The sequence below is a fragment of the Excalfactoria chinensis genome, chromosome 7 (genome assembly GCF_039878825.1).
Source record: "Excalfactoria chinensis isolate bCotChi1 chromosome 7, bCotChi1.hap2, whole genome shotgun sequence".
Lineage (NCBI taxonomy): Eukaryota > Metazoa > Chordata > Aves > Galliformes > Phasianidae > Excalfactoria > Excalfactoria chinensis.
The window spans coordinates 725509-797597 of NC_092831.1; the positions used below are offsets into that span (position 1 = coordinate 725509).

General features: G+C 45.7%; 1 long non-coding RNA gene across 1 annotated transcript; it reads left to right on the top strand.

Moving 5' to 3' along the window:
• Positions 1-21986: 21986 nt before the first annotated feature.
• On the top strand, positions 21987-40551 carry LOC140254608 (uncharacterized). Its single transcript, XR_011904263.1, has 3 exons — positions 21987-22048; positions 40222-40280; positions 40470-40551. It is a non-coding gene; the product is annotated as an uncharacterized lncRNA (long non-coding RNA).
• Positions 40552-72089: the final 31538 nt, after the last annotated feature.

Here is a 72089-nt window from a genome sequence, read left to right on the forward strand (position 1 = left end):
TGTATGTTAAAGAGATTTGGACTCTGCTCATCAAAAATAGCCATGTTTTTTGGACAAAATGTTGAAGGTCAATGGCACAATCAGAATTCTTGTGTTAAGGGAGGCCGTGGATGCCCCATCCCTGCAGGCATTCAAGGCCAGGCTTGATGTGGCTCTGGGCAGCCTGGGCTGCTGGTTGGTGACCCTGCACACAGCAGGGGGTTGGAGCTGGATGAGCACTGTGGGCCTTTGCAAGCCAGGCCATTCTATGATTCTGTGATCATTTCATCACCAGTCCCCCTGTGCTGCTGGGCAGTGCTGGTTTGTTCAGGCGCAGAGCTGCTGTATTGCCAGGTCAGTTGTTAAAAATGTTACTGGATAACACCCCAAAATTTACTGACTATTAACAGAAAAATCTTTGCACAGCTTTGTTTTGATGGTGCATCTTATTGCTTAATTTTACCTTTTCAAGCTACTATAGGTTTTCTTGCAAAGCTGTGCTCCAGAACATAGTTGCAGTTTTCCATACTTGCATACTATCCATGTAACACTCCAAGGCTCTCATTTAAAAGCCAGGAAGGCTGGAACTGTTGAGCACCAGCAAACGCCCAGCTCACCTCTGAGCTGTCTGCATGGAGAGCACCAGCATTGCACCTGGCTGCTGTGGCTGCAGTGAGTCAGTACTGACTGCTTTCAGAGAGACCAGGGCATCGAGCACTGCGCTGTAATTAAACAGCCCCATCCATCTGATTGGAAAATATACCATTTTCCGTGAGAAACCATCCTAGCAGTGCAACAGTTTTGATTCCAAAGTCTGTGATTTTCTTTAAATTCTTTCCATCACCTGTTGTGAGCTTTAGTCAGCCTGTGTGCCATAAGCTCTTACAGCAGATACGCTGCCAATGCTGGCTGCTGCTCGGAGCCCGTGGGCAGTGCCGGCTGCTGGGGGTCTGTGGGGCTCTGCAGGAGGGTTAATAACGCCCAGGGAGATGGGAGAAAAGAAAGAATTGTGTCTCTTGCAACTTGTAAGGCTGGGAAATGCTTCCTCGTGTAATTTTCTTGAAGTTAAAGTCGAGGTTATTAGGGTTCACTTAGCAGATAAAGTTTGCCACAATTTTCCTGGTCTCCACGATAAGATGACAAGATATCTAATTTATAAAAGCAGAGCGGTACGCTGGGGGCTCTGAACCATGCTCGAGGGATGCACCGTGCTACTGCCAGCTCTTCTCTTTCCCGTGTATTTTTATTTACGAGGAAATTTGAAAGCAACGTGCTTGAACTTCACTCGGTAACCCTCAGAGCTGCTTTCAATTTGCTTCTTTGTAAAACAATCCGTGGTGGCTGCACGGAGCCGAGGCAGTGGGAGGGATGGGAGGCAGCGCTCACTGCAGGATCCTGCGCCCCACTGCACTCCTGGCCCCATACCTACACGAAACGTCTGTTTATCCCCAGCCATAGGGATAAACGCTGTGACGCCTTCTACCATCTTATTTAACTTAGCTGTTTAATTTTATGTATTTTATATCATCTGGTTTCATAATACCATAAAAATATCTATAGGTATGTTATATATAGACATGTATATGTTCACTGTTTTTGAATAATTTGAGGTTGACGGATGGAAATTCAGCTGGAGTTTTAGCAAGAGGTGTGAATTGTGCTGCTTTCCCCTCTACGCACACACATACACGCTTGTGTGCTCGGGAGTGCTGTGTCACCAGGAAAGCCCTCCTGTTGCCCTACTGGGAAAGGTACAGGCACATCTAGTCAAAACATGCCCTAAGGCATCTGTCTGCTGTTGGATCTTCTGGGTCTTTATGTAGGAAATGAGGGAAGGCCTTGGCATCAGAAATTTGTTGCCCACACAAGTAATTTAGGTCATGCTCAAGTCACAGAATCATAGAATGGCTTGGGTTGGAGGGGACCTGAGAGGTGATGGAATGGCATCTGTTGAGTTCACTATATAGGTAGACCTTCTTGAGCCTCTCTGCATGCTGTGGGTTCTGCAGACTCCAGTCAGTCCTGTAGCACTTCTCAGGAAGCTTTAAAATCTTTAAACATTGTTTGTGAAAGCTGAACTTTAGAACAGTTGTCCCATAATAGATTGTCCCATTAATGGTCTTGCCAGTGGTGTATGCATCGATAAAACCACCCTCCTTTTTCTACTTTGTTGCTTTCATGTTATTACAAGAAGTAGAGAGAGGATGAAGTTATTTCTGTCTTCTTTTGGTTTTATGAGTGGGAGAGAAGAGTTACAAGCTACCTTCCTCACCAGTGATGTTTGTTGTCTTAATGAGGGAAAAGTAGCCATTAACTGGCCTTAAGCATGTACTTGAATTTCAGTAAGTGTTTTCTGTGCGTAACTGAGGATGGGTTACAGATCAGACTTAGTAGCTACTGGATGTGACCAACTTATAAATGCTTCATTTGTAAGATTTTCAGATGCCACAATGTGTATCTTAAATTAAATACCTGATCATGGGGACTCATCAAGTGCTTGATTTTTAGGTCTTGTTGTTTCACCCAAGGTAAAGCCAAGAAGACGTGTCTTAGAGATGCAGAAATACTCTCAGTCACCCAGCTGTTCCAAATTGGTAATACCTCTCCACACACAGCCTGAAGTGGAGCGTGTCTTCAGACAGCTCTTGCATATTGCACAGATAAAATTCATTGGTATCTTACACAGATCGCATAGTAAAAGAAAACACAAGGACAGTAGTATGTCTAAAGCTCTTTACGTTCTCTGGAACATGTTTGTTTCAGATACATTGCTGTTTTTTCAAGCACTGTAGTATTTAGTGAGAAATATGCACTCCCTTTCTCACTCATTGGAAAGCAGCTCCAAGAGCTTTAGGTGGGGAAGGAGCTGGCGTGGGGCAGGCAGTGCCTACCTTGGTCTGAACCACGTGCATTAGGAGCTTTACTCACTGCTGTAAATTGATTCTGAGTGCCCCTCTGCATCAAATCTCGCCTCCCATCTTGGCTGCTGTTGGGCTGTGCTGGCATGTGGGCATCTATGCTCTTCATCCTTAGTGAGCAACGCACCAAAGGAGCTACTGCAGGTCTGTGGCACATGAATTCAGCACTGCTTTTCAGGAGATAATAATTAGCGATGTTCAGTTGGCTTCTCTTATCTTAAATTAGGGTAAGCTTAAGGTCTAAGGACTCTTTGTGCCGGGTGTCTGGAAATAATGGCTGTAGAGTTCAGGTTTCTTCAGCATTGTGGAGTATTTATTTTTCTGTTGAATTTCTACTTCTTGCTGCGCACTCAACCTCTTGTCTTTCACAGCTGAAAGAAAAAGTAAGGATACAAATCTGTGTTTCACCTAAAATTTTGTTAGATGGGCATTTTGTAACAGTGTATTATATATATAACGTCCTTCTTCTAGGCATATTTTGCTTTCAAGGGCAGTTTTTAGCAAGGAAATGCATGTAGGTAGTAAGTCTTCTGTCTGAAGTTGCTGTTTATTCGTTCTGCAGTTATGCAGGAATACAGAGGCTCCCGTTCAGGACACCTCTGTTGCATGGAGACCATTCACACCATTGAACTTCAGTGCTGTACTAAATTTTATGTTAAACAAAAAATGCTTATAAGCTTTGAGAACGTTGCAAGAAGGAAAGCGCGGGGCTCTGCCTGCTTACCAAAGTGCGAAAATCATTTTTATTCTCTCCTTTTCAAACTCCCATACATATGCTTTGTGACTGTAATTACGCTCCTTGGGGTGTGCAAGGCAAAAGGTGGTAGTCAGGTGAAAAACAACACTGGGAGATTGATGATGCTGTGTTTTGTTAATACAGTGCAAAAGATGCTAGAAGATTATGACGCTCACATTTGCCTGTTCTATTACTGTGGTCTAAATGTTGTTTCCTCAGTGGCTTCTGAGCTGATATTTCAGTTATCTCAACTGTCTTTATTAAAAAAAATGATTAAAGCCCCCCAAGAAAAATGAAAACAGGAGAACAAAATAATCTCGCCCTCATTTTCTATGAAACCATTTTAAAGGCTCTCGGGACATTGTTTTTCATCTTCAGATTAGAGATGTGTGCTCCTTTAGATAATCTCTTCTGCATACAATATGGGCTAATGCTGCCTACCTGGGTGCAGAGGGGAGCCTGAAGATACAAAGACAACTGATGAAATGAAGGTTCCTATGTACTTTTAATTGGACAGACTGCAAGTTTCCCTAGGACAAAGTCAGATAAAGACATGTGAGAATAGATCTGAAATGTAAGCAAGTGGTTCTGCTTCTAATCAAAGCCTTTTGATTAGCAGTCATGGATTATACGAGGTTTAACATCTTTTTGTTTTTTCCTGAAGACTGTACTCTTAGTTCTGCAAAATGCACAAATGCTGGACCACAAAAGGGCCCAGCTTAACATGCAAGGAAAGCTCGTTTTTTATTCCTGCTTCTTATTTGCAGTGACGTGCAGTTGGTGTATGACCTGCCATAGATATTGCATGAGAAATGTGATTCCAACAGCATGGTTACTGCTCGTCCTAGTCACCAACCCTGGGGGTGTTCAAGGAACATTTGGACGTTGTGCTGAGGAACATGGTTTAGTGAGAACTATTGGTGATGGGTGGTTGGACTGGGTGATCCTGTGGGTCTTTTCCATCCTTGGTGACTCTGTGTTTTATGGCATGCCTGCCCATGGAAATACAGCAGGAGCAGCTTATGAGTGTAAGTTACAAAATGGCAAAACCAGGACTCTCTCGTGTCAGAAAGCACAGAGTTTGTAATGCGTAATTGTACAACGTGACTTTCAGCTTACATGGCAATAATTTGGAGCTTCTTGTCATTACTGGGATGAGTTTGGCAGGTGGGGGTTTCTGTGCACCTGGCCACAAATGTTACATGTGTTTTGCTGGGTCCCTTTGCGTTTGGGTTTTTAAGAAGACATTTTAAAATAAAAATTGTATAAATCAGATGATTTAAAGATACTCGGTGTCCTGCTGGTTCTCGTTCCGAAGTGGCTGTCACCTTCTGGCCATTTTTTAGCAACAGGGCAATTCCTAGAACTTGGGGTCGGCCATCTTTGCCGTGTCCTCCAAATCTCCATGCTGAGGCGCTTTAGAAGTCCCAGCTTGGTGTTTGTTTGATTCCTGCTGTTGGCAGGCATCGTTCTGCATCTCTGATGTTGGGCTGGCAGACACCCTTTTGCAATTTCTCAGTAGCTTTGCACCCAAAACATCAATGCCCTCATTTCTACCTCGGTTTGACGAGGACCGCTGTCGCTTATTACAGATTAAAATCACATTCAAAGTCTTTGAGTTTTGAGCTTTACGGTAATCCAGGCAAAATCGCCATCGCTCATCTGATTCTGCACCCCCCTTTTTTCTAAAGCTTTTTGCCACCTGCGTGGAAGTCCCGCTATCTGATTTTTTATATGCTGCTGCCATTAGGCTGAAATGATTTTTCCTCAGTTTGCTCAAAGACAGATTTAAAGTCAGGTCCCAGAGGTAGCAGGAAAGTCGATCCCCTAAGCTACTCAGTCGTTGTTTGCTTTTTTACATGTAATATCCCATTTCTAAGCCAGAGTGTAATTTAAAATACAATGCACGCCACAAAAATACGTCCTTCAGAAATGTTGTAATTTGACATTTAATGGAAATTAACGGCTTCTATTGTCAAGTTTTGTTGCACTCCGGACCTGAAGAAAGGATAAAGGTATCTGGGATTGTTTAGAAATATTTCCCAGCCTTTTCTTTTGGCCGGAGTTCCCTGACTTTAAGTCAGTGCAGCTCTAAAATAATGCTGTTGAGCTCATTTAAAATACATCCAAAAATATATAATGTAGGGTGCATTAATTCACCTAAAAATTAAATCCCTCTCTGACCCCATAGTTGTGTTTTCATCCCCACTGAATACATGCAGGTCTGCAGGGAAATACCCATTAAACCCTCGCATTTATTGCAGAGCTGAGAGCAGCAAAGGGTTACTTCAGCCCCAGCATTGTAAGTACAAGCAACAGGACTCCATTGGCTTTAATTTGTCCATGTCTTTCATTTGATACTACCAGTATTAATAGCTTCGCAAGGAAATTCTGCAGTCATTAATCATAATAATTAATCAGATCCAATTATATTGCATATAAATGCGAACAAATTGCTGAAAAAATAATGATCTATCACCAACATGTCAGAAGGAAAAAGAGACTAAAATAGTAATTAGAAGCAGGGCTGTAGTTGTGTACAGGTACCCCGCGACTGATTTTAACGGTAGGATCATCTGATGATGTAATTAGTGGGAAGAAGGTCCGGCTGGTTCTGCGGCAGCCCCCCACGTACTGGGGGTGGGGGAACAAGAAGTCGTCTTCCCTTCAGTGACCGTTCTTACATTCAGCACCGATTCCCCGCTTTTGACAAAGAAGATGCAGGAAATGTGGCTGCGGTCATTTTACACCAAAGTTTGGCTCGGTGTATTTCCAAAATCCCCCAAAGCCCCCCTCAGGCTGGGGAGGAGCGGCAGCATTTCCCCCCCGCTCCCTCCCCCCCCACCATGAGGGTGCCATTTAGTGAAGATTTGTGCAGCTCAGAGGAAACACTCAAGTGGGATTATCCTGTAACAGGGACCCTGCTCCCCCAGGTCCCCGCGGCCGCTCCTTTCCTTGCAAGGCAGACTTTCGGTGTGGGCTTTTTGTGTGCCGTGGTTTGCTGTGCACGCTGCCGATGGGTGCACATTCAGCGAGTATTAAAGCATCCCCTTTTAGAGAAAGCACCCCCAGATCTTCAAATCCTTCTGCAGCGGTGCAGTGGATTACACTTGAAACAGTTAAGGACTGATGAGCAGTTTTGTGATAGATTTTCTACTCAAAATAAATGTGAAGTTCATCATAGTTTTCAATAGTAAGCACTGCACTTTGCTGCCTTTGATCTCAGCGTTGTGACTACTACAAAGACATAAAACCTTATCTTACCTTTTCCAGCATCTACTGCGGAAGACCTCAATAATGCATAAGAACATCTGGAAGTGCGGTAATTTCAGCTATCAGAGATAAGAACTGACACAAAACAGGTAAACCCTACAAAGTCATCGTGTTGAAATGAGCTGATTAAGGTCTGCTAACATAAAACATCATGTAGAGTATTTCCATGCTTGCTACATCTTCCCATTTTATATATGAAAAAAGGAATGCCAATTATTTAATCCCTCTCGGTGTGTTTAATAGGTTGATTAGCTGGGAGCTATATTATATTTTTCCATAAAGAGACGGAATAGGCTGCAAATCTATTGCCGTACCCATCTATTTCCAGCTAACCGTGAGTTCATAGAAAATACATGGGCATAGTAAACAGGGTTTTGAAATGACAATTTTTTACTGGTTGCAAGTGCTAATTGCTAGTTTCTCAAGGGTATAGAATTAATCACCTGCTAGATTTACAGTCTCTAGGTTGAGACCTGAGGATGGAGGCAATAAGAAAAGCTCTTGAGGGACATATCATATGGTGAGTCTAAATATCAGTCTCTATGCATATGTAAATTGGCAACAAAGTTTTTTCAAAGCTCAAGTATGCTAATTTCAAACAGGCAAGACTAAAGCTAGCTTTTAGCAGCTGTTTAACGTCTGCCTGTGGGTGGTAGAGAGAGCTTAAAATACAAGCAAACAGTGGTGCATAAGTAATTAAGCAACATTTTGCCGGGCATAAATAATTCTGTTTATATTGCTCTTTGAAGAGTATAGAATACAAAATAACAGATCAAGTGCACCTTTGGTCGCCAGAGGTTAACTGCTCTTCCTCTTCACCTTTGCCTCGCTTTCCGATTCTTTTAGGGAAGAATGAAGTGGGGGTCGGTGCTGTTCCCTGTCGTTTGTATATTGAAGGCAGGTCTGGGATGTGCCATTTTGGCGGCTCAGTAGAATCCCCAGATGATTCCTCATCCTAGGATAAACTTCTCTGGTGCTATGGAGTGGGTCTGATGTGGACCTGTATCTGTATTTTGAGGACCGCGCTTTCCCCAGGTCAGGCAAGGCTGGTAAAATTACACTAGATTCGCTCTTTTGTTAAACTTATAGAAATTGGTGAGTGGACTCGGCTGCATTCAAGGCCACAGGGCTGCTGATGGGCCATAGGGCAACATAATCAGGCTTCAGCAATCCTTGTAATTTAATTATCCACTGTGTTGAGACCATACAGGAGTTGTTGTGATCACATTCTCCTAAAACTCTGAGCTCCCGATGCGGCCGAAAACAAAGTGCTCCCAGAATTTGGCTGGATGCTCTGGGGTAGCAGGATTGGCTAAAAGCCTGAAAGACTGCAACAGGGGGGTTTAAAACATATCCTATTGGATTCAGTAAGGAGCTTGAAATTAATCGGAAGGAAGATGAAAGATTTAACGTGATTTGGAAACACCTCCTCTGGAAAAAGGATTATGAGTACTAACTGTGATAAGAGCTGGGATTTTAAAACTTGATTTGGATGAGATGTTGATGCTTTAAGGAATGAATAGGTGAAGCGCTAATGGTTATGAGAGGAAGCTGTGCGTGCAGATGTGCTGTGTTGCTATAGCAAAGGCTCGTGTAGGTATTGCCACCCTTCAGACAGTGACCAGTTTGCTGTCCTGAGAGGGCAGGAGGCTTGAAGAAAGGGAAGGGATGTGGTGATTTGCTGGTTGAAAATGTGTTTTGTGTTTGCAAAGCAACACAGGTGCCCACGCGTGGGGTGACTTCCCTTGTGCACAGCAGCTAGGGCTGACACCGAGCACAGCCTGGCCAGGCTAACTCGGGACATGGCTGCCAGCCTCTCATCATTCCAGCTTCCCCCAGCGTCTCCTATTTCTCTGAGTTTAATTATTCATTTCCTAATTCCCTTGCATCTCCCTGCAGCACCCAGCGGCAATTTGTCATTGCGTCTGGGGGACGTGGTGTGGATCAGGCAGTGCACCCACGGGGATGGGTGGGAGGGCACTCCATGAGCTCTGCCTCCAGCACTGCACAGCCCACTGCTGTTTCCACATTCAGAGAACCATACGGTGGTTGTGTTGAAAGGGACCTTAGAGATTGTAGAACCACAGAATGATTGGCTTGGAAGGGACCTTAATGACTGTCCAGTTCCAACCCCTGCTGTTGTCAGCCTCTAGATCAGGCACCAAATCAGGCTGCCTGAGGCTGCATTCTGGCCTTGAACGCCTCCAGGGATCAGCACTGACCATCCGTGTATTCACTGCCACAGCGATGTCAGTGCTCAGGCTGCGAGCCATGAGCAAGAGGTGGCCCACGAGGTCTAGGGGTGGAAATCGCTCCTGTCTGAGTGGAAATGGAGGCTCCCTTTTGTCCCCATGAGGGCATCCCGTGGCATGAGAATTTCTACACACACACACAAGGGGGGAGGATTTGTCCCCTGGCTTACCCCGATCGCCCTCTGATGAGCACAGTGGTGTGGCTCTGGAATGCTGCCTTGTAATGGCATATCTGGAGAACAACATCTTGTATTGATTTTTCATTTTATTTTGTTTTTCCTCAGGGCTTTTTTATTGGTATGATTATGTGAGTTGGCTCCCACCTGCTACCAAGCGCTTGCTTTCATCTTATGGGCACTCATTTACATAAAACCTAAAAGCAAGAGATAATAACAAATATTTGGCTATTCCATGAATTTTAAAGCTGTTTTCATCAGCGGGGAGAAATATGACTTCCTACTGAATATTTGACTGCTGTCTGTAAAGTCAAAACTCCAAACAGAAGATGATGGGAGTTTCCCATTTCCCTTCTTTTAACAAGAGCTTTGCATTTGCTTGAACGTAAATACTTTACAATGGAAGCCCTCTGATTAAAAGGGAGCAACGCGCTGCCAGTGCTGCTGCTTCCCTGTGCTGTTACGGTGTTGGAAGACCACATCCATTATGGGTCCATCCAGCGCTGGGAGGGTTTCTGTTAGCTCTGGAAAGTTGCATGTTATATTAAAAAAAAACAGCCCCCTTCAGCTGTCACGCTGCAGTGGCAGAATTTCGTTCTGTTCTCAAGAGCTTCCTTGTCCCATGAGTGCAAAGACAATAGTACACTATATAGAGAGCCAATAAATCAATTAGCTTTAACAGCCGGCGTTCAGGAAATGCATTTATTCTCCTCAATGAAAACACAGTTTTTACTTGTAGCCATACTTCATACTGTTAAGGTCAATTTTTCATGTGGAAATTAAATCCGGTGGATGAAAAACTGCTTGTATATTCCATAAAGGGGGAAAGGACTGTTCTTACTGATGTGGGATCACAAGTTTGCTTTATTTGTAATTATCCTTCTTAAGAGTAATTGAGATTCTAAACAGTGGCTAATAGCTCGGCTGTCTCAAATTACCACCGTCTGCAACTTTACCTTTCCAAAAATAAGTGAGCTTTTCAATTGCAACACAACTACTAAAGCCTGGGTCATTTTAGAACAATTAATTGAAAGAGGTGATTAATAGCTTAATAATGGGTTGCTCTATAAGTGCCGGGAAGGTGTAGAAAAGGAATATTGCAATTTTGTATCCCTAAAACGCTGCTTAATTGAAAACCCAGCAGTCAGCTTTCCTGTGGATGCCTGGGGCTTTGGAGCCCAGTGCTGTGGACACCCAGATCAGCCCCCAGCCCTGGGCTCATGCTCAGCGCAGTGAGAAGGCTGCAGGGTAACCCATGCTTGGGGGGCACTGGGGTCTTTGTGCATGGCACGGCCCAGCTTTGGAGCTGTGCTCAGCTGTGGGTAGGCACCACCAGTCCTGTTTTATAGATGGAGGTTTGGGGAGAGAGCTGGAGGAATGTGTGAGGAGCGGCTGAGGGAGCTGTGATGGCTCAGTCTGGAGAAGAGGAGGCTCAGAGGAGACCTCACTGCTCCCTGCAGCTCCTGACAGGAGGTTGTGATGAGGTGGGGGTCGGCTCTGCTCCCAGGTAACAGCAATAGCCTCAGGTTGTGATGGAGGAGGGTCAGGGTGGGCATTAGGAACCATTCCTTCCCCACAGAGCAGTTGGGCAGTGGCACAGCTGCCCAGGGAGTGGGAGGTCACCATCTGTGGGGGTGTCCCAGGTGTGGCATAGAGGGATGTGGGCAGTGGGCATAGGGGAGTGGGTTGGGCTCGAGCGTCTTTTCCAACCTGAATGATTCTATGAATCACCCAAAGCAACAAGCCTGGGGAGGGGAATCGGGATTTGCAGTGGTGCATTCCTTCATCTGCTGCAACATCCCTACCTGTGGGTCTGAGGGCAGTCTGTGAGCCACTGGGAGAGAAGAGGATGGAGAAGCATCAGTGCAAAGGACACGAAACAAAAGAAAGGCATTTTAGAGGAAAAACACTATTGATGGTCATGCGCCTTGGGGAGACAGCAGCAGGCACAGCGAGCTGCCCTGCTGGGTGCACAGATGCTGGCAGTGTGAGCAGGGCTCCCTGCAGCTCCGAAGGTCCTGAGCTCCTGCGAGGGAGAGTCCTTTGCCTGCCACCATGAAAAGCAGCCTTGGTGCCTGGAAGGTGACTTCTGGTTTGCTTCCTCGTTTCTTGCTGCCCCTCTCCTGACTTGCACAATCTGCTCTGCTCACAAGAAGTGGCGGCATTTTATTTTTTCCCTTTCCTTTTTGTAGTTTTAATTCTCTCCCTTGCTGGGCCACCCCCAGTGCCTCTCCCTTACTACTCCTCGCTGTTCCTTTGCACCACTGCTGGTGACCTTGGTACAAATGACACCTTCACACCGCTGGCATGGACAGGCTGCCTGGTGGCTCTGCTCCTCCAGGTCAGCGTTCGTAGCCAATTTCAGGGGAAGCACTGGGGCACTTTTGAAATTACAAATCCTGAGTGTTATTTAAAGAGTTCTGCCCAGGTTGTCCTCTGCTGCTGTGTTTAATCATTCTGAACAGAGGGCTCGGAGCAGTTACAAGTTAGACCTATTTAATCATTGTTTTTAAAGGAGCGTAGCCACCGGATGCTTACAGGCCAAAAGTTCTTTATGGCTGTTGACTCCTAACATCTGCTGACCCTTTGTGTCCCTTAAAATGCTTACAGAGCAGTTCCTTATGCAAAGCCATCCCTGCTTGCTGCCACCCATGATGTTTACAGACAGAATGGCACAAATCCTTCCTGGACCCTTTTCCTGCACTTGTTCCACGGGTTAACACAAGGGAGAAGAGCAGGTTGTGAGATGAGATGATCTCTGGTCTGCATTCAAAGGGAGAAGTAGGGACGGTTCTGGCCCTGCATCCCCTACAGGGAAGGAACCCAAGCACTGCTGCATGCTTCAGAGCAGCGTGCTGGGGTAAAATATGATTTACAGCAAGTTTAAACAAACTTCATTTTAAAACCAACTAATGCATTCATTTACGTTAATTAATGCATCCCAAGCTATAGTAATTAGTTGTAATTAGCATTTGGCTGAAGTACAGGTAAGACTCGGAGTGTGGCTGCTCAGTCTGGGATTTTTGCATTTTCCATAGACAAAGCAACGTCTGCAACGTATCCGCTGCGTGGGGAGGCATTCTTGGAGAGCAGATATCTCTGTATAGATTTGCATATTGGATATCAATGAAAAGATTCTTAACATTTCATGAGAAACAATTTCTGCTGTCTTGGAGCCTTGCAGGAGTAATGTTCTCTAAATGCTCTTGGGCAGTATCATAGCACAGCAGAATCATGAAGGTTGGAAAAGACTTTTAAGATCACCCATCCAGCCCCAACCCATGCCCACTGTGCCCACTAACCACATCCCTAACCAGCTCCAGTATGCAGAACGCCTCTGTTTTGCATTGGTGTTACCTGTTCAAGGTTCAGCTCCTGGGATGGGAAGCAGTAAGAAAGCATGCTCTGGAGGTCTAGAAATGGTAGAAGCCCAGTATGGGCTATATGTGCTGGGTCCTACAGCGTTGGAGGTCATACTGGAGCTGCAAAGGGGGAAACTGGTTGGGAAAGGTTCTGTACATCTCTGTTGGAGCAGTTGACCTCATGCTGAGTTTCCACAGACTCGGGTCAATAATGAGCTCATCTGTTTGCACCTTTTTGTCTGATGAATGTGTCGGAGAGGGTGAATGGAGGTAAACAGAATGTGGCTCTGAAAAGGAAGTGGGAAATGATATTTTTGTGGTAGCATTTGCATGATTGGCATCTCACTGAATTTCTTGCAGATAATAAGAGGAAGAATCACAGGATCATAGGATCCTTAGCATTAGAAGGGACCTGTAAAGGTCACCTAGTCCAGCTCCCCTGCGATGGACAGGGACATCACAGCTAGGTCAGGTTGCCCAGGGCATGGTCCAGGCTGACCTTGAAAGTCCCCAGGAGATGGGGGACACATAGGTTGAGGATGGACAGTCAGTTTTTAGTCATGTTAGAATGTGTGTGCTGGGGGACAGGTGGCCGTGTGCAGGGCTGGTGGCAGTGGGGTGGGAGGAGGCTCTATGGGGCAAAGAATGGGGCGTGAGGAATGGATTCTGATGGAGACTCATGTAACCCACCTGCAGGAACCCAATTTGTGCACAGAAAATGAAGGGTTGGGTAAAAACTGCTTACTGTATTTAATAGAGGAGACCTCCAGCCTCCTTGGTACAGGCACCGTTCTGCACTTGTACAGGCTGAAGCCATTGGTGCAATCATTGGCTCTTTGTTTTCGTTTTCCCATGTTCTTGTAGTGCATTAGCAGAGGATGTCATTTAGAGAAGATGAACGCATTTTTTAACTGTTTAGTTGCCAACACATTCATGGAGCACCCGAAGGCTCCTTTTTTTTCCCTCACCTTTATGCCAGCAGGGAGTATGTAATTAATTTAAGGAGTTTAAGATTAAATACGATGATAGTAACTGACCACAGCTAAACAGATGGAAAGGCGCCTGATTGTTTTATGCTAATTGTTGAGGACGTTGTCAGATTTGGAAAGGATTTCAATTCATGCTTGAAATGTATTGATTAGTGAGACTTAATTTTTCTTGAGCTCCGATAGTGTTGTAAATATTTTCATTTGTTACGCATAACAAAATATACATGAATCTGTCAGAATAGAAATGGTTTTCTTCTGGCCACGATGGCTTGAGGGATTTATTCCAAGTCAGTTGTGTTACTGTTTGCCCTCAGGATGTATAATATATATTTTAAGGGAATGCGGATTACTGTAAGACACTTGTATTATTTGTGTGATTAATATTAGTGTTACGACGAATGAGGTCTTGTGGTCTTACTTTGCTCTTAGAGTGACTTAATCATTTCTCATAAGAGCGAAGTCATCTTAATAAAACATTCCATGGAGTAGTTTGCGTGTTCTCGGATATGACAAATGCAGCTGTGGTAAGGTGTGAATTTTCTGTTATTAAATATATAGTATCATGAATTTAATTTGCTCTAAGACACATACATGATATCGTTATGTAGCTGAGTGAGATCTGAATTCAGGCCCATTGCTCCTAGCCTGGGTGGGCACGAAAGGAAGACCAGTGTGAAACTCTGCATTTTCAAAGCTCATTTCCAGCCAACAAACTCATTGCTGAAGTTCTGGGTGTGGGATTTCACGCTCTGGAAAGGTCAGCCCTGCCGAGGTGTGCTTGCGGTTGTATGTGTGTAATTTCCCATGGTGGGCACTGGGCACTGGCTACTACCCCAGGAATACAGGGCTGTGTTCCTTTGCTTCTCTTATGGACATGGCAGCTCCACGTATGGGCCTTCCTCCTACTGATGCAGTAATGGGGTCCCTCACGGGGAAGCCTTCCCAGTAGACTGGGGTTTCTCAGGCCTCTCGGGGTGCCCCAGTGCCCTCTGTGCCCACTGCCACACTATCCTTGTGGCTGGGCCATCTTCCTACTTGGTCATTAATTGCACTGCTTCTTACCCTCACCATGGGCTGGGTGCCCAAGCCTCAAGCACACTCGCTCTGGGAGATGTCTGCATGTGGATCAGGGAGATGCCCCAAACTGGTGCCAAGGTGGGGAAGACCTTCTGCCGAGTGTTTCTGTACGTGCCCATTGACCTCCAAGTGTGTTTAATACAGTTTGGAGAGACAGCAAAGGGTTTTCCTGGCATTCCTACGCTTTCTTAAGATCATCACTTTGGTGGGTATGGTGATGATCAGTTGGCAGATGGACTTGATGGTCTTAGAGGTCTTTTCCAACCTTGAGGACTCTATGGTTCTATGGCTGCGCTAGTAGGAACCCTGTCCTCTTCCAAAGCACAGTGTCAGCACAGGACATGATGCGGGGCCTGAGGGTGGGTTTCAAATTGGAACTGAACAAGTGTAGGGCAGAAAAGGTTGGGTCTGGTGCCCAAGGGCTGTAGGCATTGCTTCTGCAACATCAGGTGCTGCTGTCTGTGGTGGCACTCCGTGTCATCTGCATCAGCAATAGATGTGTGGAAGGCAGGGTCCCTTCTCCGGTGCTTTGAAAACAGTTGACGGTGTGTGGACAGGATGCTTTATGAAAGAACCATGGTAAAATACCAGCCTTCTTTCGTAGCAAATCTGCATCGTGCATTTTATGCGTGAAAAGTACTTAAAATTGTCAAGGTTCTAGTGAAAGTTGTCTACACTGCAAAAGAATGATGCTGGTAATTACAATAAATTCAGCTAGGATACGGTGGACAAGAGCTTTAGAAACTTCAGAAACATCAATTAAAGCCCAAGTTCTGTGCAATAAGCATCAAAAATTGATAAAAACTGAAATTTAGGTTTTTAGATTTAGTGTTTAAATCAATCAACTGCAAACAAGATTTAATTAAAGAATATTATTTCAAAGTGTAATTACCTACTGGGATTAGAATGAACCTCTATTGCCCATAATGTTCTCCCACTGTGATCCCACACTGAAAAATGTTGAGTTTTAGATTAATATGCATCTTGTAAGTACAAGTCCTAATCTCAATCTTAAAGGACATTTAAAACACACTTGGAACCTTCTATGCAATCAAGCACAGTGTGACTACAATGTCCACCATGCGAAATTTGTGATTACATTTTTTATGTGCATGATTTAAATCGCTTTAGCAGCCGTCCAGGGAGCATTTTACCCTGCATATTAATTACACAAAGGCTTTGTCATGTGAGGGTCTCAGTGGTCATGGTCTGTAATCCAGCTCATTTGAACTGTGAGTACAGTTTTTGAGCATGCTGTGCACATCAAGCTCAGCTTTAAAGCTAGAATACGCTGAGATGGTTAACAGGTATGGTTCCTGCTTAAGGAATGAATGCCATTTATTTAGTGACATCTGCAAACTAATTGCTTAAGAATCTGAAACTGGAAAAGCATGGTCACGGAGCTTTTACGAATCCACTGTATCCATGGGCTGGTATTCCTGCCTTCTGGTATCTCCAAAAGGCAAAATACCAGAAAGCACCACGATTGTTGCTCAAATTAGATACTTAATGTTAATTTAAGTACCCTTACCCTTATGAAAAAGGGTTATCTCGTCTGGCCTGGCTTGGTTTCTCTTTGTCCATCTTATTTGGACATTGCACGCTCTTAGTTTGCAGGGAACTTACTATGTCATGAAACACTGCAAATCGAGCAAGCGAAGCCAGAATGGTGCTGAAGAAGCATCCCAGTGCTCGTATTTTTCTCTGCCCATGTGTGTATTTTTTAACATTTGCTTCGGTCATTTTGAAACGCGTCATTGTGGTGCATAGCAGAATGCATCCCTTGTGTCTGGAGGTGGGAGCAGAGGAGGCGCAGGGGCTGTGAGGGCTGCCTGGTGCTTGCACTGGGGCTGTGGGCTCCTCCCACAGGAGTTGGGCTTCCAGTTGACTCACAGACAGGATTCTGCAGTTCTTAATTATTTCACACTTAGGAAGCATTTAATGGAAGCCGTAAGTAGGCCGTATTTTTATTATTCTAATGAGATTCATGGGACTAATCATGTAGCAAAGATGGACCAGGAGGCTCCGTTCCCTTTCCTTTTTGAGCAGGAGCAAGATGAGGATAAGGATGCACAAAAGTTTTGCTCAAACCTTTAGGGAAAAAGTACTTTTAGTGTGACGGGCTTGTGGAACTCACTGCTGTGCAGAGCCAAAGTCTGAAAGCCTTACGTGTGTCAAAGGCAGGCATGCTTTGCCTAGGTGTTATGATCCATGCCAAAGAGGGAAGGGGTACCTGGCCTGGGGGGCCTGACAGGCATCGTGGGGGCAGTTGGAAAAATGATCTTAAGGTGAGTTGTATGAAATGCCAGGTCGAATCTGCACAGGTTGTTTTCATGGGTTTTGTTTTGTTTTTAAGGGGGGTCTTTGTAATTTTGTATATTCTGAAACATCAATTCAGAAGAACAAACCCCATGTGAAATGAGAGGACTTTTCCATGATTAAAAGGTGACTCTTCTCTCAGTTTCCCCTCCCTTTCTTTTTTCTTGCAAAGAAAACCCTCAAATCTCTCTGATTGGCCGTAGTGCTTGTAGTCCTTTTGTAGGGAAGCAGGGTGCTGCCGTGCCCTGTTGACATAGCAGTAATGCTGGCCTGGCTCCTGGTGATGGCGGTGCCAGTGCCTCGTCCATCTCTCAACCTTTCAGCTTGACTGCATCATTTGAATGGAAACTCTTCTTGTTCGCTTTAGTCAGATTTTAAAGTCTGAATTAGTAAGCAAATTGGAAAGGAAAGCAGTGGTTCAAGATAAGCTGGAATGTTTAGCTCTGAAATACCCATGTAATATATACACATTTCAGTATTAGTTCTTGTGTCACCAACTTTGTGTATTTGGTTTTTCCCTGTTTTTGTTCTTGCTGTTCCCATCCCAAAATGCGGTTAATCCAATCAAAACTGTCACAAATTGAGTTCAAAGTTTCAATTCCTTGTATTCCTTCTTCTCCAACACATTCCCATTGGGAGCACATGGTGATGTGTGACGAACCGGGTATTTCCTCACCCTGTGCAGGGGATGCTGCGCTCCATTCAGTTGGGTCACAGCGTTCAGCGCTGGGTTCCTCTGGCCAGCTTTGCTGCCACGTTGCTGAATATCTTTCCCTTGTGCCCTATTTGCAACACAGGAGCTTTGGTGCTTGCTTTTTATCACACATACATCTTGGCTGTGGTCGGTGAAGGTTTGCACCAGCATGCCTTCTGTCCATGGCTGTGCATGGCAGATCAGAGGTGTGTGGTGGCTGGGACTGGGGTGGTTTTGTGTGAGGCATGGCTTGGCTTTGTGCAAGCTGCCTCAGTTTCCCTTATGCAGTTTTCTCTCAGCTTTCTAACACGACTTTCCTTTCTTGAAACTTATGCAGAAAGGCCTGCATGGATTTTGAAGTGAAAATGCCACTGACGTGGTTTCTAGTGCCTTCTAATAGAGAAAGACGTTAATGAAATCTGTACTTTCAAGTTGGGAAGCTATTTTTCTTGAAAACCCACCCCAAATCTGTGGCCTTTTCTATTAGATTTTAATCAGTCCTGAATTTTGAAATCTCAGCATAAAGCTGTTGATATCGGTCCCCTTTGATAAATTATAAAGGTAAACCTTAATGAACAGTGAATAGAATCACCTTTGCTACTTGGGGGTAATAGAATAAAAAAGCAAACAAACACATTTTTCTTACTGCCACATGCCTCTCCTTAATAATAAGTTTTGTGTCTTCCGCAGAAATAGACGCCGTATAAAGTCTCATTAAATTAGCTGACTGATGGAATAAATACACAGCCCGTGGCTCTTCAGTCCGCAGTAAACTAAGCAAGGGTCTCGATATCTCAGAGTTCTGCTTATTTACACACGCCTCGGACTCTTCTCACAGATATGTAAATTATTCTGGTTAAAACTAAATGCTAAAGTCTACACCATTAGTCTTCCACTTCATGATCTCCACATGGGGCTGTTAGAGGGATAATGTACCATACAATACACGGTTTACTTTTAATTAATAGAAAAAAAATGTGGAATGAATATTAAATGTAGCTTAATGTGAAAGAAACCTCAAAGCAGTATGCTTGTTGTTATTATTTTTTAAATATTCAGCTCTGCTTCAGCATTAGGAAATAAGAAAAGTAGCAGTAGTGAAGCAGCACTGGTAAGGCAGCAAGGAGGAGAGGGTGCAGGACGTGGGGCCCTTCCATCAGCACTGGGGCTGCCCAGAGCCCAAGGGGCAGCGGGACCCCCATGGGGCTGCAGCCCATTGCTCAGCACGCGGCCCGGAGAGCCCGGCGTTAAATCTTAATATGAAAAACCTCATCAAATGGGAGCATTTAATTAAAACACAAGATCTGTTTGTCTGCGTTATAATTCAACGTGTCAAAATTAATGCCCCTGTTTTTAATAAATAGAATTACCAATTCGCAAACAGTTTATCACACTGTTCTCAACAACGGAATGGAATTTTAATGATATACCATTATTTATTGCAACGAAACGAGGCTGTTCCATAATATTTGCCGAGAGTACAAGTTAGGATTTAAGAAGAAAAGCTCCATTAAGTCAAGATGCTCTCTGGCGGCATCCCCTTTGTCTCACTTGGCTCACCTAGGATAAGGTAAGACTCTCAGACTGAGACAAAGGCTGCCAACAGCTCTGCCGGGGCTCTAGGAGATAACAAAGTACTCACTGAAGGCACTTATTTGTCAGATTAAAGGGTTTGAGCTAAAGCCTGAAATTAGTAACTTCTCATCCCTTCTACCGAGGCAAGCCTGTGTTTTGCAATAAAATAAAGACCCTGCATTTGAAAACCTCTTCAGCGGGCAGGGTGTGAGGCTAAAAGCTACTTGCTCATTTTTAAATTATTCATACATTCTTAATTGTGATGTTATCCTTATAAATGGTAGTAATGGTGCCGTTTAAAGCCTAAAAACCAGCAAGCACCTGCCAGGGAAACGGGTTCATTTAATGCACAGCGGCTGAATCTGTAATACGGGGATAAATGAGGAGGCTCTGCTGGCAAAAATACAGGAAGACACTTGGTTTTTTCAATGAGGTGATAAGTAACCTGATCCAACTGCTGGGTGGGAAGGGAAATTCAGAGCCTGATTCCTGGCCAAGCCTCACATTGGTATGGTTGGATCCTACTGGGCTCTGGCAGGAAAGGGGCTGCAGAACACCAGCAAGCTTTGCCTGCAAGCAGTTCAGCTTCCATGGAACTTTTCTAGTTTTCTTTGAGAAATTACACCGTTTGTCCTCTTTGAGTGTCGACACTTTTCACTCTGGCCACGTTGTGGTCACTTTTCACTCTTGCTACTGTTGTGAATGTGGCTTGAGGAGATTCTCGTGCCGTTTCCTCTGGTAGGTGAAACCACAGAGCACACCATCGTGTGATCAATAGCCTCGTGTGTGTTCTTGGAAGCAAGAAATACTGCAGAAGGAAACACGTTGGCAGTTGGACTAGGTGATCTTTGAAGGTCCCTTACAACTGTTGTGTTGCATTGTGTTCTGCCCTACTCTGTTCTACTCTACTCTGTTCTGTTCTATTCTGGTTCACCCTGCCCTACCATACTCCATTCTCACTCTAGTCCTCAAAGAAGAAAATGGACTCAGAGCGGGTGGTTCCAAGTCCTCTTTTAGGCACCTGGTCTTAGTTGTGAGGCCGCCTCAGGTAATGAAGCACTGAATGTTCCTATTTCAGAGAAGACATAAGGTATATCTAGGCAGGTAGCATCCCTTCTTTTTGGTAGGCACAATGAAATTGTTCCAAAACTTCCACCTTTCAGGGATTTCCTCACTGAAAAGAAAAATACCCATGACTGTCCCTACATCTTGTAAGAGTTCTTACTGTTGGTTATTAGTGCAGTAAATAGGGGGTGGGAAAATGGAAGAGCCCAGCAATCTCTGAGACTCGTTTAGAGGTAAAATGGTCTTTACAAAATCTGTTATGCCCAAGCTGAACTGATGATGCTTTTAAATGCCATAATATTCTGAGTACTTCTTCTGAACATTTTTATTGGTTGCCCATGTGGGACCCAGTGGAGGCTCCCGGGAGGTTCCTGTTGTCTCCTAGGGTAAAGCCCTCAGGTGCAGCAGTGGCCAGGGCTTTCAGAGGCTGTCGGATGCCATTGAAGTTAAAGGAAAGGTCAGACTGTCCAAGGAAATGCTTTTTGTCTTCCTAGATTTGGCTGCTATCCAGTAGAAAACTCGAAGAAAGAAGGCTTGTTTAATAGGGTAGAATAAAATATCTGCTCCCAGAGTAGGTCAGGGAACCACTCCATTTTCACCTCTTTCTGTGTGAGTCAGACCGCAGGGGGAAATGCCCCCATAATTAGATCTTGTATTTTCAGCTAGAAATCTGGAAAGATCTGGTCTACAAACTTGATATTTGGAACTTCATTTGCACCACAAACTTGATAGCGAGGGAAGCCATGATGTCTCATTTCTGCCTTCAAGGCGTACTGTGAGCTACACAACTTGAGGGGGGAGAGGGATTTACACTTTGCTGGTTGGAACTTATCAGAGCACGTGAGTCTCCACCATTGAGCACTGCTGGGTGCTGGGCACTGCCGTGCCTGGTGCTCCAGGAGGGGCTGCAGCCATGGGCTGGGTGCTGGGGGTGGCACGGGTGGAAAGTGGCTCTGCTGGGGGAGGTCTCCACTGATCCTACCACTGGCAATTAGCAGCTTTCTTCAGGCTGTTAAAGAAAAAACAAATTCCTAATGGGCTCCCAAATAGGTCCTAGGATTATACATTGAAGATGAGAGTGATTTCTCATGTTTTACAACAAACTTACACAAAAGTATTAATAGCATTTCAATTCTCTGTGTAATAGAAATACTCTTAGCTCGTTCGTATTACAAACATCACATTTAAGATCATTTGAGATCCCCAAAGCCAAACTATATTTATTTACAGATGAGTATATCCCAGTGCTGTAACAAATGCAGCAAATTCCCAATGGGATTCCTTTTCCATGCTCGCTTCAAAGTGTGATTCACAGACAATTTTCTGTGTGGGTTATGCCTCAGGGCACTGTTATTAAGGGAAAGAAAAAGTGGATTAATTTAGTTAACCAACCTTTTGTACCGTTTCTTCATAGTGTTCTCCAGGTAGGTTTTCATTTCCTAAATAACAGGACCCAAAGCTCTGCCTTGGGAGCCTCCTCCATGCCATAGAGTTTAACTTTGGCACAGAACACAGGATAAAAGGATGCATTCTCTTGCCTGAGCTGTGCTTTTGTCTGTTTTTCAACAGGAGTAAAGGTTATGGCCATGGCAAAGCACAGACCTGTGGATATGGCAGGGAGCCGGTGCAGAAGGTGGGTTTTGAGAATGGATGGTGGCATCTTGCTTGCAGCCTGGACAGGGTGAGAGGCCAAAGGGGACCCGTGGGATTCCCCATCCCGGATATGGTGAGACACGAGCTGCTCTTGTATGGGGCAGGGGGGTTCCCATCCTTCTGGTGGGGAAAATGAATGTATTCATCCAATGTATGCTCATGAAAGCTGAGTGCATTGGCTTTACAGACGGCAGGGGCAGTCTTAATTCTCAAGATGTGAGCGTTATTTGCGAATAAATGCCCTTCGTAGTCTCACAGAATTATTATTCAGGATGTCTTCCCATCTCACAGATGAACTATGAACTAATGGTTCTTTTTTGCATAGTTCACTTGACAAAGAATTGGTAGATTTTCTGTGTAATTTGCTATTATCCTAAAACTCTCAGCAAACCAAAATGCCAACCTGGGTTTTAAAATGTGATGTGTTTGAAAATGGAAATTTGACCACTCCAAATAGCAAAATCTTCATTTCCATTAGGATTTTTATGAACTGTCTGATTATAGATCAGAAAAACTCACACTGTTCTACAGCCTCCCGCAACGCACTAGGCAAAACGATGAAAACAAAGGCAATTATTTGTACTGGGAACGGCGTGTTTCATTTAACGCTTTATCGCAGGGTATAGTCACATTGGAGGCTGTTAGGTTTTCAAGGATTTATTTACCTGAAGTGGCTGTGAGTCCCTGTTGGGCCCCATGCTCTCCCTGCCATGAGAGCAGCGGAGCTCCCCAAGGGCAGAGCACCATGAGGAAACTGGGGTGGAGTTTCTGAGGTGGATTCCTTCAGGGAGAGGTTTCTGCCTATTCTGCAGCTGTTAAATACAAGTGGAATACATGGCCATTAAAGCAAGCAAGAGACCTCACTCCTTTCTAAACTGTGATGCTCGTGCTTTGGTGAAGCAGGCATAATGGTGCTGCTCTTGGGGTGCTGCTGCTGCCTTGTTTTAGCAAGGACAGCTGTCTGGAGGCTGAGCTTGGTGGCCACACACCCCCTGCTCCCACCCTGCCCATAGCCAGGGCTTGGCATTGTGTTGCTGCACCCCCTGCCCTCCCAGCAAGGGGCTGTGGGGCTCCCCAGCCTGCAAACTCGCTATTGCCTGGAGCAACCCGGGCACAAAGGCAGCCACAATGCACAGCAACGCGCTCCTCTGCCCTTGCAAATGTGCGGTACAGCTGGAGGAGGTCTCCAAGGGCTCATTTGTATCTCTCCTCTCCCCAGGGCTCAGCTTGCTTTTGGTGCATGAGCAGCGTCTTGGCAGCGATGCCAACCTTGAGGTTCACGCATGCTCACTCACTGCAGCACAAATCATGGGGACTGATTTAGGATCCTGGTACGCTCCCTGACCGGATTCCAACATCACGAGCAGACTGTGAAATTATGATGCATGTCAAAACTGCCAATGGGCAGAGACAAGAGCAGCAGGAGGAAAAAATACAGTTCCGTGCAACTCCAAGAGCTCACTTTGCATAAAATGCTCGTGCCAGATTGCGCTCCAACATGTGTGTCCGTTTCTAAGTAGGTCCCTTCACTGTGCTGCTAATCTACACAGTCTGACTGGTGTGAACTTGTATGCATACCAGGGAGGAGGTTTTAATTTGTTGGGAGGCAGATTTTGTCTACTGCTTCTTCTTAGCATTGCTCTTAGCATTGGAATGGTTCCACAGAGAAAGCCACATTCAGATTATATATGAGTTGTGTCGCGGATCGCATCGTGTGAGCACCCTGGTCTTGGCAGAGCACTCTGAGTTCAGAACGAAGTGCTGCACAAGGAGCAGCCCAGGCAAAACAGGGTGTGTGCAATGCATGAGCAGCAGTACAAAGTGCCCAGTGTGCTGGGGGTGCCATATCTGTGCTGATGGGCACATGCTGTCTGGCCAGGGGGCTCCACTTGTGCTCTTGGAAGCTCAGGAGGAAAGGTCTAGGATTCCATTTCTATTTTTCTTCCATTCTGGTCATGTATTACACAATTAATTATTTCACTGTCTCAGTAGGCAGCATTATTGGTTCTAGACCATATTTAGGGTCGGTCTGTGGTATCTGAAAGATTCAGGTGGCGAAGATGGGGGAGAAATTGTGAAAGTTGTGGTTTCCAACCCTTCATTTTCTCTCAGGATCGCCCCACCTGGAATGGGTGTCGGTGAACCCCAGATCCAACTTTGAGATCTGAGCACCTTCCTACAGCGCAGTGCTTAAAACAACAAAGTTATTCATAGACGTGTTAATAAGTCAGTTTGTTATGCACCCCAGAACTCCCCAGCATATTGCTGGCTCTGCTTATGCTGGAAGAGTTTCACGGATGAGTTGCGTTGGTTGCAGTCTCACAAGAAGTAGATGTCAGTGTCTCCCTCATCTTTTCATTCAGCAGCTTGGGTATCCTCAGAGTTTGTCAGAATCACTCGTGACCCGTCTATAAGACACCAAGGGGGCCTAATCTGATCCCCTGGTCACTTCTTATGAGTACCCAATATTATCTCAGAGCACAGAGTAGCTCATCTTCCCAGCTGCTCCAGGGGTTTCTGCTTCTCCTTCTCCCTTTGGAGGCTCTGGCTCAACCTGCACTGTAGGGACCCAGGTGTGTGTGTGGATGCAAACCATCCGTGGAGCAGCAGCTGACGTTCTGGCAGGTGGGCTCAGCACTGCTTGGAGAGGGAGAGATCGTAGAATTTGAATAGGGATTTACGGGCTGTGGAATCGGACACGTGTTCGTGCTGTTGTGTGGCTGCAGAGCTGGTCTGGGGCACAGATACATCTTGCAGATATCTTTTTATAGGTGCGACAGTTTGCATGGATAAATACGAGATCTTAAGCAGAAACTGTGTTCTAATAAAGAATTTTTAATCGTGTGATGAAACCCAAATACCTTCAAATATTTTGTTTTGGATCCCGTTCTTTTCTTGGCTGTTTAAGTTTTAATGACTTATACAGCAGATGTCTGTTTAGGCATGCAGTAGGGAAGCTGAGTGCCACAGTTCAATCTTAGAGAATAAAAGCAGTTTGCTTTTAAGTCAGATCCTAGAAATAGGAAGCCTGTTTGTCTCTTTGTAATTATTCCTATGCATTTTGGTGCTGTTGCTAGAAGAGTTTTTTGATTTGAACGTTAATTCTAATAATGCAGTACACAAACATAGTGGTGCTCTTCCCGAGCACAGAGATGTGTTACGAGGTGTTAGCAATTAGAGAGTACGATAACGATCAGTATTGCAGCACTTTAATCATGTCGAGAATAATTTTCCAAAGTGTATGCAAAGCTTTGTGTCTTCCTTCCATTGACTTTCAGTAGTGTTGGCCAGGGACTGGGCTGCCTCTTCTGTCCCCATCCCTGCAGGCATTCAAGGCCAGGCTGGATGTGGCTCTGGGCAGCCTGGGCTGCTGGTTGGTGACCCTGCATACAGCAGGGGGTTGGGACTGGATGAGCACTGTGGGCCTTTGCAACCCAGGCCGTTCTAGGATTCTCCTTACAGTGCTGGGATGCAAAAGCTGAAATTTGGAAAGCTCGTGCTGTATCAGAATTCAGCAATGTGATAGGCATGGGTTTGGAACTGTTCCAACAGAGTCAAAGCCATCCAGAAAGATAATTACCATAAGAGAACAAATTCAATTCTTTGTTTCTATCTAATGTGCGTTTAGCATGTTTTCACCAGTCTTGAGCAATAGCTGTGCCAGGCTGAAGGTGCTGGAGCTGTGTGTGCAGGTGACTCTCTCTACATGAGGGTCTCTCTCACTGCTCCAAGCAGCAGATTCGGAGCAGGATTTTCAGGGCACTTGGCACTGGGCACTCCGGGTTCCCAGCTTTGGTTGGTGTTTTGCAGGGCATGGCATGGAGAACAGTGGCCTTTTGTGGTGGGTGTGCGGGGCGTTGGCGGGGATGTCCCAGGCTGACGGCAGCCGTCGGTCCCCACACGCAGTGCTGACCACAATGTGCTCCTTGTGCCCTGGTGGGCGGCCGTGGGCTGCTGTGACTCACGGGGACGCGTCTGCTCCTGCAGCGCCTGTACCCACATGTGAACGGACTCATTCAGGGAAGCCCCTCAGCCAACCCGGGCCTCCAGCTGAAGCTCTTTGTTGTTGGAGATCGGCTAACCAAGCTGCTTCCTCCCGCCTTGCAGATTGTGTCGGAACGGCTGGGCAGCGCAAGCCTGAGATTCATGACTCACTGTGGTTTCTCTTTCCCCAGTTCAATGGGATGTGGAAATAAGGCTGAGAAAGCTGTCCTGGGGTAGGGAGCACAGAGAATGGGTAAGATGGGATGTGGGTTGGAGTGGGTTGAGCTGGAGCAGGAGCCGAGGTTGAGGCTAGCCTAGGGGTGTCCCCGGGTTGGAGCCATGGGCACTGCTTGCCCCCCAGGTGCTGTGTTGGCCACCACTCCCCAGGCTGAGCCATGCCCTTGCCCACTCACACGTGGGCAGCAGTGCTGGCAGCCGCACTGGGTGATCCTTCCCAGCCGAGGGGACTGCCGGAGAGCAATCCCAAAGGTTAATCTATCCATTATTATAAATATTTATAAATGGGTTGGATAAATCATACTGTGTAATTATCTACCTAACTAGTCAAGCCATTAGGACATTAAATAGCACAAATCAGAACTCATTTGGTTCATCATGAGCCTGATATTGTTATGAAACAGCTGAGCAGTGCTGTGAACCTTCCAGGGGTTTCAGGGCAGGGGGTTGGGTGGGAACTTTGTCTGTGAGGTGTGGAAGGCCCTGAGAGCTGGAGAACTGGAGGGAACTGGTTAAAAGGAAGGTCTGTAGTGGGGATGCCCTCGAGGGCCAGAGCATTTTATCAGCATTAATAAGGCAAATGCTAACAGACCGACAAAGCCACGACAAAGCTGGCATCCGAACACCAACAGCACTGAAACATCCAAACCCCCATCTCTGTCCTGGGGTGTTTTGTTGAGGATGCTCATTGAAAGCATCTTCCACCTTTGTTTAACTTACATCATTTGTGGTCATCTTCAGTTGTGGAAGAGGCAGCTCAGCTTTGAGTCCAACTTTCAAGAGTATGAATGTGACAAACAAAAACAATTGCAAAGAAGCTGATGTGCAGTGTCTCCATGTGCCTTCTGTATGCAGATAGTTGCTAACCTTCAACTAAACCACTGGGGCATTTTGTAGTAGTGGATCAAACCCAGGTGCATGGCTCAGGCTAATGGGTTCAGGTTGCAGTCTATATTTATGGTGTTCCTGTAATGAGCAAACCCTTCTGTTCTGTGCCTCTTCCATTCAGAGGAATCTCAACAGTGCAACTTCTTGCAGCCCCGCTGAGCAGTGTTTTGGAGGCCGCTGAGGACCCCCAAAAAGCAGCTTTTTGCACTTCTCTCTAGTCCAGAGTGCAAAGCCCTGTGTCAGGAACTGCGTGCAAGGTGCTGGAATGTGGTGGAGGGGAGGATGTGCTGTGCAGCGCTCACAGAGCATCCCTCATCCCGCGGAGATTGACAGCACAGGCACCCAGCTCCTGCAGCCTGCGGGTACGGGCAGCTGCCGGCCCCAGGCAATGCGCAGCGCTGCTGTGATCTGCGGCAGCGGCCCTGGGTGTGCACGACCGAGCAGATTTGCTGCTGGTTTGTTTGTATACAAATTGGAGGAATTATTTTGCTGTGACATTTAAATAACAATGATAAAAAGTGGGAACTGACTCCTTAGGAGTATGCTCTGCGCCCGATGCCTGCGCGTAGCTCCCACCGGTATTGATGGGAATTTTGCAGATGCATCCGAGGAAGAAAAAAACCCTTTAGCATTGCATAACCAGCCCGGATTTCTCCGGAGACTGCTGGATGCTGAAGCGGTCGGTCCAGGTTGCTGCATTTGAGAAGTTATTTGTTTTACCTGCAGATCAAACTCCAACCTATATTTTCCTTTCAACAGCGTATCGCCCATCCGCTTGGGGGAAAACAGCGCGCGAGCGTCCGAGTTAAATTATATTTCACACTGTGCCTAAATACATTTCCTGAAATGAGATTCAAACAATTAAGTACGTCTTCTATGATTTTGTCTCCGTTAGTCCAGCAGCCTAATAATTACCTCAGCTGTTTTAATGTGACTTGCACCGCGCCGTCGATTTATTTAGTTGGAATTAGTTTCCTATTTCTTTTTGTAAGTGTTGCCTGTTTACTTAACAATATTTGGCTTTGCCTAATGATATGTACAGAAGACAGGGCTAAGTGGAACATCAGCTGTTTACATCAGCTCCAACAATTAATGCATGTTAATTTTTAATTACACTGATTGTACTAGAGGCAGAATGTATGTTTTTTCGCAGAACAGATGTAGCAGTCAGCTTTGCTGGCGAACACGCATATCGATTAGATGTTGATGCTGCCAGCGTTTCGGGGGGTGTCAGCTCCTGATGTATGGATTGTGTACACACTGTGCAGCCATCTCTGAGGGGGGAGATGGTTTTGCAGTGATGGGCCCCCAATGGGTCTGTTCTGGTGGTGGCTTGTTGGATGTCCTCATGGAGCAGAGGGTATGGCAGGGAGTCAGGGGTGCACCTGGCTGTGGGGAATTTGCCCCAGACAACAGCAAAGTGAGGCGTGCGTGACTTCAGATACTGTTCCCACTTAGGCTGTGCTGGTGGGTGATTTTTTTTTTTGCTTTGCCTTCTCACAGCTTCCTTCTGAATGGAGGAGGAAGCACGAGAAGTCAGTCAGGATGATGAGAGAGTGTTTGGCCGTATGAGGCCGGAGTTCTCATCAGGCAAACACAGAATCAAACACAAAATTCTCTGAAGTCAGCTTTTGAATAGAAAACTGCTGTAATTCCAGGGGACAGTAGAGGAGAAAAGCAGCCGTATGAAAGCTCCTAATTGGTAGCAAACTCATTTACATAGGGCGATAGAATCCTAGAATGGCTTGGGTTGGAAGGGTCCTTAAAGGTCATCCAGTTCTCACGATAAGTGTGGGACCAAAGCTGCTAGACTGAGTGCAAGAGTGGCACTGTTTCAACATGTTTGCCCTGATGCGCACTCTTGCGTCTGGTAGATGTCTCAGTAGTTACTAAAGAAGTTAAGAATCACAAATATTGCAGGTAGCATAGATTTCGTGCATAAACTGCAGTGTTCATAGCGTACCAACGAAGCCACCTAATGAGTAGTAAAAATGAATCATAGTCCTCTCTCAAGACATATAACACACAAGTATTATAATGGCTATGAAGAGAACCTTGCCAGTTCTGCATCTCGTGGGCCTCGCATACAAACTGTGCTGATAACTGCCTCTGAAAAAAAGGAGAAAAACAAATACACTGAAATATTTCCTCATTCCTGTCACAGGGAATTACTTTACTGACCCAGTGGAAACAAATGGGAGTTGCACCGTTTTCAGTGGGGCTGCGTGTTGTAGTCATCATAAATGTTTGTACATTAAATGAAATCAAGCTCCTGCTGTGGTTTGGTGGCCTCAGCACATGAGTGAGCTGGGAAGTGCCAGGCTGGACAAAAGGGAGAAGAGCATCGCCAGCGGTGTGCAGGTGCTGCTCAACAAGTCCTAACTGTTGGGTTACCAATAAGCCCAGGTTTAGTAGCATGCAGATGAACACTGAGCAGGAAGGATGGTCTGGAATGCTTTTTCTCAGTATTCTGGACCCTTCTGTAGTGCAAAGCTGCAAACAAAGTTAGCAAAAGTGCCTTTTTTTTGTGGACTTTCTTCAGCATGTTTAAAAGTGATCTTTTCTAGGAGGCTGCTCTCTCCTTTGACTGACACGAGCACAGGCATATGTATGAAAGGTTGGAATTGTGAAGGCTTCCTCTCCAGTATTAGGGCAGATTGCACGTATGCCTTTCTCCATACACAGTTTCTCAATGATGGTGGTGGACCCAATGCCCATAAAATCACTTTGTTTTTTGACGCGTGCAAGCAACAGTATCAAAAACTCATGTATGGCAATCTATACTTCAGAGAGACAGCAAATATATTAGTCCAGAGGGAATGCATCATTTTAAGTGAAAAATCCATAAATAACAGCATTTGGTGGTTTTTTGTTCTTTTTTTTTAATGTTAAAATATGTTCCTTTTTAATTAGTCATTATACGTATTGATTGATGCTTACTGTACTTCTGATGCCTTTCCTTCAGGGCTTTGTGCCTTTCGTAGATTGTGAGATGTAAAAATACTTTAAATCAAAGCAGTAAAATAAGCATAGTTAGAGGGAGAACGCGAGGGTTTTTTCTTCATTTACATTCATTACATATTATGAGTTTAATTACCTCCCTCAAATAATACCGGTTTGAAGGAATGATGCTGAAGAAGGCGTACTTCTATGATGATTTTATTGATTGTGACTGATGGATGGCATCAACATTTCATAGTGAAGAATCATGGTTTTGTTACATCAGGAAAATTAAATTGGGAGAGTTATTTTCTTTCCCAGTGATAGTGGCAGTTAGAATATTTCACCTGTAATGAGATGTGTGCGTTATGTGCCATAGTGAACCACTGCTGAGCCATTAAATATATGTAAATGAAGAGAAACACAAGAGAGCCTGGGTATAATAACGTGCAGAACAGAGAAATGGATCCTGGAAAGTGATTAATTTATTTGATGATGCCTCAAGTGAGGAATTTTAGGTCACAAATGAAGTGACAGAATGACAAATTACCATTTTAAAGAATTTACTGGGCATCATTACTGAACAATTGTCAGGTAGTTTATGGTGGCTGAGAAGATGGTATAAATATAGATCTTTTCCTTATCCGAGATGAATTATTAATCACCTTTTTAAAAATCTTTGTGAGTGATGGTTGGCTGTCTGATTGGAAATAATGTGTTCTACAATTTTAACTAAATTCTAATATGATATGTAACAGGAATCTTTACAATTAAAGTCTCAGCGGAGAGTGGTGGGAGGTTTACAGTCAATTGCGGTTTTAATGTGATAAAAGAGGCTGAATTCGCCAGCGTATTTCAATAGGTTTCCTTAGGTATATTATCCCTGCTGTGATGTTAGTCAAATGTTTACCGTTTATTTTCATTTGAAAAATGACATTCAGATACTTAAATTGTTTTCCTTGGTTTGTTAGTTAATGAAAACGAAATTCGTGTAATTACTGCATTTTTGCTGCCTGCCACGTTGTTTAAAGGGAAGTGACTGCTTTTGTCAGCCGGGTTGTAAATGCCGTCGCCTCGTGTTTTGTTCGGCTTCTGTTTGCTTTATGTATGTCATGTCCCTTCCCTGTCTGTGTCACTGTCTGCAGCACCAGCAACAGCTGGGCTGGATGGGGAAAGAAGTAGCTATGGGAAAGGAAAAGAGAAACAGTGACGCTCTCCTATGTTTATTTCGTCTGTTTGATGATGAAAACCACTTCAGCTTATCTTTGAGCACAAGTTCTCTATTCCCCAGCGGTGAATGTGCCAAAGATTCCGGCTGGCGATACTGCCGAGGCTTTCTGGCTGTGTGTGTGCCTGCTGGGTTTGGTGTTGCTTTCCTTTCTAGCCGTGTACGCGTGTAAACATGTGTGCTGTGCTCACAGCCCTACAGAAGGAGACACTTGAGCATACAGTAGGCTCGCACAAGTGCATTAGAATCGGTAATTACTCTCTCCTTCTCCGTAGAGATTTAAGGGTCGATCCGCATCTCCTAGTGTAAAAATTTTCTCATTCAAAAGTATTGAAGGACTTGGGATAAATACAGCTGCTCCATAATTAAGAATAGTTCAGATTATTCTGCTTGTTGTTGTGTTTCTCTCCTACTTGCTGGCTCACAAAAGCCCACCCCTCCATTTTGGTGGCTGTGGGGCTCCACCACTGCATCGCTATGGGGCTGCTTGCCCTCAGCTGACACCACATGTTGTGACACCACACATTGTGACACTTGCGAACTCCCATTACTCATTTACTTTGTATTTTATGATTCAGTATTCAATTTACCTTTGAAATATTAGACATAGAATCCCAGAATGGCCTGGGTTGCAAAGACCCACAGTGCTCATCCAGTTCCAGCTCCCTGCTGTGTGCAGGGTCATCAACCAGCAGCCCAGGCTGCCCAGAGCCACATCCAGCCTGGCCTTGAATGCCTGCAGGGATGGGGCATCCACAGCCTCCTTGGGAAACTTGTAGCTAACTTAAATTTTGCAGCCTATTGGAAAGTATCTCTCAAATTATGGATGTGTTGACTTGTAGTATCACTATTTCACATCACTAAAGGGGTGAAGCAAACCAAAGTGAATTTCTTTTTAACCACTTCTGACAACGTGTAGCATTTTCCCCCAGACGGAGTATTGAAAGTCATTGCTTTACTTACCACTCTCCCCATTGTAGGTGGTTACTCACTTGGCATCTCCTGCTGCCACAGTGCTGCAAAGCCTGGTCCTCTGCATTGACTCACTGGTCTCAAGTTTCTACAACATACCCGATGGATAGCCAGCACATGTACCCTAAGTGCAGCGTTGTGCAGAGCTGCTATCTGTTGCTTGTCATTGACAAAGCGCAGATCCCTGCTCTGCTGCAGCAGGGTCCATTCCGGTGACAAATGGGAGCGTTTCTGATGCGGCTGTGTGCTGCATCACTCAGAGAAATCACGCAATGTCTGAGTGCTGGAATTGCTAATTGCCTGCTTTGCTTTGCGATTGGGTACCTGAGATCCTCCAAGGAGGCGCAGACAGAGTGACTTTGAGGAATTCTTTCCCTCTCGTGGATTTTGGATTACTCCCTCTGGTTGTTCAGGTTCATGAGGAAGAGAGAGACCTTTTCGTGTTCACACCTCATAATGGCAGTAAATAAAGAAGCAACTCAGTGACTTTGGGTTCTGGGCTGTGGTTGGGGCATTAAATAGATGCAAATGATCTTGATTTTCTCTTTTGCAACCATCGCCCCTGGCAGAATTGACATTTTGTAGGTAACCTAGCAAGGCGTTCGGTAAGAGGTTCATTTCTAAGGACGTGAAAATTGTGTTGTTGGGTTGTTTTTTTTTTTACCTTCACATTTTCCAAGTGCTGTTTATGGATAAGGACATCTTAGATTGCAGAGCTGGAACTGCAGGATCTGGGGCATGGCTGAAAGTCTCCTAAAGGACCTAAATGTCTTTGGTGTTGAGTTGCAGCTGAGATGAGTGGAGCTGGCTCTGGGGCTCCCACGCATGCTTGCCCCGACCCATCATCTCCTGAACCTCAACTCCTGTTTATTAATTTCCTCACCTAAAAATTCCCATTTGTTCTTCTCTTAGTGGTTGATCCCTACTGGGTTTAAATCGCTGTGTAACTCGGAAAAAGAACTGTGCCACTTCCAGAGGTGTTTGGAAAGAGCTCCACGTGCTCCGCTGCACAGTTGGTGCCGGTGGGTTGCTGGTGTAATACTGTAAGTGTTCGTAAACTTTTGTGTGTATCCATTACAAGGACTGTTGTCATAAATTCCCCTTAATTGTTACTTACTGGCAGAGGTAAAAGGAAGTGCATGATGGATGCTGCCCAGTGGAGACCCAATAAAATATATAATCTATTCGAGTCTACAAATTTTGAGCTCGTAACTTACTGAGACTCGGATCTGACAAACTCCAAATTACATATACTGTAGAAAATTTAATATTTAATAAAATCCATTCTCTGCCCTATAATCCTTAATGGCTGCACTGTATTTTAAGAGGAGGGTGGAAAATAAGTCTGTAGTGGAAGTACTGACCGCGTTCCCTATGATAGATTCAGTAATCGGGAGTTTGCTTACAAGTGATTTATCTCAGTGCATACAGACACCTGAGGTGCTCCAACATTTCCCAGTAAAATGGGTCCTGGAGTTTGGAAAGGTGAAGTATTAGGACAGTAATACTGCAGATGAAAGAATTAAGTGTTTTATGCAGCAGATAGAGTATGGCCCGAAAGTAAACTGTGCAGCAGCACTCAGCCTGTAGTTGCTGCTGTTGCTTTTGCTGTGTTGGCGTTGCTGTTAATGGACAGTCCTGGTGCTTCCAGAAGACTGGGGGCAGTGCAGAGTGATTGGCGTGCCAATGGCTTACAACCAAGACTGTGCAGTGAGACAGGCCTTTGAGGAGGGGAAACATCATTATGTTGTAACCACGTACAAAGTTCTTCCTCAGTACAATTCAGATTCGTCACGGAGGTGCAGCACAAACCAAAAGGTGTGACTGTGGATCCAGGACTCCTGCAGGCGTTTAACTAAACTGAGGTCTGTGCAGCTTGCTCACGGAGCCACCCTTTCCTGTCAGGGTCATAGGACAGGGGTGGGTTGCATTGCAGTAAACAGGACTTAGTTTTGTGAAGATAGAAGCAGAGAATCTCCTGCTCTGATAAAGGTAGCCCAGAGCCACTGGGGGGTCTCCTCCTTGGGAATCTCCAGCAGCCATCTGTTTGTGGTCTGGGGCAGCCAGTGCAAGTGGCCCTAATGGAGCAGGAGGGTCCACATGGACCCGAGGTCCCCTCTGACCTCAGCCAGTCTGTGACTTAGTAATTAAAACTCTGCCTTTCTTCCAGGGTTTGGGAATAGAGGCAGGGCTTCGATTTCTGCTTTGGCATTGCAGAAGGCGGAGGGGTCTCCCTCAAGGTGAGGAGCAGAGCAGGTCAGCAGCAGGCTGCCCAGGGGCATCGCTTCTCAGCTCTCACTCTCAAGAAGGCTGCAGTTTGGGATGCGGAGATGCGTCTCCATTTTGCTCCGGCCCATTGCTGCTTTTCTGCTTTTGTTTTCTGCAGTCTTTCTCACTCCTTAAAACGCTCTGTACCAAGTCTCCAGCCTTTGATACGAGGCACTGTGTTAATTTGTTGGTTTTGTTTTTTTTTTTTCTCTGTGGGGAAGCCTTGATGAGAAATTATTGTAATTCATGAAAGCTTTATTTGTGCTGCTGATGACTCAAAAGTTAGCAATGCTGCTTCGCTGTGATTACTCGGTTTTCAAAAATGGCACAAATGAAAGTGGGACTTTCTGATTTCAGCAGAAGTACTTTGTGTGAGGCAAAGAACAAAAGGATTTTTATCGTTATCGCTCGCTTCCTTCAGAAGAGCTGTGCTCGCTCCTCGCTTTACAAGGCATGATGAATCTAAAACGATATTCATCTGCTTGGCGCACTTCTAAGGAAGTGAATAAGTAAGTGAGGATCAGCAAACCTTGCGAGCTTTGGGGAGTGTTGAGTTAAAAGCCAAGTTAAGGATGGGGAAGGTGTGCGAAGTAAAGACAGTGCTGTATCCTATGGAACTGGCTGAGAAGCAGAGGGGAGGGGAGAAAAGGAGAGGGGGCTGCAGAACATCGGGGAGTCCATGGGAAGGTGCCCCCAGCTTCTGTTTGCAGGTTGTTTTTTTGTCGTTGTTGTTTTGAGTTTTTTTGTTGTAAAAAGAGAATTTTAAAACGAATGTGGGCAAATTAGAAGGAGAATTTACATGGTATTTGAGGGATTTCCTTTGTCTTACAAATACTTTATCTTTTCTATTAAAAAAACCATGAGGAGGTCTGAAAGGAAGGAGCTAAAAGGTCAGGCTGTGAGCTCATTTGCTCTGGTGTAAATCTGGACCAATACCTTTAATATCTGTGCAGCCGCCCTGGATTTGTCCAAGTGTGGATGAGAGAGATCCGAGCACGGCGGTCTCCTCTGGCGGTCGTGGGTTGGTGTGTGCCATGGACTTGGAGCAGGATGCACTGAGAGGGGTTTTGGTGCCTGTTGTGCAGCTCAAGAAAGGAAGGGATGGAAAACTTAGGCTGTGGGTTTGTGCTTTTTTATTCTTCATCCCTTGTTCCATCTCTCCCTTCCTTCCTTCTGTCCTTAAATGGTGCTGTATGAAGCAGTTCCCAGACCAAAGCATCGAAGGCCTGCAGGTGGCCACATACAGAACCAGTGTTTGACACTTCTCTGTAAACTTCTTGCACAAATGGGGCTGTTCCTCTTGATTGATGCTTGAAATTACTTTTAGGTAATGGAAGCATGAGGCAGAGCAGGGCAGGAATGCAATAAAGCACTGGGTGAGTTTCCTTTGCCATGCTGAGACGTGTACCATCAGGCAATGGGGAAAGAGCTCAGGGAGTGCAGACATTGGGAAGAGTGAGCTGCATTTCATACACTAGTTATGCAAAGGACAGGAAAAAAGCATGACAACAAATAAATGCATTCATTTTTTATCTCACGTAGGCCATGCTGTGGAAAGGTGTGCAGCCAGAGCTCTAAATCTGTAAAGGTCAAAGACTGATAGCAGCATTCATAACTGCCCCTACTTAACAGAACTGGCCAATTATTCTTTGTAAGTAACTTACCAAGCACTTCTGAGTCTTGTGTCAGACAAATTATTTGCTGTTGGGGAAATCCAGTCCTTAGCAGACTCTGCCCAACCTTTTCCATAGAATCACAGAATCACTGAAGCACAGAATGGTTGGGCTGGAGGGGACCTTCAACATCACCGACAAACAGAAGCCTTCCTGTAGAGATTTTTCCTTTCTCTTTTATGTTTAATAGCAATGTGAAGGATGCATCCTAGCATCAACTTCTGTGCATACATTCCTTCATGCCAGTGCTTTTTGGAGGTTATTCCTTAGAGCTGGACATCCTTGCACGATGCGTGGTGATGGGCAGATCCAGGTGTCCTGGATAACCGCACTGAACGTGGAGGAGGGAAGCTCTACTCAAGAGTTTGTTGCATGGATGCAGGTTCTTCTGCATGTGTTTCTTTGCGTAGTCTAAGAAAATTAAGATTTTGAGGAGAGGAGACAAGACAGCTGAAGTCCAGAGCTCTCATTCAGAAAAGCATTGAAATGTAGTTTGGGGATCCCCTGTTTTTTTCCCAAGCAAGAAGCAGAGGGCAAACAGCTTGCAGAAGGCTCTGAGCAGATGAACACAAAGACGCTCTCCTCTTGCACCTGAGGTAGTGACTTGTGAACTGCTTGATCCAAGATGTGCATGGGTTCAAATGGCAGCTGAGCAGCATCGTTGACAAGAGAGAAGGCTATTAAATACAGAGCTGAGATCTCTGCATCAGGAAATTCTGGAGCTGCAAATAGTCAAATTGCTGGGAAGTGTTGTGGGGAAATACTGTGGGGTGTTTGCTGTGTGCTCAGACTCCTCCCTCAGGTCAGTGGCTCTGTGATACGACCAGGACAGCCATTCCTGTGCTGTGCTTGAGGCAGGGCCTGGCAGCTGTCTTCAGTGGGAATGAAGCCCAGCTGAGATGGGCTCTGAGTTTCCTTGTGCTCCTAGGGGAGGCTGAGCTGTTGGAATGCAATTTCCTCTTCTCTTTTGCTTTATCTTTTTGGAGTCTCCCTGACCAGGTCAAATGTTGGCGAGCTGCCTTCCAAACCACGAGTAGCCACCAGGTTAAGGGTGGAACTGAGCAGAGTCTGGGTGGAAGATGACAAGCAAGGAAAAATGCAAGTACTGACCAAATGATGTTTATTGAAGGCTGTGTGTTTACGCATAACAGACGTGCCGTTAAAATGCAGGTGAACGTGAGAGTATGAGCGATGAAGAGGTGTCTGAATTGTAATGCAAGTACTGTATGGATCATCGTGTGGGCTGGACCGTCAACTCAAGCACGTCTGGAAGGCAAATCTATGAAGCTGCATTAGGAATGCTTTCCACGTAGTGGTCGGGTGGTGAGTGTGGGGATGGCGAGAGGGAAGAGAGCTTTGGGTTACAAAGACCTGGAAGTACCTCGGAAATCATGGATTAGTTTTGTTTAATGGGCATATTCTGAAAATGATGTTTCTGCACATATTCTGGAAATTCAGTCTGAAGCCTCAACGTTTTCAACGTCTCGCCTCGAGAAAAATAGCTGCAGTTGAAAATCAGGAATTGTCAGTGTGCATTGTCAAAACAACTTTATTTTATCAAGTCAAGATAATGTTGAGAGAAGTCTATACCCACTTTAATTGCTTTGACATTCAATTAGCAAGACATTCTACTCCTCTCCAATAGAATGAGCTTCTGTGTGGCTCACAGGAAAACCTGGCTGGAAAAGCACCGGGGGATGTCAGCAGGGCTGTGTTCCCAGCGCGGTTCACCTTACCCATCTCAGTGCTGACAGCGCATGCACCTTCCTGCTCTCCCGTGTTAGAAATTCCCCAAGAAACCTATTCCGGTTCTTTACACTCCCCTATTCATTTTCTTTTCCCCTACCACAGGACTCGAATCTCCCTCAATGCAATTTAAATCCCTGAATTTTTTGCTCGGTTCACCCTTAAAGTGAAAAAAATGATTCTCCCTCCATCTTTGCTGCGTGCTGCCAGCAAACCTGGAGACTGTTCTCGTGTGCTCTACTAACTGCTCTTTTTTTTTTAGGATAAACAGCCCCAACTCTTCTAATCTTTCCTCATATGTCAGGTTTCCCAGACCCCTGATTAATTTCATTGCTTTCCTTGAGATGCATTATGCTCGGTGAATAATGGCCCTTGTCCCCTAGGATAGGTCATTTATACATATAGCCGAATATTTATTCATTTAATCATTTCACAACATGTCGACTGACGTAGCAGCTCAGCACTCACGTGGTACTTACAGCTGTGAGCTTCGGACTGTTGGAGGACTGAAGAAGTGGTGACAGTTAAATCAGATGAAGACACGCTGCTCTGGATCTTGTCAGGCTTTGGCATTAACAGATGGTTCAAAGCGACTCTTAATTCTGACAAACTGAATGTGTTGCATGTAGGCACCCAAAAAATACCATTGTTGGTGTATTGAGTTTACCAGAAGAGTGGAAAGATTCTGTGTCATGGAAAGAAATGAAAGTTAGTGCAAAGTTCTGCTTCTGGTACTACTTAGGATTGTCTAAACTTGCTATATAGGGCATTTTGAGAGCTTGTTAGGGGAAGTGAGGAGGGCAGCGTTTCAGCACAGGCAGTGTGGGGGCATCTTGGTACTGTGGGACACATGTCCTGGGCAGGCATCTGCTCTGGGAGCAGTGCAGTGGGCTCCATGCCTTGCTGTTTGCCTGCACTCTTTGCTAGGAAGACAAATCATACAGAAATCAGATTCTAGGCAAAAAGAAATAGTCCTTAATAACGGGTTTTCAGATGCATTGACGCACTGGAACAGGTTGCCCAAGGAGGCTGTGGATGCCCCATCCCTGCAGGCATTCAAGGCCAGGCTGGATGTGGCTCTGGGCAGCCTGGTCTGCTGGTTGGTGACCTGCACACAGCAGGGGGTTGGAGCTGGATGAGCACTGTGGGCCTTTGCAACCCCGGCCATTCTGGGATTCTATGCTGTATCATCTCAGTGCTGTTTACAGAGTTACAGAAGAAAGGATTTGAAGTTAGAATCTCCAAAATTCCTTGAGAGTTTGGTTCTCTATTTTGCTGCCCCATCTGCAGCAGGCGGTGGCTCCCAGCCCGGTGAGACGCTGCTGGTTTGCTGAGCTCCAGCACACCGCACTCTATGGAACGCACATTCTGCATTTCATATCAGCTTTGAATGATTAGGTAATTTGTACCAAATCTGAGCTTGATGTTAATTTACTTAGCTCTTTCGTTACTAGATTGAGAACTATCTATCAAATTTACATGTAATGAATTTTTGATAAACAGGTTAGGCGTCATTATGTGCAGAACAGGAGGGACGTTGGGAGGGCACGGTGGAAGAGCATCGCCAGCACTCCGGGCTGCTAACACCGATCCCTTGCAATTCCCTCCGGCTGGTGGCAGGAGGAGCAGCGCTTACTCTGTGTTCGGACTATGTGAGCTGAGAAGTGCCAGCCCAGGCTGCCAAGCGAGAGCTCACTTTGGATGTCTTCATTTGTCATTTTTCCCAGCTCAAATATTTTGGCTGGGCTTTGGAAAGGTGCCGAGCACCTCCTCGGTGCAAAGAGAAGGAAAGAGATTTGAAAACCCTAACAACGAAAAAAAAAGAGCAAAGCTCTCTTTAGAAATCAGTCATTTTTGTTCTACTCCAGGCCCGCGTGTTGAGCACTAGATATTGTGAGCTGGGGAAGCAGACGTTACACGTGGCAGTTCATATGTAAATACCAGGCATTTGAGCATCCTCAAAAGGAAGCCACAGAAAAGTGGTTCTCCTTAGCATGAAAGGAGGCAGCGTGAGAACCATTAACAGGGCTCTTTAAATTACAAAGTCTCTTCTTTTAACCCATAAATATTTACACTCCACATTTCTCGAAACATCTGTTCTAAATGCGTAGACAAGTAGCCCCATAACCATACATATGACGCGAACGGTTAAACTGATAAAGAGTAATAATTAATGTGAAACTCGCAAGAAATTAACTAGCTCATTTGCATTTTCAGATTGTGCCATTTCAGAAAGTGATAAAGTGTGGCTCCTGTCTGCGCCCCTCCGACCCCCGGTGGGTGGAAGGTTATCGCCGAGCTTCTCTGGGCAGGTTTAAAGGGGGGTGGGGGGGGAGGTGGGGGGTTCACCCTCCAGCCATTTCCCGGTGTTTAACCAATTTGTGCCTCTCCACCCGTCATTTTGCAGAGCCGTTTGTGAAGCGAATCTTTTATATATATATATACATATTTTTTTTCTCCTCTAGAATGTATAAGGGGAAGGAACTGATGTGACACGAATTAAGTCGCGCCCCGACGAAAAGCCGATCTCCCCATCAGAGGGCCCCGCGTGCGCTGCGGTGAGTAGGGGCCGCGTGGGTTTGTGAAGGCACTAAAAAGACATTGTCCTTAATGAATACCAAATGTAATGGGCGCATGACAAGTCAGTTACCGTCACCCTGAGGCGATCCGAACTTATACATCTTTCTTTCTTTTTTTTTTTTTTTTTTTTTTAATTTGAGACCATTTTAATTTATGTGGATACTTGGAATGTTAGGAGGCACGGTATATCCTTTTCTGGCTGGTGCACCGATTCCCTGCCGCGTGCAAAGAACAGACAGGGACACGTGTCAGAGGCTGAGTGGCCGCACCAGTGCTGCTCCAGCAGCAGCGCAGGGTCAGGCGGCGTTGCACCGTGCAGCGGTGCTGGGCTCAGCCTCGCAGGGCTCCGTGGGGCAGAGACCCTGCTGAGCATCGCTGAGTGCCACCTCCGTGCAGCCTCTCAGCATGGACGGAGACGTCAGGCTGCTGAGTGCTGGTGCCGGGATGCCTTTGGCAGCAGCTGGCTGCAGGTGCAGGGAGGTGATGCACCCGGGGCTCTGTGGTGCCCGGCTGCTGGCCGTGGGCTGACCACCAGGGTCAGAAACGCAGAGATGTGTGAGAGCTGCTATCTGATGCTCACCTTGCACTGCCTGCCTTCTGTGTAATCAGCGTTACCGTAAACGATGCTCTGTGAAGCAGATTTTACAGCTCAGGTTGTGTACGATATTCTCCAGGTGAAGGTCCGCCTGGGCTGAAGCACAGATTTGTGGACCTCATCCTATTTATCTTTCATCTTGGATGTGGCAGCTCGGCTATACTGGCTTTTTTTAATGATAAATGGTGGCTATTGTAAACAGAAGCACTCAAATCATGGTCTCACTGCACATGTCTTTCATGACTGTGCTGCCACAATAATGAGGAATAGGAGATAATGACTTAAGGAAAAAGTGCTGGATTAAGTGGGACAGTAAATTAGGCATTTATCTCTCTCCATTGGAAGCCTGTTTCCACTTCCATTCCAGTCTCAGCTGAGCTCTATTTAAAAGTAAACCACGTCGTATTTCACAAAGCCAACCCACTCCATAGAAATCAGCATATAAGCGCTCCCATTAAATTACCATATTACCCAGGAGGTCCAGGTTTTCAGGAAGGTCAGAGTTGAGGTGTGTTAGCAAGAAAAAATAAGGCTATACCGTTCTATCTTTTTCCTAAGCAGCTGGAGTATGGAAAATTCCCACTTACGGTCTTAGTCTCTCTCTTTTTTTTTCCTCCTCTGTTTAAAATTCTGGTAATTTTGAGATGATAAGGAAAGTACTGTGTACAGAAATCACATGCCTGCAGTTTCCTCTCAAGGGGAAGGGATTGTATGGTATTAGGTTCAATGAAGTGTGTATGGCTGTGTGTATGTTAGAGTGTTTCGCTCAGGAAACTCTGGCAAAGATGATTATTACAGTAGCAAAGTCATAGGGCCCTCGTTTTATTTAATTCAGAGGTTGAACTACTTAGAGCACGACTCAGGATTGCACAATGGAGAAGGCTGCTGCCTCCTGTATTATTTGTTGCAAAGGTAGAATGAGTTTCGGAGGAGAGAGATTTGGGCAACTAAAGCTGGTTTTGATTAATCTGAATCTCTTCCTGCACATCTCTTCTTCACAAATACGATGGAGGTGTGTTTGCACTGTGATGCTGCTCATAAGGATCCAGGCAGGGAAAGGCTGTAATGTCCAGTCTCCTGCTATTTCAGGCTGCCAAATCACATAACTGGTGTAAAATCTGCTAATTTTCTCCACTGAATTGGCCCTTACTGAGATGCTGTTTGTTCTGATGCTAGGGAGTTGTCTTCCTTTTTAGTCACAATACTGGATGACTGTCTTATTCCTGCTTTCCTTATGACAGCAGTATTTTAAAGACTGGAATCTCAGGATGGGTTGCAAAGGCCCACAGTGCTCATCCAGTTCCAACCCCCTGCTGTGTGCAGGGTCACCAACCAGCAGCCCAGGCTGCCCAGAGCCACATCCAGCCTGGATCAGCTTGGATGACCATCACAACTTTATTTCTGAAGGGAATGGCATTTCTTTGCTTTTCAAGCTTCCCACTGGCAGGTTGACCTGTCCTTGCTCTCAGAAAATAGCTGAATACTGGCAAGCTTATTCGCGGCATTTGGTGCTGGAAGTTGATCTCCTAGTTAGTTACCTTGTAGGTCAGAACACCGTTAATAAATTGCATTAAGTGTTGAGGCAAAGGTTGGAGAAGGCAGAATCTAGATTGATATTTTACTTGGTTATAGTATTTAATTAAAATATGTAAAATTATATATTTCTGCATACTTATTTTCTGTTCTTCGTGATGTTTTCTAAACCAAATTTCCTTAGACTTACAAAAAGTAATGCAGAAACATATTCTCGACATTACAGTATCCACATCTGAACTCAAGCAGGGTCAGAGGGGCAAACTTTTTAGGTGTTAGCACCATGGAAGTTGATAATCAGGAAAAGGAGGCTGATACCATGAAAATATCAATGATTCTAATTGCTGCAAAATCAAGTCCTGACCTTCATTTCTAACAAACTTTGTAGATTAATTCAGACATGAGATATTTATATGGCACCATCTGAAAACTTTCAGTTTTCCAAAGCGATGCTAATACCCTGAATGGAACTTTAACTTAGCGAGCAGCTCCTGAGCTTGGCAGTGATAGCAGGTAACGTTAATTCAGCTTTTTATCCATAGCAGCAAGAAAGAGGGAAAAAAGTTGAATCGTGTATATCTGAAACAATTTGCAGGTCCTTCACATGAAGGGCTGTAAATGGAGCTGCTGTTCTGTCACAGTCCAAGTGGAAGTAAACTCTGATACTGGAGAGGAAAAAGAGAAATGTGGTGTCTAGTGCATGTTACAGAATGTTCTGCAATGTAAATTCATTTGAAGAGCTACCTTATTCCCTGTGTTAATGTGGACATTCAGGCAGTTTTGTTCTGTGGCATGTTTTCCTGCAGATGCTGTTTGCTTTGCCCAACTGCTTTTCTTATTAATGCCCCTCCCGTCCAGCAGCAGCACATCTCCATGCACGCTGCTGGGACGCAGCTCCTTGTGCAAAGGAATCCACATGTCGGAATGTGCGTATCTGAGTTGATGTCTTTGCTTGCACTTCGGAGGATTTCTTTTCCAAATTTGCCACTGTCTCAAGACTTGAAGAAGTTGCCCGTGTGCACTGAAATTCATAAACTGCCTATTTGCCAAGATTTAAATATCTAACCTTTCTGATGGCACTTGGGATTGAACTATGGTTCTTGAGAGAGGTTATTAAGCCACTGTGCCCGTTATGCTTAATTTTTTGAGGATAGGAAGGAACGTCTGTGCTGTAGCCAGAATTCCTCTCTATGCTCAGCTCAGCATATTTCTTAATGTCAACAATTAAGAATTGCCATTAAGGAGTATCACAATCAAAGAGTGTCTGCAACTCAGGACAAATTAATGAGGTACGCTAAAACCTCGACCACGTTTTCATGTTTCTGGAGAAAAGCCTTTTTTCCCTCTTCTTTAGTAAAGCCACCTGTAGCCACCATAGTTCCTCTTAGTGCCCTTAAGTGAAATTACTCAGAGGTTGTGTACTTCTTATCATTATAGTAGAGGTAATGCACTGGAAACAAGGATGTGTGTGCATGTATCCACAATGTATATGTGTAAACCTGTTAATGTGGAGCCTTGCTCTGGACATGCCACGTGTGACCTGCCAGGCACAGCAGAACAAACAGCATTGAAGAGACTACGATAAGGTGGATGCTGAGGAAGAAATACAGCAGTGAACACTTAAAATCAATGATGGTAACTAAGGTAAAATCTCAAGTTGGATGCAGTGTTTTTATTGATTTACAGAGAAACAGACTTTCACCACTGTAGTGCTTGCAGTTTCCATAAACATTAGAGTATCTTTGGTTTGGTCTGTAGGGCTGAATGTCTGACATTTTTCTTAGAAATGAGACTGCAGTATTTCAGGTGTAAAGCCTAATCTCTGCTTTTCTTGGAAAACAAAAAGGAAAGAAAGAAGAATATTCTAGAGTATTTGTGCCATTATCATGAAATCCCAGAATGGCCTGGGTTGCAAAGGCCCACAGTGCTCATCCAGCTCCAACCCCCTGCTGTGTGCAGGTCACCAACCAGCAGCCCAGGCTGCCCAGAGCCACATCCAGCCTGGCCTTGAATGCCTGCAGGGATGGAGCATCCACTCGAAGAGCTCCACATCCTTCCTGTGCTGGGGGCCCCAGACCTGGGTGCATTATATGTGGGGTTCCATCACCACACATACTGGAAACAGCAACCAACAGCCCTTTCCTGGAGCAATAGGTTTCAGATCCCACTCTTTCTGAGGGGCTGCTGCTGCGAGTTTCCACCTTGAAATAATTTTGTTTCAGGGTAAAACTGTGTCAGCAGAAAAGAAAATAAACAAACAACGAGATAAAAACCACTGCCTGCATTGCTTGGGAGGCATGAATAGCATTTTCAAACAGATTGGAAGCAATTTGCTTTTTAAATTCTCGCGTGCACGTTTCGCCATGCTTTGTGATTAACACCTTACAGAATTCTTTATTTCCTTCACATTTGCCTTTGCGTTGCAAAGATCAGTGTTGGTGTGGCAGGGAAGCATTCCTCTCCGGAGTACACGATCTCAGGGTGAGAAATGCTGTTTTCAGAAAAACTCTGTGCTTAATGAATTCTTGTGAAGGTCTGTGGCTCGTGCTCTTAAGTCAGCTGCTGGTGAGTTGGGCTGCCACGGTGCTGAGCTGCTTTGGTTCCCCACTCTGGATCAGGGCAAGGGCTGGGGCCTCAGCCCTGGGTTTCACCTTCTCAGTCATTTTCTTCTACAATTTCACTTAACGTGATGAGATGGTGATGGGTTAAGATTGTAAGAAAAGACAATTTTAGCACTGAATAGCACGCATCTCTGAAAGTAACTGAAACCCACAGGGGGATGTAATGCATAACAGCAGTGGAAAGGAGAACTGAGCATCTCTGGGCAGAGCCATTTGATGATCCTTATGGGTCCATTCCAACCCTGGATATTTTATAATTCTTACGAATGACAAACCCATCCTCTCATGATGATACAGCTGTGTGTGCCACTTCCACTGCACTGTGAGCACTTGATGGAGCTGTGGGTGACCCTGTTTGCTGCAGGGCTGTGGGACCAGGTAGCCTTTACGGGTCCCTTTCAATTCGTACCATCTGTGATAATGCATGCTGGGTGAGGCTCCCATGCCTTGGACCGCAGCCTGGTGGTGTAACAAGGCTCTTAAAAGTAATTCTGGCTTGCAACTGTTAGAAACCACATAGAAACTTTTAAAGGAAACAATGTAAACAAATCCTTGTTAGTTTGCGGTATGACAAAATAACGGCTGAAAGAAAGATGCTCCATGGCCTTCAGCCTGGGGGTTTCGCTGATGGGTTTCCAGACGCTTTTCATCCTAGAGCTGAGTGCTGCCTGTGTGGCTGGGAGGAGGATGGCAATGAGGACCAGGCGGCCTCTGCACGCCATGCTGGTGGGCGGCTCGCAGCGAGGCCAGTGCAGGACCTGGTGCTGGTGCAGTGGGGCTGCATGGAGCCTGGGCCTAATTGTCTCTGTTTGGAAGTTAGCGTTATTGGCAGCTGCCATTCCTACGCTCGGCCTGCTGTCACTGGCATGGCCGACCCGCCCGCGCTAATTGCAGTGGCCTTTTCATCGCGTCCGCTTGCCCGGCTAACCACACCGAGCTGTCTCCTTGCCGTTAGCGCTCGACGGGCCGCGCGGCGCGGGCATGATGGGGCTGTCACATCGCCGTGGCCTCTCCCGGCCTCGCCGTTAGCGCAGACCCACACGGCCGGCTCTGCCCCGCGCCCCATAACCCTGCACCCCCCTCGTTTCCGAGGGCGCTGGGCCCGAGCTGAGCGCGGCATGGCGGGCGGCCCTGACAAGAGATCAATAGTGTCCTCCGCTCGCTGGGCGGCTGGCTCTGTCAGGGGATGTGCGCTGTAATTGGATCGGGTGCGGGAGCCATCCAGCCGCCGTCAGCGCTGTCACAGCTGTCAGATGTCATCCCACCCTACAGCTGTCACCGCGGGAGGGCCGGCCGCCTCCTCCCTCCTCACCCCATGCAAATGTCCACTTAGCGGGGGAATATGGAGGGTATTAGACACTTCTCTATGCCTTTATGCAAAATAAGGATCTGTGTCATCTGCGGATTTCATGGAAATAAGTTGCAATTTATTCACTCTGAGAAAAGTGAAGTGAAGCCTGTAGAAATGAGAAATTATTTGGTTCAGGCTATTAAAAAAAAAAAAAAAAGATTTTTAGAGAATAAACAAAATATGCAGCTTTTCTTCTGAAAAGTAAAAATTCTCAGATAAATATAAATATATATATATATGGGATGAAATAGCATTTTCATAATAGAATGTTGTTTTTTGTGTCTCGTTTCTTGACACCCTTCCTAAGAGAGAGCACTGAGGGTGGAGTAAACTTTGGTTTCCTCCAAAAATAAAAAAAAAAAAGGACATAGATTTCTGAGCAATGCGACCTGCCGGCTGTTTCCTGGCAGTGCAGCCTGGGTGCAGCTTTAGGCAGGGCTGGAGGCAGCTTTGGGGCAGCAGAATGGACAGACATCCCCATACTCATGGACACGGGGCTGTGTAGGCCTGGTGCCTCCCGCAGCTGCTGTGTGTGGGTCGGTGCAGGTTCTTCCCTCTGTCAGTACCATGAGTTGTGCCTCGGTGTGAAATTAACCGGGCTGCCGTGCTGAACTGATGAATGTGATGTGGGGAGATAAGGGCTGTCAGCCTGCGAGCGGTGCTGTGGGTTGGCTGGGCAGCGCTCCTGTTATCTCAAGTCCTGCGGAACGGGAGCATCCCGTGGTGTCCTTGCAGAGAGGAATGAGCTGCTCTGCGATGAGCTAAGGAATGGAAAGGTGGCTCTGATGGGCGTCTCAGCAAAGCTGGCCTGGCTGTTGGTTTCAGAGAGCAGAAAAGTGAGATTTCCATTGAGCTGAACAGCAGCAGTTGTTTTGGTTTTTGCACTCTTCAGGCAGCTCACAGCAGATGTTGCACCGCTTTTGCTTTCTCGTGGTGCTGTTGGAGGACTGGTGGGAATCCCGGTGTAAGCAAAGGGAGAGGCCAGGTGGGGAAAGGTGCCACATGGGCTGCATGTGTGGCACAATTATGGTGACAAAGGAAGTACTTATTTCCTTTTTTTTTTTTTTTTTTTTTTTGCTTTTATTTTAAAAAAATGTAGTTTATGGCCAATTACATCAGAGATCCCAAACAGTCCTTCTTACATTTTCATTAGTAAGGTGCATCACATGATCCATACTCAAGTAGGAGTGTACATCAAGGGTAGATTAAGGGTTGGTTAGGCATCAAACTATCTTCCATATGTAAATTTATAGCAATGATGTGCTGTGGACTGATAGCTTACCCTCAATTTCTGTGCTACTAAATAAAATTAAAAATTCACAACTCTGCTTTATGGGGATTTAAATGAATTTGATCTCTCTTTTGGGCAGGGCAAATAAGTGTTTTGTGATGTATTATTTTACAAAAGGGGGGAAAAAAAAAAGAAAAGGAAGAAAAAAAAAAAAAAAAAGACCATCGTTCTGGCTCATTTAATTTTGCGAGTGAATGATCTAAGATTAACTACAGACTAGTCAGTGCAGTTTAAAAGCTGAAAGCAATTTTCAGCCATAGATGGTAATGCCACATTTAGTCCACAACCGAATGACTCTAAATGACTAAGCTGCAAGGTCTTTGTATATGACCACAGGGCCTGATAAAGCCATAGGAACACAGTAAAAGCACAAAAATAGTTCCAATTTATTTGGTGCCATCACCTTAATGAGATTAATACGGACGTGTTCATGTGCCTAATTGGTGATTTTGTTTTAACTGGTAATGAAGGATTAAATCTTCAGGCAACAGGCTACTTACAGGAAAGGGGATTTGAGAAAAAAGTTTTTAATTATAAAAGGCAGCTAGTGAAATATACCACTGCAAAGTTAACAATGCATCTTTAATAAAATATAAATATGTCACATTTGCCACTTCACTGTTTGCCCGAATAGTTTCAGGGAGTATTTCGTTGGAGGAAGCGGGGAATGCAGTCGTGTGTCATCAGCGTCTCTCGGTAGCAGCAAATGTGAAAGCCAGGCATGCGGCGCATCCTGCTTCCAAACTGGGCATCTGGAAACCCGCACAGCCCATAGATTCAAAGCGTTGCTACAGATGTTCTTGCGTTTCTGAGCAGAGTCTGGGGAAAGCAGTGCCTGGGGCTGTGCTGGGCTCTGCCCTGCTGCCCGGGCACCGGCAAACAGCCGCACTGCAGCTGAACTTCGCCCCGTTGCGCAGCGAGCGCTGCCCTCCACGTCCGGTTGTGACCATTTAAATGCTAACGCTATTAAACATGCTGCCAAAACACAAACACCCAGCCTGAGTCATTAGAATGTAATTACAAGGGGGCAGCTGAGCCTGCTTGGAGTTTTGACTCAGAGGAATCCTCCAAAAGAAACCCATGCATAAAGCCCAGAGCACCCACCCAAGGCTGCTCCCAGCTCTAGGCCCGCTGGCGGGCAGCTGAGCAAGAGAAGTTCTGCCTCTTGGAACAGCTCTTGGCTGTCATTTGGGTGCATTTCTTTGGTTTGCTTTGGTGATTTTTATGTACCTTTTGCAGATGGGTGCATAGTGTTGATCCTACTGTGGTGCCCTTTTTAAGTTGATCTTGGAGTAGAGACAACAGCAAAAAGGTCTTTAGCATGTTGTATGGAATGTACCCTTATGTTGTTAAAGCATTCTTCACTTTGAGAGGCATTTGAGTAAGGAGGCACGTATCAATTGAAGGACTTGTTGGTAACAAAGCAGATTTGGGAGTAGTCCTGGTGAAGCAGCAGCTGTGTCACTGTGCACTTTCCCACCTCTCCTCTGCTATCTGAAACCAGGAGGCATACTCAATATTTTCTCACATTTTCCATGGTTCTGTTTTACCAAGGAGAACAAACAAACAAACAAACAAACAAAAAAAAACAACAACCCAAATCTCGGACAATGACCAGCACCCCAAAAAGCCCAAACCTGACCAGCACCGCCTCCAGGCAAAACACTGTGAACTTCAGTGCTGCGTTATGAAGTGCCGTGAAAGGGCTCTGGGTAGCGATAGCACGCGCTGCGAGATGCTACCTTCCCGGGCAATGAGGACGGGAATATATTTTCCATTTCTTGTCAGATTGAACTTTAAGGCATCTCGAGAGCTGTGCGTGCAATGCAGCCCTCACAGCCCAAATGGCAGCACAGCGCTCGGTTCCGGTGGCGCGGAGGAGGCGGTGGTGCCCACATGGGCGCAGTGCCGCTCCGTGCCGCGCTGCCGGCAGCGTGTCGAGCCATTATAGCGGGGAGCCGAATGTCACGGCGGTCTCAATGGTTCGTCAGCTGAAGGATATGGTTAACAAATGTAAAACCAAACTTCAGAGGAGCTGCTTTTCTGTGCTAAGTGATCTGTATTCCCTCTGAATTTACTTTCCCCTAACCCCGTGAAATTAACAGTACTTTCTGACATTCGACCCCCTGACCTCACATATAATAAGAATTTAAAAAGCACCATGCATGAGTGTGTCTGTGTAATGCAAAACTGGAAAAAATGACCATGTCACAGTTTTATTATACAAAACCTTCTCAATCTCCATTGCATGCTTCATATATGAGCGCTCAGTTTAAAGTTATTATAAAGAAAAACACAGTTTTAACAGTAATAATTCACCGCTTGTGACTTTTATAGACAATAAATTGTAGCAAATACATATTGCTGCAAAAAAAGAAGCTCCGTCGTCCATTAATGCAGATATTTACCGCGCTCGGTGTGAAAACCAGGCGGTGGGCAGGGGTGGGGGGCAGCCAGGGGCCGCTTCTGGGGGGCTGGTTGCCAGGGGTGCAAGTGCATGCACAATGTGTAGGTCTCGGGGTTTAAGAGGCAGAAGCAGAAAAGTGTTATGTGGAAATGATTTTGCAGTTATCAGGCTCAGGGGATGACAGCATACAAGAGTAAGAACAAGGTGCTATGTGGCTTTTTCTTCACTGTGAAGTAAAGATTGGCAGCTGGAAGTAAGGCTTACAGGCAGACCTGCACACAGGACCTCTTCACCCAGGACTCATAATCACTACTCAAAGGAAAACGCATTTACCAGTAAAAAGCGGCTGTAGCCATCAGAAGTGTGCTTAAAACACCACTTAAATATCACTTTATACGCTATTACTTGCAAACTGTGGCTTGGTATTAAATTATACTTGCATAGGCTTTTGCTTAGGTGCTGATAATGCTTTTGAGGTTGCATTGGTGAGGAAGAATTTAGGCTGCTTTACAAGAGACGTGACTGGAATATCCCACCGTGCTGACAGTGACAGGGTGAAAAATTGCAGAACTGTACTTTCTTTCCCCATATAGATTGTAATTTTAATTGTCATTGTGGCCCTTCTGTTTTAATTATGGGACTTCTTTGATATATACCAGGACATCGTATTGAATGAAAATATGGTGCTATAATAGTCTCTTTATAATTAATGACCACATGTAGATCTTGGTGCATAAAAGGAAAGGAATAAATGAACAATTTATTTAACTAGGTTTTGGATTTCTTTCTGTCTTCCAGTGAATATAAAATGATCCTGGGGCTTCTGAGGCTGTTTGATGTAAGAACCGCACTGAATATCTAATAAAATTACATTGGTGTAGATTACAAAACATATTAGGTGGTTTTACTTAAAAACGGTCCCATTACCGACAGTGAATTTCTCCTATTTACTGTGTTAGCCTTCCTCGCTTTCAGCTTTTGAAACAAATGATCATCTTTTAGTTCATTTGCAGAGGCACTTAAAAAAATTAAAGCAGCTTCTCCTCCCGAAGCAGCCGTTGGAGGTGGGAGCCGACGTGAACTGGAGGTAATATCTCTCCGGAAGGCGATTTGTATACGTACCGCGCCATGCAGATAGCCGTGCCTCCCCCCGAACTTTTGGTTTCAAAATATGATGGATTTATGTTCTGTTAATTTCTGGTTGAAGAGCTCATTCTGTGCGTCCAATCCCAAGCAGGAGCAGCGCCGGGAAACACAATAAAAATACAAATGACCGCTAGCTGAGGGCTTTGCGTGGTGGGGAGGAGGAAAAAGCGAGGAGCACGGGGAGAGTGCCACTCTGCCCCGGCACTCGTGCCTGCTGCTTTCCCATCCAGGAAAGCAGAGACTTGCAAATCCGACCGCCTGCTATACATTTCAGGAGAGTACAAACCTCTGTGGATTTCTGAAAAGCAGACATATTTGTCCAGTGTCTGTCACCGTAAAACCCGAAAATACGCCCTGACAAGCTTCTGCTAATTTTATTGCGGCGTGGAGTAGTGTGCATACATCCCACGCAGTGTGACTGCAGTTCAATTGCAGAGCACGATAAAATTGGATCGGCAGAGACAGGGACTACCCTGGGGTCAGCCGCGACCATGCCACTTCGATGTGATGTCTAGTTGGGGTGATGGTGTGTAAATAAACGTGGGGAATTGCAAATCTTGTCATGGCCACGCAGAGCAGCTCAAGCATTTAAAGATGGTTGCCCGCAAACCTGGCTGGGAGGTGGTTGCTCTGTGTGGTGGCGGAGGAAAAGCGCCCTTCTGCGCCCGGCTCTTCTCCTTCTTGACATCTCGGGGAGCACTGACCCAGCGCTTCGTTGCTGAAGGGATTAATCACCAAATTGTTTTTCATCTTAGTGGAAAGTAAAGAAACTAACTGAGCGCCTTCTAATATTGTTCTTTTAAAGCCGAGCTGCCCGATGCTGACGGATGCTCGGGATCTGTGTTATCTAATGTGATTTATTTGTTTTGGTAGGGTTGGGTGTTTTTTTCTGTTGTTTGTTTTTTAATGAGGGATCTTAATGTCCCACTGCTTAATGAATTTGGGCACATTAAAGTTCCATGAGGTCTTTTCATTATTGTGAACTTTGCTAATGCTGGGAAGTAAGATATTATAGAACTCGCATTTTCTGCGTGTGAATCTGATTTATTTAAATGCTGCTTCCCCCGATCATTAAAACATGCTTCAATTTTGCTGCCTTGGACCAGTAAGAGGTGTATATATATATATATATATATATTTATTTTTTTTACCAGTTTTACATTTGCGCGTATCTGTTTTTCTGTTACTTTTCCCACACGACAATTACCTTTCATTACAAATTTATAAAATCATTTACATTTTAGCAGTTTAAATGTTTCTGCTGACATTTTGTAACTATTACCCTCTCCTAGAATGGCATATGTTCAGGCAGTTAATAAAAAATTAAATGGAATAGCAGTAGACAAGGTGAAGCTTTGTAGCAGGGTGTTCGGCACATTTCTGAAAATACCATCTTTGTGTTGCAAACTGTGAAGCGAGGTTAGGGCTGTGCCAATATGTGTATTTGTCATAACTGTCACAGAGTCCGTGAACTAGCCAATCATCCCGCTCTTAATTAGACAGTTACATTTTGCTTTTTAGAAAGCGTCCTCGTGTAAAATGGTGTCTGAGCTGCGGGAAAGGTGCTGGGAGCAGAGGGGGCAGAGAAGATGGGCGGCAAAACACTTTTTATCTGGAGGAAACAGAGTTTTGAGCAGCTGCGTGACTTCTAAATGAGGGGTAGCAATTGTGTGCCGTCAGGAGCCCTCCCAGCCCCCGGCGGAGTGGCTGCCTGCCTGCGGGGCTGCTCGGCTGCGGGCTGCCTGCGGGGTGATGCCAGTGAGGGTGTGCGTGCACAAAAAGCTGCGCCGTAGCTGACGTAGGGCTGGGTCGGAGGGCTGTGCTGGGCCCGTTGTGCTGGTGTTGTGCTGGAAGGGCTTGTTTGCATAACGCCGCGGCTCGCGTCAGGCGCAGCTCCTGTCTCATAAATCTGATCTGACTTCATGCAGATATTTACAGCACTTTGCACTAAACAGGGCTTCAGCAGCGAGATTTGGGATAAGGGGAGAAAAAATAGTGGTAAAACTCACCCTGTGTGCCTGCTGTGTTCCTGCCTGCCTTTTTGTCCCTCGCTGTTTCAGTAGGGATTTGGGAATATACCTATACTTAAAACAACACAGCCCCCATACAAACAAAACGCTTTTGCAGCCCTTCGTTTATGACTGACTGTGCTGCTTACAGCCGTACCATAAAGCTGTGCTTAATTGGTAGTTCTCAAAGACTGCTTTTAGAAACAGACCTTGGTTTACTCTGCTAGAAGTCGGGGTTTGTCTGATCGGTGCTGGGTGTCCGGGAGGAATTATCAGCATTCGCCACTGAATTTACCTTGGGATGCGGCTGTGCTGAATTCCTCAGCACTGGATTTAAGCAAGAAGCACAATGAGGAATCCGGCGGCTGTCTGTGCTGCTGGCAGGGATGGAAGGAGCTGTGCAGCAGTCAGCCCACAGCCGAGCAGCGAGCGCTGCCGAGGGGCAGACAAAGAGCGCTTTGTGGAGTTCCCAAAGTGCAGCCCGGGTGGGGAATGCAGGCTGTGCCCTAACAGTGGGGATGTTGTGGGGCGCGGGCAAACTTTAAGGAAGAGAGCAGAAAGGAAACAATTTGGGGTGGCTCGCACTGCTCGTCCTGCTTTCAATCTTTATTCCGTGGGCATATCAGAGAAGTTTTAACAGTCACAGCGGATTAACCTTCCTGTGCTTTGTGTGGCTGCACGTCTGATGAATTTACATGCAGCCGGACGAAAATGCTATTTGGAGAGAGATTGAGAGTTTATTTGATTAAATCCCTTTCTCCAATACCTTGACCTCTTTCTTGTGAAATAATCAGAACTGTTTAGCAAGAATATTCTGGCATTAATAATGAATAGCTTTTGAGCGGGGCTGTCCTGCTCTGCAACAAACCCACCCTTGCCTGTGCTTGAGGCTGGAGGACTGCGCCGAGTGCTCGGTGCTGCAGACACCTCGTGCTGAGAGATGCACGCTCTGAGCCGCGATCTGCAAGCCAGTGTTTTACTTAGGGGTGTGCTCCACTGCAGTGCACAGTGCCTGACGGGTGGCATGGGGCTGGGAAGCTGGGCAGGCCCTGCCCGGGGGCTGTGGGGCTGCAGGTGTTGCACAGCCATTGCTCCTGACCCTCTGCCGACTGCTGCGTTCGGAGCAGTGAAATGTGCCTTCTGCCCAAACTTTGCTCCGTGCTCACGTTGTTTGAGTGCTGACTGGCTCCGTATTTGTTATTTTGAAAAGAGCATTTGTCAGTTGTGATCACAGAGTGCGTTTGAAGCCACGCTGATGACTTGATAGCATTGCTTGACTCTAAGGCGACGAGCTCCATGCGAGGCCAGGAAGGTGCGGTGTGGCTGCTGGGTTCTTCAGTGCCGTGCTCCTTGAGCTGCACACTGGTGGGGTAGCAGCAAAGGGAGACACATCCCTGCATTGCCAGCACGGCAAGGTATCTTGTCTCCCAACTAAATTAAGCTCCATTATAATTTGTTTCTTAATAACATGCACTTCACTGTAATATGTAAAACGCTTGGCTTTCATGAACAACTCTATGGGAAAGCTGTACAGTATCTCATTTGCATTTAGCAATTATATTATATTACAATATATTAAGCTGCAGAAAACCTAATCTAACATCATAATTTAAAATCATAATTTACGGTACTTTACAAGGAGCATACAAGGCAGGTTACAATAACACATTGCCACTAAAATTATTTACTCATCTATTTAGTTTTCCAAAATGTTCTGTATAAATTTTACCCGTAACGTGCAGGAGGAGCTGATGGCAGAACTCCACCAGCCTGCCCAAAGCTGCCCGGTGGTGCCACTGCCCCATTCACCCAAATTCAGCGGCTGCTGCTTGGTCTGATAACTGTTTGGGTGGAATGTTTGCGTTATGAGGGGTGTGGTTTAAGAAAAGAAAGGTTGTTCGAGGAAGACTGGGTTTATGCAGATGGCCCGTGCTGCTAAAGTCGGATGAAATGAGGAAGGTTCCATTTTTTAAGTCTTGGTGCAGGTTGTGACACAGCATTTGATGAATCATTTAATATGCGACACGTGATGCAGAGAGTCAACACCCGGCTCCTGTTGCAGCCTTTGTTTGTAGCCGGGCTCGCTGGGGCACAGACAAACTTCAGAAGGCAGCAGATGCCGCCCCTCCCCACTGCTGGTCCACAGCGATGGGAGCAGCTTTTTGCTATTGGGCATTACTGTTTAAATCTAGCATCAAGAATCTAGCACTGAAAGGAACGTGGGCTACTGAGCCACCGACCTATTAGTTAACGGTTTAATTTGAAGATTATATCTGGCTTCAATTTAATATTCGGGCTACCAGTGTGTTGTTATCTGCCTATATATTAAGCAGCATTTTTGAATTGGCACTGCAGAAGCAAGCAAGGTGCTTCTGGTCGAATTCTCTTCTATTGCAAAGAGCACTGCTCTGAGGAACAGCACAGCGGTATTGGCTCCATGTCAGTTGCTCTTGTAGAACAATAAACCTCAGGATGCTGTGAGCAAGGCATAGCATGAGTACAATAGGAGTGCAGTATGAGCATATTATGACAGCGTGGGAATAAGCCATGTGCTGGGAAAAGAGAGAGGTTTTGGATGGAAGGTGTCATATTCAGCAGGAGCATCTCTGTTCCCATCAGTTCACAGGCTAGGGTGGCTTCGTATGTGTCCAGCCCACTAGTTCTAGTTTTGGCTGCTCTCTTTTATTATGTTTTATTTATATATGTATATATGTATGTATAAGTTTTGTCACTTATATACATCAACTGTGTTTTATATCTCATGTATGGCCCAAGGCAGCTCACCTTCACTCCGTGCAGTCCAGAAAGCCAAAAGTTTGGACATACGTGGCCCAGAGCAAATCATGGGTACAATGCCAGTGAATGATTCCTGTGCTGTGCTTTGATAAACAAAAGTACTCTGCATGTTTTAAACCGTGTGCTGAATCGTTCTGCACACTGATACTAATGCTTCAGTGTATGACTTTCTGTTGAGAATATTAATGACGCTGTTGCATGCTTGCTGTATATGTGATAATTACATAATTTTCAAAACCAGAAATTGCCTCAGATAGCTTGGGATGCAAAAGCTCCAAGGTTTATTTGGTATTACGTGGTATGACTACCTCCATAATTGCAGTCCCACCAGGGTGAGCATTTTGGAGTTTAGGTGACTGGAGGAGGTCACTGCTCCTCCCAGTGAAATTGCTAGCTGCTTTCTTCCCAGCTGCTGGATTTTGGATGATGCAGATACAGAGATGAGGAGGTTCAGGTCTTGATGGAAAAGACTGTCGTCCTACTGTGAAGCTTTCCAAATTCACGTTTGTGTATTTCGTTTTTGTACCTCTGCTGTAGAAGCGAGGAAAGCAAATCTCTAACTGCTGTTAGCCTTTTCTTTTGCCCAAATATTGCTCTTCAAGTCTTCTCCCGCGTGTCATCACACGCCACATTCACATTCAGCTCTTTGGCCTTTGCCGTGCTCCTGTGCACAGTCTCATGCATCCCAAAAACCTGCCTTTTGATTCCCGTGAGCTCTTGGAGCAAGACCAAAGTTCAGTTTTCTCTTCCAAAGGCTGAAATGGGGACAAAGTCTGAGACTTTACGGAATCCTAAGCCAGCTCCTTACCACCTGGCAAGGAGAAATGAGATGCAGTTTTTCCACCTCACGCTTCCAAGCTTCATCTTGCGCTGAATCCCAATTGCAATCTGCGGTTCGCTCTACATTCGTAGCGAAGGCAGCAAACAACATCATTTCCATAGAAAGCCTGTGCTCTGTGATGTCCCGGTGAAGGCTTCAGTATAAATGGTGTGCGTATGCAAATCAACACCTACGTTTAAAACATTTAATGGTTTCCACTATTACATGTTCAAAAGCAAGTCTGGTGGTAAACGTTCGCTTATATTCTGCATTGTTGGTATATGGTGATGGAATAAGCAAAAGTTGGGGAAGTAAATGTTGTAAAAAGAACTAGTCTAGAAATTGCATGCACAATGGTCACAGCATATTAGCCTTTAAATACTAGCAGAAGCATAGAGGAAAATCAGTGCAGTTATTTGCCCAGTCCCGCCTGTGATGTTCTGTGATAAGTTAACCACGATAAGGGCGATAAGCCAAAGCACGAAGAGATAAGTTGCAGTATCTCCTGGTAAGATTATGTAGTGAAAATGTATCCTTACATTAAAAGTGTTCTGAATTGAGTTGCTTTTTCTAGGCGCATGCCTGTATTTTGGAGCAATATTCCCTGAAATCGAAGGGGCTCTTTGTTCCCACGCGTGGTTCTTAACCCTTGGAGGACTAAGCTGCCTTGGAGCTGCCTTGGAGGGTGTTCAGACTGCTGCAGCCTTTGGGTGGCTGACTTCCAGCCACAGCAAAGTCCGAGGTGAAAAGTCCTTGAACTTTCTATTCATTGTCTGTCTTCTTCTTTATTACATTTAAATTGATTGACTCTGCAATGCCATTAGAAGTGTAATATTTCCAAGTTATTTAGCTGTGCTCTATTTTTGCTGAGGCCTCGTGATATATTGCATCCTCACCCCTCACAGATCTACTTCTGTGTTCAAGTTTCTTTCGGAGACATTTCAGGACATTTGTGCAAAGTTCCCCCCGTTAAATGCCTTTGTTTGGGAAACTCATGTCCTGCATATACTTATGACATTATGAAAGTCAGCCAAAGGAAAAGAAAAAAAAAGGGGAAGAAAGAGAAGAGAAATCTCAAGCTGAAGAATGACTCTCGTCTCTCATGTCTAATTTTTTTAATTGTTTGAGAGACAATGTGCATGCAGTCAGCAGGATGGAAATGCCATTGCGCAAATAAAGACCTCGGAGTCCTTTCCGTTGCTCCTGGGCTCAGACAGCTGCACTTTGGTTGGGAGCTGCAGAGCATCGGCTGGTTCTCACAACCCCGTGGCAGTGTGGGGCAGGAGCATCCCCAGGCAGCCCCATGGACGGACTGCCCCTCCCCACCCAGAATGGGGCCAGTGACCTGCAGGTTTGTGCCCAGAGCTGTGCGTAATGGAGCAACTGCAGGGCTTGGGTGATGGCATCTCTGGGCTGAAACAGGAGCTGGTTGGGTAAGAGCATTCAAGAGAGCACGCTGCTGTCCAGAACGATATTGTTCTTACATACAGCTGCAATAGTAAAATGTACAAGTGCCCCTTTAGTCTTCCATTTGGTTGTCTGAATGCACGTCCTAGCTCTGACCCTCCAGATGAAACAGAGACAACAACCAGGTGTTGCAGAGCAGATTCTGCCTTTCTGCTGGCTGTCCTTGCTCTGCAGGTCCTCGCATCCAGGTGACAGCCGATGCTAACAACACGCAAACGTGCACTCAGACGTGATTAAAGATATCATGTTATATTTTAAAGTGTGCTTTAAGAAAAAGAAAGCACAGCCCTCACATCCTCTGGAGAGTGGGGAGGGCAGGAGCAGGCTGGTGGTTTGCTTTTGGTCCCTCACACAAAAGGAAGAGGACAGAAAAGGGGCCATGAAGCGGGACGTTTTCCTTCAGCAGGCAGCAGCACAGTGAACAGCACTCTACAGCAAACTGTGGTTTTGTCTGCGGTTATTCTCTTTGATTCAGGGCTGCGCTGCTGAGTTTAAGGACAAAACCACCCCGCTGTATTTATTCACATACCTCTGAGCATAGTTAACATATGCATGATAGATATTCGGGGCACACATGTAGCAGGTATGTGTGCACACCCGGCTGTGCAAACAGCAGCGTGGGCCGGGCAGGAGGGCTGCAATGCCCTGGTGTGCTCAGAGACATCCCTGGACTCTTTGAAGAGCAAATGCAGCACTGCTTCCCTCACAGTGAAATGTAAGAATATTCTGTCCTATATCCTTCATATTACCCCGCAAATATATATGTTTGCATGAGTCACCACAACGTAAATATACATCTTTTGGCTATAAGACCAAACTGACGTCTTGATCATTAAAGACCGCGTGACATTTTTATAGCAGTACAGGTGTTAACCTTTATGTCTTAGCTCGGTGCAAATGTGGGTAATTACGGAGTAAGCGATCCTGCTGCCCGCTGAGCGGCCCCGGCAGCGTGGATGGGAGTGTGCCTGCCTGCCAGGATTGGGGCAAAGCTGTGCCTGTGTGGGTTGGGATGGGCTGAAATACACCCAGCAATGGTCTGCTGTGAGGACAGCCTGGGGCAGGAGGGATGGGGCACTGGGCAGCGCTGTGGGGAGCAGGGCGGGCTCGTTATCACAGTGTGCACACCAGGATGCCTTATCAGCAGGCTGAGGAACCAGATAGCACTGATAATCTCGAGTTCCCACTTGTGTGCTGTGCATTTCCAGCGCCTTGCAGAGATGGGGAAGGACCACAAGGGAAGGAAAAAACATACGTGCATATGTATGTGTGCAGAGCATCTTTTGCCCTTTATGATGTGGGTATTTTCAGGAGTTTTAAATGCCATCTGCGGAGCACGGGATTCAGATGGCACGTGGAGGGGAGGGAGAAGAGTTCAGAGTATCTTTTAGAGTCTGTTTGAAAAGGTGCAGTATAGGTAAATTAATTGCCACAAGATGTGGCACTGAGAGGCATGGTCACTGTGCGTAGTGGCATGAGTTGGGGTTGGACTCGTGGATCTGAGTGGTCTTTTCCAACTTTAATGACACCATGATTCTGTGAACATCACCATCTGCCACAGGCACGATGGTATCTCACCGTGGCTGAGGGCTGTGACGTACCATTAAGGGAATATGGTGGACTGGGAAGTGCCATCTTCCCATCCCCGTTCACTCACGCAGCACTGCATTAATGGCAGTGCAATTTAGAAAATTCAGGACTGTTGGAGCAAAATCCTTCTCCCCACACCTCCCATGTGAATGCACACAACTTCTGGGATTCATGTAAGGCTTTAGGCTCAGTTTTAATGGCGTTCAAGCAATGGAAGCACGTGGCTCAGGGCATCTCCTTGGTGAGGAGCAGCCTGGCAAAGCACCGAGGAGAAGCTGTGCTGGCTGCAGAGTTAACAGCCTTTCCCTGCAGCGTTTAAATTGAGATGTTTTTACCCTGTGTTTTCTTTCCCATACTTTATTTTATTCTTCTCTCATAGTTTTCTCATCCGTGCAGTGATCAGCCCTGATATACGATAGGGATTTTCACTTGAAGGACTGTGCATCTTTAAAATGTCTTCCCTTTATTCTTCCTAGTTCTTACACATGTAATTTCCCCTTTAATTTGACATCATTTAACGGCACATTACACGTCAATGATGTGATCTGTGAATATTTACAATGTTCGTGTCATTTTTATTTTCTAATCCAATTTAAGTAGCTCTGCTTTTTATGACATCATGAATTCTTCAGTCTTTTTACTCTTTTTGGAACTAATTATTCCATCAGTTCCTTTGAACTGGCTCTGTGTTGTCAGTCATTTTCCTCCCTTTTGATCACAAGACCTTTGCTGCCCTCCTTTGCATGTGCCGCTGGAGCCTGAGGAAGATGTGACCGCTGCAAGTAGCTCTGCCCGCTGCCCCCCATCCTCCAGCCACGTTTTGCTGCTGAAACAAAACTACAGAGCAAGTCCTTTGAATGTATTCATCTGGGGAAGTTTCATCTGATTCAGACTTTGGTGCCTTCGCACTGAGAGTCTGCAGTGGCCCTTCCCAACCCGGCTGCATTCTCTGCAGCCATCAGGCAATTGCTCGTGCATCTTGCAGGAGATGTCACAAAGCCCAAAGCAAATGGTTTTGAGTGTAAAAGGGAAAGAAAATGTGAAACAAAATCTCTCTTGCTGCCATATGGACCAGCTCCTATGTTATGACTCATGATTTATGCTTAATTTTTACTATCTGGGCTTGATATATGGACTGAGGAAGATGGGTTGAACTTGTGAAGCAGCCCTGGCTTCCCTGCCACCCAGGGCAGCAGCAAGGCTCCTTGAGAGCACTCCCCGAGTGCCGCTGTTTACCGGGGATGTTTAACGCTTCCTTGAATGCTAAAGATCTCTGTTGTCTGTTGCTGCCCTCTGTAGTGATATAGCAGAGACCACAAGACTGTGCAGCAGTGATTCTGTTTATTAGTGATCGTAAATGCATTATATAATTAACCGTTAGTGTGCAGCTCAGGGTTTCTCTCTCTCTGTTCCTGAGGCTTTCTCTTGTTCAGGATTGTGTGTTCTTCTCAGGTTTATTAGAATGGCAGGGCTGCGTGTCATCCTCGTTTCTATTCACTTAGCCTTCAGAATATGTCAGGATAACGTTTCTGGCATTGCTTTCAGTACTGCATCGTAAAGCCTATCTAAAACCAAATAATTCTGCAACAACCATAGGAAAGGAAAAGGCATTCCTCTCCATTTCTTAGCTCTGCAATTGTTTTTCTAAAAGGAAAAAGCAGATTCACGGAAAATCCTCTGCTCACTGTCTCATCTCCTGCAAACTTTAGCAACTTGTTGTGCAGTTGGACAAGCAAAGGCGTGCTGCTTGGGGAGTGAAAGGCAAATATTGACCTACGTCCGTTGTCCGGCCTCTTACATCACTGAGCAGGTTTCTCCTCAGGACAATGCTCGCTGATAAGCACCAGGGCTGTGCAGTGGCAGTAAGTGCTGTGTAAACTGGGACTGTTGAGGAGAGCGTGTTGCCAGGTAGTGCCATCACCTCACCTCCCTGTGCTGCCCAAATTAATCTTCATGCTGGTATGAAAATAAAATGCTTCATGTTTGAAAAGGGGAGAGTTTAGAAAACTTTTAGCAAAACTGGACAACGTGTGGTAAAGAGGAATACTTTGCAAATCCTCGTGTTTTAGGTGATGGAAGGAGAGACCTCCCATTGTTGTCTTAAAGAAGTTTTCAAGTAGTGGTATCTTAGTGATGGTTGTGGGCTCTATGTGGGGCTTTCTGTAACAGCAAATGGCTTAATTTTCAGAAGGCAACCTCTAAAGCTGACCCTCACCATCTCCCAGGTCACACAGCAGGCTTGGAATGATGGAATGCTTCTTTTCCAAGTCCGGAGCTTGTGGGACGTGATGCTGGAAACACATGCTGTTCACTTCAGGTTGTGTTCATCAGAACAGGGCATCTTAACTGGGGGGTCAGAATGACTGCTGTGTTGGAAGGGGTGTTTGCACCAGCCGTACATGGGGGACCATCAGGTGTCTGTGATGTCTGCATGCCCAGAAGGTCCTGCAGGGGCTGTTGCTGAAGTGGGGAGTTCAGCTGTGCTGGGTCTCATCTGTAACAGTGCATCATCTGCACTGACATCGCTAAAGGAAGGTAAGAAATGGCCTTTATAGTAGTTCAAATAAGAAGAAAATAATCTCAGGAACTGCAGAACAACTGTTTTTGTTTTCATAACTCTCAGGTTTCTGCAGGGTTACTTTGACTCCCAGATCTCCTTCGAAATTTCCTTTCTGTTTTCATTCTCCCCCTCTAGTTTTCCCATCTCTTCGCTGTTGCCTGGTGCCTCTCGTTGCCATGGGGGTGAATACAGAGGCCCCCATCTGTGCTTAGGTGGGTCTGGTCTGAAGGCAGGAGCCTTGTAGGGAGCACCCACCAACAGGGAATCCCAGCTCCAGTGTCACACTTCTGTGTATGGTTTCCTTCAAGGCTTGTTAACTTCAGCTTTATTATCTTGGATGCAAACGTGTACATACACAGCAGCTACCTAAAGTGTTCTCAGCAGAGAAGCATGGCATTGTTTGAGCAACTGCCAGAAGTTCTCTCTGCAGTTCCCAGTTGAGCTTCCCCCTGTTTCTGCCTGTGCCACACCAGCAGCGGGGCTGTCTGAGTGTGCCCAGCACATCCCTATGGTAGGCAAAGAGAGTTTGTGTTCCTAGAAGCTCTCAATTAGGCAAGATAGAACATTTTCACCAAAACAATCATAGAATAAAATCACAGAATTGCTCTGGTCGGAAAAGACCTCAAAGACCATCATGTCCAACTGCAACCCAACCATCCTACCCTAACAGCCCTCTGCTAAATCACGTCCCTGAGCACCACAGCCAAATAGTTTTTAAACATATCTGGGGTTGGTGACTCAGCCACCTCCTTGGGCAGCCCATTGCAGTGCTTAGCAACCCTTTCTGTAAAGAAGTTTTTCCTGATACCCAACCTGAGAGTGGTGCTGAGCCTGGACGCTGCATGCACAGCAGACCACAATACATCCTACACTGCACTCACTGCTCTCCCCTAAGCTGAGAAAAAGGCTTGTGTGCTTAAATACTCAAGAGCAAGGGATACAAAAATTGATTCGGACATTTATCTTCAATCTCCTGTGTAATTATTTTAAGTGTACTAAAAATGAAAGTCTGCGGGGATTTGAAAGAAAGGTATTTTAAGCAATGAATGAGATTTTGAGCAATAAATAAGATTCAATAACAAAAAATACGATAAAAAAACCCAGAAAACAATAATGTCAGACAAATAACTACCGACGTTAAATAAGTAAGGGAAATAATGAAAGACATGTAGTCACTACAGCAGAGCTAGGTGTTAAATTTATATGCTAATAATTACATATTTTTTAGAAAGAGTGGGTGAAATCAGTCTGATCACGTAGAAGGAAAAGCAGTAAAATGCATTGTGGAAAGGATTTTCTTTAATCCTACTTGCCTGGCCTATATGTATGTGTGTGTTTTTGCTCTCTGGGAGAGGTCTCTAGGGAAGGGCTGCTGCCCCCCGCCAGGCAGAAGAGCTTCCTTTTCCTTTCAGGAGCATCTTTTGAAATGTTTCCTGTGTTCAGAAGTTTAAAAGAGAGCCACTAGACCCTACTGAATTCATTAATAACCATCTTTTCCCCCTCTACCACATTATCTGCAAGGGGAGCTAAAAATAGTCCCCCTTCCCAAACCAAAGACCCAACCCCGAATAAAATACAGAGCAATATAACCAAGTTGCATTGTCAAAGCCTTTATTGCTGACGTATTGCAAATACAACCCCGTTTGTTACTCTTTCAAGTGCAAATGGGAAGAAACACATATTCCTCTTCTGAACGGAGGATATTTAGTTTGTAATCACTTAGGAGCAATGAAGTGGAACTCCATTAGGTCTGCGGCCGTTCTGAAGCCGCTGTGCCGACGCTCGGTGAGGGTGGTGCTCAGCAGAGTCACGTTAAATGGAAGAAGGAATTACTGCAGCTGTCTGATAGAAAAGACTGTCTGGTGTCATTACCCAGCTCTTGTGTTCATTATAATCACTGTAGAGGCCATAGGCAAAGCAAGATGCTTAGTTAAGGCTCTGTGCACCTTCCACGTGTTTACGTTGCTTCTGCACGCCAAAAAAGTACAATCCAGTTGGGCCCAGCTGGGTGGGACGAGAGGAGCTGCCCCAACCAGGTTAGGATAAGAAGTTATTTAATTCATCTCCTGTGACGGTTTTGGCAAGCAGGATAGCTGGGCCTATGATTCTATAACCTCTAGATATTCCCACACGATTTCTGTTAGCTTCAAGGGAAAGTTTTACACCCAAAACTACACGTGTATGCCTCCAGCTGGAGCACTTGAACTATCTCAATTTCTTCTCATTTCTAATACGCTGTAAGTAATTTCCAATCTCAGAAAACCGATGCTCGGTTTCTGCTGAGCAGCATTTGAATTATATGAATATCGATTGCTTGGCTAGGGGAACTGCAGTCGGATTTTTCGTTATTTATACATCTGTGTCTATATTTTGGCATTTATTGGTCCAACCCTCTGGTAGATTGCCTGCATTTGTAGTGTCTGTATTTTGATATGTGTTGGTCCAACCCACTGCTAGATTGCCCGCACTCGTGTCTCCCTGCAGGCACGTCCGTGCTGTCTCCATCTCCATCCCTGTCCCCGGGACGTGCTGTCCTGCTCTGCTGCAGTTTGCTTGACGTGGTAGAGGGGATTTATTCATCTCTGCCCAAATGCAATAAATCCCTTTGCATGGCTCTGCCTGGAGGCTCCAAGGTGGTAAAATTCACTGCTGGGGGTTAAGTCCAATTCAGCGCGGCTTTCCTCGGCTGCAAAATGCGTCGAATAAACAGTTTCAGCTCTTTTGGCGTCAGGAAACGCTTGAGTCTCAGAAAAGCCCATAATTGAGTGTACCTGTGGCACAGGGCTGCGTCTAATCAGTCGCTGTGTAGGTGGGTAGTGTCAAGTGCCATTCATCTGCTTCCCCTGAGATCTGTGGAAACAAGGAGGAGGGGAAGCGATAAGACAAAGATATATAACCATGTTGACCACTGAAGTACATGGTTAACAACTTAATTATCTGAGTTCAGCTATCAGTCAGAAACAAACCTGTACAATTTAGACATACTTTATAATTTGCTATAAAAATGGCATAATGATAAGGACAGTGTCGCTAGAATTAGAATCTGCATTGTGTGTTTAATTTAATTTTTCTAATTAAATTTCTAATAGCTTAAATATGTGCACTGATAAAATGGTTAGCCACCTGCATTTAAATGCCACCTGATGCGTTTATTTTGGAACAGTGGAAGATTGATATAATTTGAGCTCGAGTTCCTCTGAAAATTCCTTTATTAATGGGCGTTAAATTATTCTCTGTGGCGATGCTGCTCGTGAAGTCGGAGCGCCGCTGCTGTTGTGGGAAGCACTGTGAGATGCTGCACATCCAAAGATGGTCACCGCATCTTATGAGCTGCTGGGAAGGGCTCTGTTTAATTAGGAATGAAAAGGTGGGCCGGCACGCTGTGTGTCTTTGGGCTGCCTTTGCAGGGGGACTCTTGGTTAAGTCGCGTTGAGCTCGCATGTTTTTGCATCGCGGTGTCTGCATTGAAGGTGTTGCCGTGCCAGTTACAGATTTACCTAATTAACTTTATGGCCAAAAATGCCACCCACTGTGCATTGCAGTTTCAAGGAGATCTCTTCTCCTAGGCTTGAGGTTTGCTAAATTACCCTTTTCTGATCTGGATCTGTACACTTCTGCATGGATCTCTGAGCAAAAGGGTGTTTAAAAAGTGACCACAAAAATAGGGGGAAAAAAATCCCCACCCTCCTTCCTTTCATCTGAGTAAGTGAAAATTGGTGTTCTGTTTCAATGCTGTGCAGCTGGTCCTGCCAGGGGATCTCTCCAGGCCAATTTGAAATGTGTAATAAATTACAAATAAAACAGTGATTAGAGAGCCCACTATTAAAAATCAAACCAGCTTAATTTCATGAATTTCACACTGCAGATATTGCTACGGGGCTAAGAAAGAAGCATAAACCCACCAAATCAATGTTTATTAATAGTTTATTTGTACTCGGAGCTCCATTCATTTTTTGCATTTTACAACCCAAAGAGAGAGCTGTGCTTTCACCTCAATCCAGAGAATACAGAGGAGAGCAGGAGCCCTTCTGCAAGGACAGATTAAACCTGGACTGTGTGTGGATGGGAAATAGAAATGCTAAGAGGCAAGGTCAGAACATACCTTTCTCCTTGACTTCAGCTCTCCCACCAGGGCTGTAAGCAGCAATCCTCACTCCATGCTATCACTGATGCTGCTTGGGACCTGCTTTGCAGACCCTGTGCTGCTCATGAAGGAGGCAGTTAGGGGTTCACTGATGTTAAAGCTCTTCAACAAATAGCCTAAAAGACAGCAAAAAAAAAAAAGCTGAGCACAGCCTGAGAAACTCCATAGCTTGATGTGCCCTCAGCTGGGCCCTGCTGGGGTCTGTGGGGACGTGGGCTGCTGTGGCTGTGAGCTCTATGTGGAACTCACCCCATGTTGGCGGATGGAGAAGGTGGCATTAAGTTTACATTAGATTAGAGGTTTCATTGAGAGAGTGAGGCCCTGGCACTGCTGCTTAGAGCCATGGGTGCTCTTTCCTGGATGTCTCCAAGTCCATGGATGGGCCTTGGGCAGCCTGAGCTGGTGGTGGGCAGCCAGCCCAGAGCAGAGATGGGGGTTGGGGGAGCTTTGGGGTCCCTTCCAACCCAACCATTCCATGGCTCTGTGTTTTTTAATGTCTCTTCTAACCCAGCAATTCTGTGGTTCTGTTATAGTGCCAAGTGCCGATGGATCGAGCCGGCAGCACATGATGCTGAGTGCCAATGGATGGAGGAGGCAGCAGTCATGTTGAGTGCCGATGCAGCAAGAGGCTGTGCCGGGTGTTGTGAGCCTGTGCTCGGAGATAAATTCGTACTTTCTCCCTTCCACAGAGAATGCCACCACCCAGCATCCTCAGCAGTGATTTACCTCAGCTGTGTGCCACGACGCGGGCTGTCTCGGCTCCGATTCCTGCTCCTTTGGTTCTGCCACAACTCCGCCTTCCTCACACTCCTGTGCACGTCCCAGGGTGAGTTTTTAAAGAACACCCAAAGGCCGTTTTAATGTGATTCAATGTGCTGAAAGCAGCCGGAGTGTGCAAATCTCACCCTAAGCACTTTAAACAGGGAGAGCACTGATTTTTCAGAACAAAACACGAGGAAACTCCACGCTCTGCCTAAGCTCCTGGAAGTCTGTGGGATTCCTTTTATTGACTCCGCTGAGCGCTGGATAAGGCAGCAGAAGTGAACACTGCTCAGACAGAGGGACCCCGACTACTTGGTGTAGGATTGTTTTCAATTTCCTGGCCCGTAGATCTCATATGGATTCCCTTAACATTTACCTTGATATAAGAAATATGTCCGGCTGCTTGCACCGTTGGGGTGTTAATCCTGGAATATGCACGCCAGGAGCTGGGTGGGGGGTGGGCACAGCAATGCCCAGCAGCCCTGTGCCCACAGCTGCATTCAGCTTTCCTGGATTTGTCACCCATCAGTGTATTTCCTATTCGAGTCTGCTCCACAGTTGGTTAGAACTGATAAATATGCCATTAGAAAGTGACGTCCTTTTTGCCTCCAGCCTTTAGCTGATCTTTGCTGGGGGGGGGGGTGTCAAAACCAGATGATCATTTTGGTTCTTTTGAACCCAGGCCATTCTGTGATTTGCTTTGCTTGAAGGCCAGCCACAGGATCATTTAGGAGGCGACCCTTTGAGTTTGGTGCCAGGGTACAACTGGGCAATGCTGCTCCCACAACTGTGGGCTTGTGCTGCATGCAGCACTCACCAGTGGCTCAGTATAAGAAGCACTCAGTCTAGATCATCTGCCTGAGAAGGACGATAAACCGTAACCTGGCTTTATTGTCTTTTTGAATGAATTCTAATGAAATGAATTAATCTCCACAGAAAAGTAGAAGTGTTAATAGCTGTAAACGTGTATCGGAAATGAATGACAAATTTGCTGTGACCGTTTTAGGGCCGGCCCTTTCCTGCACCGGGGGTTTTGTGTACAGTCCTGTTATTGTTCACTTGTGCTCTACATGGTTATTCTTTTGGCAGCAGTGTGCTCAGTTTGAAGAACCTCATTACATGTAATATTGCCAACAACCTGTGTTCAGAACAGCCACTGCCACTAATGGTGCTCTTGAGTGCATGGCCGGCAGCCAGTGAGGGTGCTGCTGTGGGCAAAGAGGCCAAAGAAGGGCATGGGGCAGGGGCAAACTCCTTGTGTCTGCACTGCAGTCTGCAGTCCAGCCCCCCCCCCAGCTGTTTGCTGGAGCCCCCAGTCCTGTGCTTCCATGAGAAATACTTTTAGAATGCTTCATTATAGCAGGCGGCCGAGAGACAAGTGAGATGCATGAGTACAAGAAAATGAAATCAGTCTTTAATTACTAAATATTCTACATCTAAAATAAAAAAAAAAAAAAAAAAAAGCTTAAATAATTCAGTTTGATTTGGTCTAATTAGCCTGATTTCCTAGTATTTAGCCCTAATTATGTGATACATAAGCCCTAATTATGTGGTACGTATACAGTGTGCTCTCTAAAGTTAAAGATCAGAACGGATACTGACTTAAATGATAAAATATGTTAAATTATTAATTATAATTAATCTTACAAAATAGGCATAATTAGTTTAAGTACTTTAGATATTCTACTTAATAGCGTTACGCATTATATGCAAGGTTGAAACATTTTACAAATACTGCCTCAAATGACAAATGCCAGCAGGTCCATCCATGGGTGTCCCATCTGCAGCCCCTGTAGGGTCGGAAGGGACAAGTCCAGAGGGGCTGAGAAAACCCTTCCTGTTGTTGGGGTTGTATGTGTGGTGGGAGGGTTGGAGGAGCACCTGAATGTCTATAAACGTGGTGTAACTGGGACGACTTGTTGCTGAGTTCACTTCACACTTCTGGACACTGGAACAGGTTGCCCAAGGAGGCTGTGGATGCCCCATCCCTGCAGGCATTCAAGGCCAGGCTGGATGTGGCTCTGGGCAGCCTGGGCTGCTGGTTGGTGACCCTGCACACAGCAGGGGGCTAAAGCTGGATGAGCACTGTGGGCCTTTGTAACCCCGATTCTATGATTCTAGGAGTTGCTGCCTAGCACACAAGCAGCAGGAGAGCTTGAAAAATGGTGGGCTTCACAGGTTTCAAGATACACCTTTACAACATTTGTCTCTTTGCTTGATAAACAGTAGAGTTGCCCCAGGTATGATACTGCTAGATAAAGCAAAGCGCCCTCCAAGGCAGAGATATTTATAGTGCTGCTATTAAAACGTGCCTTACAGCTCATTTCTCTAATGTAATGTTGGCAAAATTAGGCTGAAATTACTGCGAAAACTGCTTCTCACCAGATTCTTTTTTATAGTTCTGTCCTTTGATGAGGTCGGGAGTTGGCGGGGTCGGCTTTCCTCGGTCACCGTGGTGAGTATGCAGCTCTGTGCAATAGAGAAATAAGAGCTGACTCCAAAATCACTTGGAAATGTGTTTTCTGTTTCAGGATTTGTGGAACGGAGGGGAGGAAGGCATTCCATCTCTTAAACCAGCTCACCGGGTGCTGAAACCCATAGAGGCGATAGGCAGCACCTCCCTGCGTCCTGGCACACCGCCCGACTATTAATGGGCCTAATGAAAAACAGTGATGAGTTCACCTTGAAAACGGTCACGTTATCAATATTACAAAGGTTCTCTGTGTTTTATCTTTAAATTTCCTGCTGTAAGAAGTCGACCAAAATGTGCTTGAAAGCCTTATTTGTAGACTTCCTAGTTGTGTTTTGATGGAAGTTATAGAATGCCCTGTAATCTATTGATACTCACATTCGTTTCTGGTATGTGTTACCAATCATTCTTTTATTTTCTTTAATGTCTTATAAGTATTTGTGTATGTATTCCAGTGCAGTATGAAAGTATGTGTGTTGCAACGAGGTGTAAGTGCATTGCAAACCATGTGTGCGTGCATCTAAGTAGTCATCTATAGCATCATGTCTTCATCTTAGGAACGCACAGGCACAAGCCAGGCTTGTGAGTCTGAAGATGCACTATAAGATACAGGGGACTTCATCTGCCATACATTTTTTGTTTCCTATATAATGACAAAAAAAACCATGGTGAGGAAGACTTGACGATAGGAAATTAAGCATAGAAACATTGTATGTGTGTGCATTGGGGATCCCTTTACATAATTCAAACTATTTATACCAACACAGCGTTTGAGGTGTTGGCAATGCCAAGAGCTTCAAAGTGAGTGTGAAGAAGCTAAACTGTGAGAGAAGTAACCCAGGGTGTAGTTTATAATTAATGCAATCAAATATAGTGGGGCAATAAGTGCCAGCGCTAGGAGAGCACTCACCATCCCTGGGGGTGTCCCAGAGCCGTGGGGATGTGGCACTGAGGGACGTGGGCAGTGGGCATGGGGGTGGATGGGGTTGGATGTGGGGATCTCAGAGGTCTTTTTCAGCCCTAAAGGTTCTGTCTATCTTCACTTGTCCAGAATGAAGTGGGACAAAGAGGCTGTTGTTTGCTGTGTGGGGAAGAACCAGCTGCTGCAAAACAGAGCGAGGTGGTGAGATCCTTGGCTTGGGATGCTTTGGGCCAGAAGAGGTGCTTTTGTTCCACGCAGTTTGCCTCCCCATGTGTGCATCTCCTACGTGCAATGTCCCAGAAGGTGCCAGGAGATCCCCACCACGAGCTTCCTGGTTCCCTCCCACCAGCTGCCCAGGCTGATGCTGAGCAGGTACCGGATCCAGTGTCCTCAGGTGCTGCCTGCTCACAGCCAGGCAAGCTGCTAGCCCTGCTCCTTCCATTTCACCAGTGCCCTCCTATTTCTGCTCCGTGCCGTATTGGCTGTCTTCTCACCCTGTAGCCACATACGCATTTGAATAATGGAAAGGACACCTTAAATTACGTTGTCTGCAGATATTACTCGGACTCCCAGGATTTGCCATGCTGGATCAGAGCACTGGTCCATCTCATGGGGCTCCTGCCCTGCAGCACCTGTGTGCGGTGCACGGCAGGGCTCAGCTACAGCAGCGCTCACAGGGGGCACCCCAGGCCCTGCTCAGGGCACCTGTACGCTCTCTGAGCTGCTACCTTGACACAAAATGGCTTTCTCCCTTAATTAAACTCCCATTAAGGTTTTCTCCCATTTTCACAATTTACACCCTTCCTCTCCGCCCCCCCCCCCCCCCCCCCATTTACATTACTTTAATAGTTTGTTTTAACCAAGCTTGATTTTTCAGGCCATCCTTTTACAGCATGGATCACGCTATCAAGAAGATGTGAAATAAATGTGACAAAGTGATACAGTCCTTTAAATCTGCCTTAATTTTACTGGGAACACTGGTGAGTGAGCCTGCAATGGCTGAGACGTCTGCATGTCTCTG